General features: G+C 56.0%; 1 protein-coding gene across 1 annotated transcript; it reads left to right on the top strand.

The window, feature by feature from the left end:
* Nucleotides 1-50,069: 50,069 nt before the first annotated feature.
* On the top strand, nt 50,070-55,643 carry IRX1 (iroquois homeobox 1). Its single transcript, XM_072958886.1, has 4 exons — nt 50,070-50,608; nt 53,458-54,481; nt 54,848-54,920; nt 55,214-55,643. Exons 1-4 carry the CDS (start codon nt 50,336-50,338, stop codon nt 55,269-55,271), a joined length of 1,428 nt encoding a protein of 475 aa, XP_072814987.1. The 5' UTR covers nt 50,070-50,335; the 3' UTR covers nt 55,272-55,643.
* Nucleotides 55,644-70,042: the final 14,399 nt, after the last annotated feature.

Below are 70,042 nucleotides of genomic sequence, written 5' to 3'. Positions count from 1 at the left end.
CCCTGCTGTCCTCAGGCCGCAGGTCCACATGCTCGTCTGATTCAGAAACACGCCCCCAGACACTCCCAGGACCGTCCTGAGCCACAGCATCCGGGCCCCGGACTCCAGTCCAGCTGGCCCACAGGGTTCACAATCGTGCTGCATCCCAGGAAGACGATGAAACATTCTCGGCAACTGTTTTATCTGGAAGTGTCTCCACGGTGGTTCAGAAGCAAACTTCAGGGCACCCCAGTCTCATGCTGACGCACTGAGCCCCTTAGAGTGAAAGAGAAGCTCACGCAGACTCGCACAAGGCAGCCTCCTGTCTCCGCCGCCTGCACCCCGGCGGGCCCGGGACGACCTTGCTCGGGCCTGTGGCCCTCGAGCCTGCGGCAGGCCGTGTGGCCGAGCCTGCGGCAGGCCGTGTGGCCGACCCCTCGTGACACCAAGCCTGCTCCTGATTGGTCAGTGTTCTCCTCGACCACCGTTAACCAAACAGGGAGCTGAGCCCACAGCAGATGAGCGACTGGACGGTGGAGTAACCCCCGCCCACCAAGCATTACTCGTTCGCTTGTCCTGTTGTCAAGTGTCACGATCGGCACGTTAGTTCCACGGGAGAGCCTTCCTGTTCTCGGCGTGCTCACGTGAGGCTCCGTGCCGGGCTCCTCCGCTGGCCCCAGCGCAGCTGGGAATGACTGTGACCGCACATGTTCTTTTGCTGGAGGCCACATGGTGGGCGGGAGACCACACGGCCAGGGAGAGACCACACTGACCGATGGTAAGGGCACGGCCACTCAGGCCAGTTATTACGAGGGTCCGGCAGGCTTTCCTGGCTCAGGCCCCTGAGAGCATCGCCCATGAACGTAGCAGGTGCAGGAAGGGGGACACGTGACCGTGCACGACTCGCCAAGGCAATGCTAGGTTGTGTTGAGTTTGCTGCTGTTCAGGAAACATACAAGTAGCTAATTAACGTGGGACGGATTTCATCACATGGCCTCATTTTGTTCATGCTTTGACAGTTTGGTTGAGATAGGACTTACCTAGAAAACGCTATATACACGCAGCTCCCCTTTCCCTGAGTGAGCGAGGTGTTACCATAGTTAGTGATGCCAGGCAGCCCTCCCCGGCCGCCCTGGGAGGGAGCTTATGGTTCACAGAAGAGCAGATCAAGCTGAGTCACTAACCATGGGCAGGATGAGCGCCCAGTGGTCCCTCAGCAAATGAACCTGGATGGGCGAGACAGGGAGTGGTGCCCTGTCCTTGTCCGCCCTCCTCCTCCTCCTCTGGTCACTGTTCCCAGAGCCTGTCTGCAGGCAGAGCAGCCCAACCCAACCCCCCCACTGCAGAGCATCCTGGGCAGGTGCCCGATTTCAAAGTCCTTGCTAGTTGCAGAAAGAAAGAGGAGACGATTGATGAGATGGGAAATGCAGGCAGATCATTAAGGACCCCGTTCTGTCCGTGCAGCTGCGTCCACGGCTTGGAGAGTTGTCATGAGCCTTTCATTTTTCAATATTAAGGCAAAACTCTAAAAACAAAAGTAAAGTAAAAGTAGGAGGAAACAGAAGAACCGAGGTCCTTCTGAAATAATCACCAGGCAGGAAGAATCATGGAGGGAGCTGGAGGAACCCCAGACGAAAGCCAGGGAAACCCAAGGTGCGCACACCGGATCCTAAAGCCGAGGAGCCACCGATCAACACGGCGGCACCCAGGATGCCGCTCGTTAGCGGCGCTCTGCTTGTCTCTGGAGTTTGCAGTGGCTTCTGTGTGCAAGTCACTGAATTAAGAAAATGGTTCAAGCTTACCAGCTGTATTTCACTCCCGCCTGGCCAAAATCTCCTCCCTCCTGTTTGTAAGTCATTAATGCACTTGGTCTCCCATTTCTAAGTGGTTGAACGATTACCCATGTCCCGTCCTGGAAGGCAGTTATCAAGATTAGGTTGAACCACTTGAAATGGCCTACAGTTGGCCCTGTTTGACCCAGAGAATCTCACAGTTCCCCACGGTTCCCATGAACACCTACTTGGACGCCTCCTTTAGTAAAGAAAGAAACATCCTTCTCAAAGATTCTGCATTTCTTATGAACAATGTTCTTCTGCAAAAATCAGCCACTTCCAAGCCAAGGTGAGTGAGTGACCCAGATCTTGAGCCCCTTGTGACGCTGTGACAAAACCATCTCTCTTACGCAGTTTGCAAAAGCCAGTGGAACTGGGGGGATGAGAAGCCAGCGGGTGTCGGGAAGTGCAGGGCGTGTAGAAACGCGGCCTCGAATCAGCCGGGGTGGGGGGGGGGAACGACCTTCCTTCTGACGGCTGCCTCCTGCTTTTTAACGTTCTCCGCAAACGGCTGTATCTTTCAGAGTCTCTCAAGGATTTTTAGATAAAGAGAGAGGTTTTATCTTTGCATGTCTATAAGCAGTGGAAAACTCCAGAGACCAAAACCTACAGGCAATTCAAATAAACTAAATCCGATCAAGGTACTATCAATGCCAGAATTAGAAGGAAACCCAGGGAGAATGTCAATAACAACATTGAAACAGCAGGTTTCGGCTGGAATCAATGGACGGAATAAACAGGGAAAATTAAGTCACAAAGTGTTAGTAGATAGAAGCTCCTCGCTCATTAAAATTCTGTTTGTCTTGGTGTCTTTTTATCAATGTACCTATATATCTGTGCAAGTGTATCAAAGTTTGTAGTGTAAAAGAATGATGAAATAACGTAATTAATTTCCGGTGTCATTCCGCATATTTCTTTCAAGTTAGAACTGCAATATCAATAATGGTTTGCAGTTTAACAAAATATCTTTATGTCCTATTAACTCCTATATCAGCTTGTTACAAAAGCCACTTTCTATCAAATAGCTAAACTTCAAAAGAGTTTTGCTTTGATCAGGGGAGAGAAAAAAACCAGGTTCATTCCCTTTGTACTGAATAACCTCACTCAGTTTTCTGGAAAGACGGTTGTTTGTCGCTGCTGTTGCCCAGGAAAAGAATTCCAATGGGCAAAAATGTTAGAAATAGAGAATGTATCGAGGCGCCAGGGATCACGGAAGCTCACTTCTGACTTCAGTGGACAGGAGGGAACTGCTATCAGTGCGGCGAGCGCGGGGTCCCCGGGGAGCTGGCCGGCTGGCGCCCACCCAGGGCAGGTCAGGGCAGGGCAGGTGCTGGCTGCTGCGGGGCAGTTTCAGGAATGTGATTCCAACGACTCTGCTCCCCTTCTCCCACTGACTCGGACTTTGACATCATTTACACGGTTGACAAGGAACAACAATTGTTCTCTGCTGGCTGCCCTGGACAGTGAGGAGTGTCACCACGCCTGCCCAGGAGGTGTAGTCACCCCTCTTGTGCCACCTGGGCTCTGTTCGCCAGACACCTGCATCCCTGCCGTCTCTGCCCCGGCCAGTGCCCCTGTGCCGGTCCCAGGTTTGCAACACCTGGATTCCTCACTGGAGTGTGGCCCCGACCCTCGAAGTCAGTACTAAGGGTCTGGGGTTTCCTTCACATTTTCTTTGAAGTCCAGCAGCTGAAACAGACATTAACCACTAACCAGGGCGCTTCACTGGGGCTTTATTTATTGGCTGTCTTTTCCCGTAGGAGGCTCCAGTTGCACCTGTTTTTCTGGGAATGAGCCCAAGGGGTCAGGGGTCCAAGACGGGGTGGTATGCGGAGGGCCCACCCAGAGCTGCACAGCCACAGTGCCAGACGCCAGCCCTGTGGACAGTCTGGCCGGCAGCTCCGTCCAGGGGTGGAGAATTCTGAAGGGGGTCAGGGGCGTGTCCCTTTGTTTGCATATAATTTTACAGCTTCATTCATGTTGAAGCTTAACTTCAGAGTCCGTCGTTGGCACAGGATGCGCTGCGATCAGAACACCCTCGCTGCAGGGCCTCCGGGTTCCAGGGCACGAGATCTGGGTGTTTTGGGTGAACTCCCCTCCAAAGTTCAGCGTCCCTGGCTGCCGGCCTCGCCCTCTCCCCACTGTGGCGCTGAAACTTTCGGATGCTTCCAGAGGCCGTGCCCGCCTGGCTTCTGGGGGAGCACGTCCCCAGTTCATGCAGATCCAGGCCACGTCTGGGTGCCTTTTTTACAACCTTAACTTTGTCCTGTAAACAGTATCAACAGCATTTCATCCAAGGTGACTCTTTCTGGACATTTTTTTCCCCTCGTTTTTGTTTTTGTTTTTGGTTTTGTTTTTCCAGCCTTGACTTTGCTGTTGAAAAACCTCTAGCAGTTCGTCACAGTTCTTAACGGTCATCTCCAAAACTGAGGATGTGAGAGGTGACCCACAGAGCACACGGTGAGAGTTTGAGATACCTGCACAGAGAACTTAAACTTCCTTCATACCACCATACGATCAGCGGTTTGTCTGTGATCTAAGAACGATCTTACATATATTGGCTCACTGTTTCCCACTCCCGGGTGAATGCTTAAAAAAAGTGGAGTCACCATCCATGTATCACAGTGGTCCTAACATCCAGGGTGATTTGGGCCCCCAGAGCAAAGCACTGGGGACATTTTGATTGTCACCACTGAGGGGGAGCTGCTGGCATCCAGGGAACGGAATCCATCGATGCTGGGGACTGTTCCACAGGGCGCGGGACAGCCTCCACACAGAGGGTTACAAAGGCCGCATGGAGATCGTGCTGAAGCTGAGAAACTCTTGTCACAGACAAAAATCCAAGAGCTCCAGCCCAGGGCAGGGGCGGGGCCCACGGGAGGCAGCATCCTCCCCGGGGACCAGGAGGAGGCCCTGCCCTCCGGCAGCGCCCCCCCCCCCGGAGCCCGCCCCGCTCCGCTCCAGGCTGGGAGGGCTGACTCCAGCCCACAGGGCCCCACAGGGTCTGCACCGAGCCTTCCGAACGCGGGCGGCCACGCACATGGCCCGTAGCCCCTTTCCTGGGAAAGGTGCCCGGCCTGCTCCGCGGGTTCAGTGGCTCGTGCGCGGCACGTGGGCCTTGCCGTCCTCAACTCCGGAAAAGGCGGTGCGTGAGCAGGGCGGCCCACAGCCGGCCCTGGAGCTGGGTCGTGTCAAAGTGCTTAGAAGCTGGAGGGGTCTCAGGTCACGAAGTCCGACCCCTCATCTTACCGAGGCCCAGAGAGGGAAATCCATGGTTCTGGATCACGAGTGCCGCCATCGCGACGCCAAGGGGCGTTCCCTCTGCTCCTCTTGCAGACCTCCGTTGCGATTTCAACGAGAACGGATGCAACGCCCCTTCTGTGTCAGGCCCAGGGCTGTGTCTGTTCTCCAGCAAATTTCTGTCTTCTCGGAAAACACTCGTCTCGTGTCTGCTGCAGGACAGTTTCCTTGGGGGAGACTTCTATTTGCTTCGTGAACAGTGAGAAGCCAACACGCTGACCCGTTTTCCCCTGGTGAAGCCAAAACACTTGATAAAACTGGTGGAGGCGGGGATTGGGTAGCCCCGCATCAGACCGTTTCATTAGACTATTACAACTTCCCACGAGAAGCAGTTCGTGTCTTTGGTCTCAGCACGTTCTGCCAGCGTCTCTCGAGCGTGAAGACGGCGCTCCGGAGCTGCCATCGGCACCAGCCCTCCGCCCCCCGCCGCCGCCCCGCCCCGCAGGTCTGCGCCACCTGCACCCGGGTCAGTCTGACCACGCAGCGGGCTGAGCTCAGTGCCAAGGAAAACTGAACCGGCTGGGGTGCCGCCCATCGGAGTCCAATTCGGCATGTGATGAAAATTAACTAAAGGCAGCTCCTTCAAAAAGAAAACAGTGACAAAGGGTTTCAAAACACAGGTTTCCCAACCCAGGAGAGATTAAGTGAAACGGAGCCCTCGTTCTTGAAGTCTTACCTTCTGCGCGAGGCTGTGATGGCAGAGCTTGGCTCCTGGCTGGGGCCTGGCACCGACAGTCCGTCACGCTGGTCGGGGGGCACATCCTCGGGGGGCACATCCACGTGGTGCAGACTGTGGGCGTGTCTCCCAGGAGCACCAAGAACTTCTGTGCCGACGGACCAGTGCCTTTCCCGGTGGCTTCTTGGTCACGTTCAGGAACGTTCATGGGCTGAGAAGACCTGAAGGTACCGCCGTCTCCCCCTTCAGATGGGACACTAAGAAAACAGGCACATCCAGGCCTGGGCACCCAGTGCAGCACGTGCGCAGATCTAATGAGGAAGGGCCAGCTAACCAGCTCCGCACTGAAGTGACAGGGCAGCAAATGCTGTCACAATGTCTCTGAAATGAATCTTTCTACAAAAAGAAACCTTATTTACGTATAGAATGCATTCTGCAACATACTTTGCCCGCAGAGCTAAGGTAGAGGACATGACGAATTGTTTAAAACACGCAGAATACATATATGTGTGCACATGTATCTCTTCTAACCCACAGGCAGAGTCCTCACTAAACATCAGCGCAGTTCTCAGAGGCATCTCCTGGTGGGACCCCAGCAGGATGAGGGTGACCGGGAGGGGCGCGTACCCCACGAGACGACTGCGCCCTTGAGAAGCCCACGGCAGAGGCGTTCCCTGCCCGCCAGCCTCTCACCGCTCAGCTTTGTCCTGCGTCTACTTGTGAGTGTGGGCTCGAGGCGGAACAGGAAGAACAGACCTGACTGCGTCTGGGTCTGTTTCTCTTGCTTTAGCCTCTGTGTTCCATTGCTTTTGCTACAAGTTCGTCACTAAAGGGATGTTGCCTGTAAGCTTAAATTATGCATAACGACTCATAATACGCTGCCTCCCAGGGAATGCACACTAAGCTAAAATACCTTTGCTTAGCTCACAGGAAACCTCCTGACCAGGCCCCCCTGTGAAGGAAGAAATTAGCACAGCCCTTCTGGAGGCTGAAGGGAGACAGGAAATGTTTGACTTGACTCCCTCCCCTTTTAGTATAAAAGAAGACTGACTTCTAACTCAGGACAGATGGTTCTTTGGTACACTAGTCCGCCATCTTCTTGGTCTGCTGGCTTTCCAAGTAAAGTCATTATTCCTTGCCCCGACAATTCAGCTCTTGATACGTTGGCGTGTCCTGCGGCCAGCAGCACAAGCATGGACTCAGTAACAGAGAGAAATGTGCCGAAGTTCTTTAAAGACCAAGGGTTCTGTGGGCCGCCTGGTACGCTGGGCCTCTGCTCGCACACTCAGCCTGGCTTGCTGAGTTCCTGTTACAGGCTCGTTGTGTCAGTGAGTCACCACCTTCTCCTAAACGCACGTCGCTGGTGCAGAACAGGCGCGAGGAGTTCAGAGAGGGAGAGTCCAGTGCCCGGCCCATCTCTGTAGCCGAGTGCACAGAAAGCAGGCGTCCCAAGCCAGGAGCCAGCGACGGGAGGTGCTGCCCTGGCCCGCCTCCTGCGGAGCACAGCCGGGAAGGCATTAGCTCCGGAGCCCCGGCCTGGTCAGCGCTTCAGCACGGGAGTGGCAGGGCCTCTGAGAACTCACACGCTGGTCTCACAGAGCCTGAGTCAGCTTTGCTGCCAGCCCCGGGCCTCACACCTCTGCTTCTGCTGGCATCGGCTCTGCCAGGGTTCACCTTGTTATGGTGGCTGTGGCTGTCACCAGCGCCATCATTGGCACCATCCCCGATTCTCCTCTGCTCAGTGCTCATGTCTGTCCTGAGAACTAGCCTCCAGGGGTCCCAGTGCCCATGTGGGTCAAGGCATGAGTTCTGATGGCAAGCTGAGGCCAAGTGCCCTCAGCCCTTGGGCCAGTTTGCAGAGCAATGAGGAAACCTCCCAGGGGTGTAAAGAGCATGCTGCCACCTCCACTCTCCCTTGTGCTGGGTTTGACTGTTGGACAAGAAATGTATCTATAACGTAGCGAGAAGCAAAAGAAAAACACAAAATAAAATTAGTGATTGGGTTGTCAGAGGTTTCCGAGCACGCTCAGAACAAAACGTCATCTAAGACAAGGAGGGCCCCAGGTCACTATCAGTTGTCTTCTCCCAGCCTGGCCTCCTCTCTCCCTTAGAAAACCCACATACCTTTCTTGGCTCACACTGGGGAGTTTTTTAAGTGACTATGGAAAATAAGTAACCGGTGGGCGGGAGGGGGAGTAAGCAGGGAGGGGTGGGCTGGGGGGGAGTGAGCAGGGAGGGGTGGGCTGGGGGGAGTGAGCAGGGAGGGGTGGGCTGGGGGGGTGAGCAGGGAGGGGTGGGCTGGGGGGGTGAGCCAGGAGGGGTGGGCTGGGGGGAGTGAGCAGGGAGGGGTGGGCTGGGGGGAGTGAGCAGGGAGGGGTGGGCTGGGGGGGTGAGCAGGGAGGGGTGGGCTGGGGGGGTGAGCAGGGAGGGGTGGGCTGGGGGGAGTGAGCAGGGAGGGGTGGGCTGGGGGGAGTGAGCAGGGAGGGGTGGGCTGGGGGGGTGAGCAGGGAGGGGTGGGCTGGGGGGGTGAGCAGGGAGGGGTGGGCTGGGGGGGTGAGCAGGGAGGGGTGGGCTGGGGGGGTGAGCAGGGAGGGGTGGGCTGGGGGGAGTGAGCAGGGAGGGGTGGGCTGGGGGGGTGAGCAGGGAGGGGTGGGCTGGGGGGGATCCTCAGCAGAGGAGCTGAGGAAAGGGGAAAGGGGCTTCCGTCTGCTACTCTGCCCAGCAGCGTGGAAGCCCGCATCAGACATAAAGTGAGTATGTTTCACCTTTCGTCTCTCCCTGTGTTTAGGCGGGCGCCGTGGTAAGCGAGGACCAAGCCCCAGCCCACCCAGCCCTTCCTGCACTGTCCTTTGCTTCCAGATGCTTCCATCTCAGGACCCCCACCCCCACCCTGGAATGCCTGCTCCACGAGCAAGAGCCCCGCTTCCCGAGTGAGCTCCTCGCTCCCCTCTCCCGCCCACCCCAGGCCCTGTGAGGGCTCAGATCTGCCCTCGAGCCCGAGGGTCCCCGTAGAGCACTGCTGAGAGTCCTGTGGTGTGAGGCCTGGGGTTTCACATCACCCAGCCCAAAGCTCTTCTCACCACTAAGTGAGATGGGGCCTAGACTTCCCAGTGACTTTCCGACTTCCGGGATGACGCAGAGGCTGACCCGGGATCTCAGGGGCCCTGCTGACCCATGACCCCAAAGGCTTCTCTCCTGCAGGCAGCATGCTGCCCTCCCCACAATGCCCGCCCAACTCTCTCGGGAACGAGTGTGCTGGCTACTGCCAGTTGGGCAGGACTCAGAGTAATGGACCACGTTTAACTGGACCCAAGAATCAGATGCTGGAGCAGCTCGTGGGCCCGTCAGTCTGGGCATGTGAGTACGTGGAGGCCCATCTCACAGGGATCGGCTGGGGACAGCCTCCCTCTCATCACCGACGGCTCCTCATGAGGTTAGGAGGTTAAGGGGCTGAGCCGGTCCCCGACAGCACGGAGCACACACTTGGGCAGACATGCACAGTCTCCTCCTCCACCGCGTCACGACCCGAGGCTGCTGCTCGGCCGCCCAGCCTCCCTCCTCCTGCACTGACCCCCCAGCCCCGTCACGGTGTCCCCGGCCTCAGCCTGGTCAGACGTGGCGCTGGGGGTGTCAGCTCTCGAGGCTGGTTCCTCCGTCCCGCCTCAAACGGGGTGGCTGTCCCACCTTAGCCCCACTGCTTCTGCTCTCGAGGGACGCCCGCTGCTCCACTGCCACTCAGCCCCTTTGGGGTGGGCTCCACGGACAGAGTCCTGAGAGTCTCAAGGGGGGACTTGCCCAGTTCGACCAGAGTGGTCAGCCAGACCCGGCACTGGCCACTGCGCACAGCCTGTCGGAGGGCACAGGGCTGATGCCCTGACGGCCATACCTTCGCTCCCCTCCAGGCCCACCTGCCCCCGGCCCACCTGCGCCACACTGCTGGCACCCACCCAGTCTAGGGACCATCTCTGGCCTCTACTCAGAGACCAGCCCAGGGGGCTCACGGCCACAGCAAGTGGGTCACGCCCAGCTCCCTGAACCCGCTGACCACCAAGACCACTGGAGGTGTCCCCAGGTGTGGTCCGGCTCCAAGGGAAACCTGCACTTCCCCAGAGAGACACCCAGCCCTGAGCTGGGGGGAGCAGCAGGGCATTGGGGGTAAGGGGGAAAGGCAGCCACTCTCTGGGCTGTCCGACCTGCTGCATGGGTCTGGGGGTGTCAGCACAGAGCTGGTGGCCACTGAGGCCTCTGTGGGCCCCTCAGGGAAGTCCAGCCTGGCCTGGCCCCTGCCGTGTCCAGTGCTCTGCCTGCCCTGAAAGCAGCCCTGTTTACTACGTCTTTGATCTTCCCCGGGGGATGGGTGAGGCAGGAGATGCGGGGGGCCCAGCATAGACACCCCACATAACCCCAAGGCCCCTTTCCCTGCCCACCTTCTCCCCAACACACGACGCCTGGAGGGCAGGTCCGGGGCCCACTACACCCCGTGGCTAGTCGAGTGCCTGGTGCACAGTGGGGCTTAGTGAGCCCATCGCGGTGACCGCGGAGAGTGGCCAGGAGGCAGGGAGGTGGCGCGGGAAAGACAGGCGAGCGTCAGGTCTGTTGATAAACACCAATAAATATGCAAATGAGGAATCTGGAAACGCTGTCCTCACGTTCCCATTCAATTCCAGTAACCCAGGGGTAAATTTCGATAAATTACAGTGGAGTGTGACTTGTCAGTAACATTTCTCTGCCATCCCTAAAGCGCGGCTGTGTCTTTGAGGCCCTAAACTGTTGCGGTAAATGAGTTCCTATAACCGTTCAGTGGTTAATGAAAATAATGCTCAGAGCCGTGCTGGGATCCAGGTGTGCTCCCAAGCTCATAGACGTGGCGGGCTGGGGCACAGAAGCGCCGGGCTGGGATTCGGTGGCGCCGCGCCCCTGGAAGCAGAGCCCATGGTGTCTGCAGGGGGTCAGAGAGGGCAGAGGTCCGTCACCTCCACCGCCTCTCCGCTCTGAACCCCCGGCTGCCCCGGGCAGAGCCACCGGGCCTCCTGTAACTCATTTCTTCAGTGTGGTCCCAGAGCTACGCTTCCCAGGTTCTGGGCCCTGCGCCACGGGCTCAAAATTCTAAAGCGCTCAGTACCCCACCCGTGCTCAGAGAGGACGGGTCCGCCGGCACGAGGGTCGCCCGCACCCCAGCACAGGGAGGCTCAGGCGTGTGAAGGAGTGTGCTGGGCCCGAGAGGGAACAAGCCCCGCCCAGGGCGACGGGCAGAGAGGGAGGCTGAGGGTGCCAGGGGCCACTGGCCATGGCCGCAGGGCCACTGACTACGGGGAACAACCTGGTGGGTTTGTGAGAACGAGACACTCCTGGGTGACGGCCAGGCGCCCAGCAGGGACACGGGTCAGGCCTGAGAGTGGCCACACGGCAGGGGCGCCTGGGAGGAAAGCTCTTCTGCGTCCAGCCGGTGTCCGCTCGGACCGTCAGGAGTGGGGCCGGGCTCCCACGAGAAGGGACGCCGCCGCGCGGCCCGCTCCCCTCTGCGGACGTCCCCCATCGCTGCTGCTGAGACGGACGCGGCCCCGGCCTGTGCCGGCCCAGGCGCCAGAGGAGGGCTCCTGGAGCCCGTGCGCTCGTTACCGGAAGCACCTGTGAATTCAGCTTCTCTCTGTGCGTGGCTCCTTCAGAAACCACGGGATCAAGGGCTGCTTGGAGCGCATTCCAGAAAAGTCCTGCAGAAACACGGGACAGTCCCATCCTAAGGACGCCTGTGGGCTGAAAGCCACAGCCTCGGGTTAGAGGCTTCAAGACCTCACCCGCAGCACATCACTGCGGTGCATCACACAGGGAGAGGAACAGGTTTAGGTGGAAGCTAATTTCTTCTGTTCTCTTCTAGGACGCAAGCACACACAAAATAAAACCTGACAGGTACACATCCCACACACACGCACACGGGGCATGCTCACCCGACCTCTCACTCACCTTTCCTTGTGAGCAGGATACACATGTTCTAAATACAGTGCTAGCAACCTAACCTGCCAGTGCTTTAAGAATGCTGTATTGTGACCGGTAAGTTTTACTGCATGGATGCAAAAAGTGTCTGACCCTAGAGAGAAGGGTAAAAAAACTGCCTATTGACAGATGACTGGATAAAATTGTGGTTTATTTATACAATGGAATACTACTCAGCCATAAAAAGGATGAAGTAATGCCAATTGCAGCAACATGGATGAACCTGGAGAACGTCATTCGAAGTGAAGTAAGTCAGAAAGAGAAAGAAAAAGACCATATGAGATCACTCATATGTGGAATCTAAAAAATGACACAAATGAACTTATTTACAAAACAGAGACAGACTCACAGACACAAAAAGCAAACTTAGGGTTACCAGGGAGGAAAAGGGGTGGGGAGGGATAAATTGGGAGTTTGGGATTTGCAGATACTAACTACTAGATATAAAATAGATAAACAACAAGTTTCTTCTGCACGGCACAGGGAGCTATGTTCAATGCCTTGTCATAGCCCATAACGAAAAAGAACATGAAAAGGAATATGTTTGTAAAACTGAGTCACTGTGCTGTATGCCCGAAACGAACACAACATTGCAAACCATGCCTCAGTTAAAAACGTTTTTAAAAAGCTGTTTGGAAACAACTACAAACTTCTGCAAACGTTCTTGAATTTAAAAATCTTTTTTTCACAGCCTTAAAAAGTTAGGAGAAAGTTCTTTAACTTGACATCTATATACCAGCCTCTGTATCTTTACGTGTATACCCGTGTGTGTGTGATCAGCGTCTCACCACACGTGCAGCCCTATGTGTACACGTCAGATAATCACTGAAGTCATCCAGTCTGGTGACACCAGACCACCATCATCACTGCCCACCCAGGACGCCCCCACTCGGGGACTGTCCTGTGGAAGCAGCTCCACCTCCTTCAGTCTCAAAAGTATCCCAATAAATTGTATGATCACCCTACCCAGACATGAAGTAAAAATTAATGTCGGACATTGCAAGGAAGCTCACCAAACATTTATTTCTGATGTTATGGTATCAAGAATAATTAAGGAAGTCAAATGAAAAAAGGATTTGCATTCATGAGAAAGTTCAGTGCCTAAATATATGTGTAAAATACAGTTTTCTTCTGCTGGCCATCACTAATTAGTCAAAAATACAGTGAATTAAAGATCTCAGCCCCAGTGATGCCAGAAGTGTGAAATACAGGAGAATGTTCAAAACATGAAAGGAACTGAAGTCCAGCTACGTAACTAGGGAGATGTCCATTTTCCTGGATGAGAAGAATACATAGCACAAAGCTGCCCAAACTAATCTATAAATTAGATTTTAGCCTCCTGCCAACCCACACACAGCAAACAAACAAACAAACAAAAAAAGCCCCTACATTTATTTGAAAACATCAATTTTAAACTTCTAGAATAAAAGCAGAGAATAACCCAGAAAACCCTGCAGTGGTTATCACAGCCGAGCGCTGGTTTGGAGCCGTTTCCACAGACAGCACGTCGGGTGAAGCAAACGCTGTCGATGTCCCATTTTATGGATGAGAACACGGAGGCGCAGAGCTTCCCCCCCAGCAGCACCTGTGAACAGCACTGAGGCCGCCATCTCGCGGCCCACGAAGTGACGTCACATTTGTCCCTAGGGTTTGTCTGCATCTCCGCCCACCACTGCTCTACCGACTGACGAACCTCGGGGATGTCCCTGTAACGGCCACAGGCCGCAGGGCACCCCTGCAGCAGTCACGGGCCGTGTCTGCAGCCGAGTGGCCAGCCCCCAGGTGCGCAGTCACTCGGAGCATCCGGCCGGCACCCGCGGCTCCGAGCGCAGAGCCTGCCGGGCGCGTCCCTGCGGAGTCGCGGAGTAGGGGGCTGGCCTCACACACCCAAGGCTCTGCTGAAAATTCGCCTCCAAGCTGAGCCTCGTCACGGGTGGAATTTAGCCCCGTGACTGCAGGACAGAAGCCCCAGGTGCTGCTGGCTGTCCCCAAGGCCACCTCAGCTCCTTCCATGCCACCTCCTTTCCATAGCAGAGTCTTCCTGAAGCAAGTCCTTCCCACATTCAGAGCCTCTGGCTTCCTGGCTGGCGACCAGCTGGAGAAAATGCTCTGACTTTTCAAGGGCTCCTGGCATGAGGTCAGGTCCACCGTGACCACCCTCCTCTCTTCCAGTCACGTGACGACCTCGTCACTAGAGGGGAATCCACCTGTGCCTGTCCTGGGGACCCCCAGGGGGAGCAGCCTTGGGCGTGGTGGGACATCTCGGGGCCATCTGAGACGTCTGCCTGCCACACACACAAAGAGATAAATTCCCAAATAGAAAGACTCCACAGTTATTATTAAATGTTGTCTTAGGAATATCATTTATCAAAAACAGAAGGCGAGGTCGATCATGGGGCTTCCGAAGGCTTCTCGCCTGGACACTGAGTCTTGAGTGGACAATCTATGCTGTTCATCTGTGTGTCAAAGGAGCCATCACGTAGAAAGCCCTCTGCTCCTCCGAGCTGGGGGCGTGCTGGGTGGGCCGTGGACCCTCCTGCGCGCCTTGGGTTCCTTGACTCGGGCGCAGTTCTGGAAAGCAGCCTGGAGGAGGGGAGTGTGGCTGGGGGTGCTGCAGACCCAGCCCACAGGCGGGTGTTGGTGGGACCCCAGGGTCGGCCAGGCAGGAAACTGGAGAGCCCACAAGGGTGGCTGGAGGTGGCGGGACGGGGCAGGGGTGGGGCCGACCGTCCGAGATGGGTCCCGAACATAGGAATGGAGGAGGACCTGGGCTGCTCTGCTCTGCCTGCTCCCACTCCCCCCAGGCAGCCTCCGGGTGAGTCACCTCCCCTCCCAGGCCTCCTGTCCCCATCCCACCCCACTGCTATCCTGACCCACCTCTCCCCCCTCAAGTGAGAGGAGGGCCTGTGTCCCAGGATGGGGAGGGTGGCAGGTGTCTGCTGCGGAGCCAGCGATCCCAGAGCGGCCCCCGCATGCCTGGCCCTTGCTGGACGCTGGCTCTGTCTTCACTGCGTGGGAGCAGGACGTCCTGGTGCCTCTGGAATCAGACGGAGGCAACTGGCATGTAAGTGTGTGTGTTTTCTGCAGAAAGACTCTAACTTTCATTGGGACATTAAGAAATTATGATTGTCTCCTCCAACACCCAGCAGAGAAAAGATACGTGCATTTTATATATATACATTATTAATTCAGAAATCAGCCATCGCTCTGAAGCCGTCTCTTCCCTGACAGTGAATGCTGTGAACGTGCCTCCTTCAGAACTGGCACCCTCTCTCCTTCTCTGGTCCCCACTCCAGCCTCCCCGGGAAGCACATGGCAGACTCACAGGGAGGGGGGAGGGGGGGACCTGGCCCCAGAGCTCTCTGCTCCACACGCTGGACGTCACCCCTAGAGAACGGGAAGCATTTCCAGGATCCGAGTAAGGAAGGGGGTCTCAGCCGCCGGGATCATGGGAAGAAGCCGATTTGGAGTCTGCGCACTTAGGAGCCACAGAGTGTGTGCGTTCTGTGTGGACTGCCTGAAGGAACGGTCCAGGTGACCCCGGGCCAAATGTAGGGGACTGTGTTCTCCTGTCTTCTTGAAAGCCTTGCCTTGGGTTTGAAAACTGCACGGCGGAATGGGCTCTGGCTTCCCTGGATGCAGAATAACTTGCCATCAAACTTAATTAAAGTGAGACTGGTCATATTTATCTTGTGTTTTCTCTAAGGCAGTGTTTTTCTTCTAATTGGGACTTGAGGGCACCCCCCAGCCAAGGCGCCTTGGGCTACAGAGAGTGGCCGCTGCGGGTGAACTGGCAGGCGGCTGGCTCTCCCGGGAGGAGACGCAGGCCCGCCTGCGGGTTCATCCGCAGGGGCTCCTCTAAACCACTCCCATCCCAGCCACGGAGAGGGTCTCAGCTTGAGCTCCATCTGCAGAAGGTCTCTGACGTCCTCAGACTGCCCAACAGCCGTAACTCAAGGCAGTGCGCGTCTCCGTGTGCAGTCACACAGAGCCCCCCGGAACCACATCCCTGGCACCCCCTGCCCACACGAGTTTCTGCCAACTTGCTCACCGGTGAGCCCCAAACAGGGTGGGCAGGAAAGACGTGCCCTCGAGTCGAGGAGACAGCTGGAGGCTTAGGTCCTGCACTGCTGCCTGGCGCTGGGGTGTGTTAGAGGCAGGAGGGCGGGCACCGATGAGTCTATTGTCCTAAGAGGAGGATTCAGAGATCCTGAGCTGCCTGAGCTGCCAGCAGGCGGGGTTCATGACATCAAGCGGCTGCCTCGGCCGGAAGCCCGCAGCAGACGCCTGCATCACGGGACAGTGGGACCCCGTCTCTTACGCCGTGGCAAAGCTCCTCTGCCAGGACCCCGGTGCACCCACGTGCTTCCTACTCTCAGAGTCGGCACCACCTCAGCAGTGGCCCTGGTAACCCCTCGAACTCCGTGGCCTACAAGCCAGCTCCGGGGGAAGGGTGCAGGGCTCCAGCTCCGCCCCAAACGCACGCCGGTCAGTAAGGCAGGCAATTCTCTCCTTGACTTTCGAGATGAAGGGCCCGCCACTGTCTACACAGGGTTTTGTATCCACAGCTGGTTTCGTTTTATTTTGTGTCCGGGGTTTCACCGATGTCATGTAATTTTCACATTTTCCCAAATTGAGCCGTTTTCTTCTCTGCCTCTGCAGCACCGCTCCATCACGGGAGTCGCCGAGCTCTTAGAAGGGCAGCATTTTAAACTTTTGAAAGACAGCTTTACTTGGAAAGGGCTCTGTAACTCATTTTCAGCGTCTTGTGCGTTTGGGAGATGCAGGCACATTCTTCATCATTGAAACGTACCGTTTTCCATGTGACTTGAGGATAAATGGACTTAATAAATCCCATTATTCTGAAGAACAATAAAAATAACAGGTTAGTGACACTGGAGCCATGATAAATAACATTTTTTATTTCGCCGTGTCATTATTATCTCTGTTCTCCCGCCTGGCTGCTGATAGACTGTCTCCCCGCAAACCCAGCCAGGGACTCCGGGCCCTGCCGGGCCGGCACGTCCCGGGAGCCGGTCTCCAGGATTCAGTGAGCCTGGAGTCACTGCTCCCTGCAGCCACGGACCGACACCAACATTCCAACCACCGGGGCCCCTGAACTCCCAGCCTCACAGCACGGCCCCCTCCTTTCTCCCGGGTGGAACCGGCTGGAATCCCAGATTGCGGCATCCACCCCCCATTTACTTAACTATCGGAGATCCTAGCCTGAAAACCAAGAGTGGCTCAAACTTGAGTGAAGGGGCAAAGGGGAGGGTGTCAGAACAATTTAATAAGCTTTGGGGCTCTCACCGAAGTTCCGGTCGGACGACAGCTTGATAGACCGGCATCTTCAAAATGAACCAGCTGAGTTGTACAAAATCTGCCTGTTTTAAACTCCTTTATTTGTATTTAACTGGTCATTAACATAGAACGGCATTTCTGCGAACGAAGCAGAGGAACCCAACCCAAGAGAAGGTGTCAGACAAATGCCCGGGAAGGGTCTCTGCTATCTTCCCTGCCCAAGTCCTAGCGGGGGCCTGCGGTTTGGGAAGAAAACCGGCAAAACAGAGTTACAGGGCCCTGCGCAAGGCCAGCCTGTCCTTGCGCGGCCACGGGTGGGGGGCGACGCCCGCACGGCGCGGGGCCCACGTCTAACGCCCGCGTCCTTTCCTTCCCCTGAAATCTTCCCTCTTGTGCGTTGGGGTTTGCATCCCCGTCCCCGCCGTCATTCTTGTCCCCTAACGGTCCTCCTGCTCACACGCACGCTTTGAGCAGGTCCACTGTCAGGCTTTCCCGGAGCAAGTCTCTCCTTCTCATTGACCCGAGGCTGACAGACAGCGCCCCCGCCCCCCGGAACCTGGGAGGTGCGCCATCCCCGGGAGCCCTGGCGGTGGGCAGGCCTGGCTCCGAGTGGCCGCCCCCCCGGCCCCCAGAGGAGCAGGAGGGGCAGCTGAGGCGGGAGGGGACCCCAGCAAGCAGGGGGCTGAACACTCAGCAGTGCTCTTTGGTGGAAGGAAGTGGTCCAGGGCGGGGAGGATGCCAGGCCCCTCCTGAGTGGACTGCCGACTATTCAGGGATGCTCAGCCAACCTGCAGCTCCTCTCGGCTCATTTGTCAGGGAAGGCAGACCCCTCCTGGAGTGGCTGGGACCCCTGGGCGGAGGACAGAGGGCAGGACTCCAGGGCGCTGACGGCCCCTTCCTCCCACCCCGACCACCCCACCGCCCTGTCTCCCTCCTCCCACACGTCACGTTTGCTCCAACCTTGAGCTTCACAGACAGGGCTGGGGGGTGGGGAAGGGGTCTGGTGTCTTCTCGCTGGACCGCTCTCTGCCCTCTCACTGCTCCAAGCCACCCTGGAGTCTGCATCTCGGGGCCCCTGCTCTCCTCCTGAATATCCAGCTCCCTCTGGTCGCACCGTCCTGGAAGCCTCCCTGGCCTCCGAGGGTGACCAGAGCCACCACGGCACTCCGCCCGCCCTCTCTCTCTGCTGCTCTGACAGCGCAGGCTGTGATCACAAAGCCCCACAGAGACAGTCATGCCTCCTGGTTCTGGAAGCTGGAAGTCCAAGGTCCCCCCCAAGGTCAAGGTGCCGGCAGATTCTCCCCCAGATGCACTTCATAGGGCGCAGGGAGAGGGCTCCAGCCTGCTCCCCTTCCTAGAAGGGCATTAATCCCACAGGGCGGCTCTACCCTCACGACCGCACCTAGGCCCAGTCACTGCCCAAAGGCCTCACCTCCAAAAACCATCACATCGGGGGTTAGGGCTTCAGTGAATTTGTATGAGTCCTGGGACCCACGACTCTCTTCCTCCTTCCTGCCGATGATGCACAGGGCTCCCACGCAGCTTCGCCTGGACCCCCAGCAGCTCCAGTGTCCCGCCGGCCATCGGCCCCACGTCCTCTCCCCGTGACCTTCCCCAGGGTCCCCAGGCCTGAACCACCCTACCTCCTGCTGCAGGCAGTTCCCCAAGAGTTCAAAGGCGTGGCACACTCCCGGGCGCGGCCAAGTGGACTGTGGGCCCTCTGGTCTCCACACAGGGCTGAGGCAACCGCCCACCTCGCCCCACCACAGGCTGACGCCCGCCCGTCGCCACTGCCCTCTCACGGTGTCCGCCCCACCTGGGGCACGCTGCCCTTCGTCTGCTCGCTGTCCGCGTGCCAGGCGGCAGGGGAGGCTGCAGGGGTCCGGGGACCTGGGTCACGTGTAGCCCCAGCTCGACATGGAGGACGCACAGCACAGAGAGTCCCCCCCACAAAGAGCAGACCGCCGTCTGCCCAGCTCAACCCCTTCCTCCCCAGGCCCCCGGGACCCCAGCAGCCGACACGGGAACACTCAGACGGGAGGCTGCGGGGGACACGGGGGCACCCCAGGGGCTTAACTGACTGTGGCTCCAACACCCGACTGCAACACGTCGAGACCCGGCACCGGGGTGAGCACATTTCCTGCAGAGTGTGTGGGGCTGTGCATGTGGGGTCCCCGAGCCTGCAACTTAGCTTCAGAGCAGGTCTGTAGGAGCAGTCCATCCAGTCGCCCCCGGAGGCTGGAGTTCCGGCCGCGAGGGACGCCTGCCCCATCCTCCCTGGGCCTCCCCGACAGAGCTGCAAACCCCATTCTGGGGGCCGCGTCATTATTTGGGGCAAAGAAGAGACTTGGGGTGATTCTGACCCCGGAGCATTCCTCCAGAAAGACTCGACTTGGAGTTCTTGACCCAAGTTGCACTGTGTGAGGAGCGCAACGGGGAGGGCGGCACTGGGGTGACAGGGCGCCCTGGCTGCTCCTCTTACTGCCACCAGCAGCCATCTGTGCAGAAGCACGTGGGGCTCTGGACGGGCATTAGCACAGGGGTCCTGGTGGCAGCCCCTTCCTTCCGGAAGCTAAACCATCACTTTGTGAGACGTGATGCGTTTCTGTTGTGATCCAGAGTCCCTTTTAAAAATAAGTCGAAAGTGCATGTTTCTAGTAAATATTGTGAAAAATCAGTGAGCCCACAAAACCGAGATCTGGTTCCAGGCAAGTCGACAGTGGATGTTGAATTTTTTGACTCCTGAAATCTTGATTCTTCGGTAGCTTGCACTTTTACGAACGCGCTTGTTCAAAGAAGCTCCCTGAATTTCTCCACGAAGCACATCGCTGGGAAGCCAGGATATTTGGCATCACCTGGGACGAAGGTGACGGGGCCAGGCTGATTTCCATCATTTAGATCAGAGAAGAGGGAGTGAGGGGCCTCGTGGCAACCAGCCCTCCGAGTAGAATTTAGGTTTCCAGCGACACCTACCTCTCAGTGATCAGGGTTTACTGGTCATTTTAACACTTTTCAGTCCTGTATTCTCCAAAGGGTTCAGACCTTATCTGCAAAAGTTGAGTAGAGGAAAAGATAAAAGGCTTTCCTTCATACTCAACAGAAAGTCCAGAACGGAGGACTGGGATTCAGAAACCGGGACGTACACAGTCACAGATGCTCCCTCGGACCCAACAGGAGGCTCGGAAGCAGGGCTGGGGTGCAGACAGGCCCTCCAGCCCGCCCCTGCCGGCCCTCTGAGCCCCTCATGGCAGGAAGACCCCCGTCTCATGAAGCCGCAGAGCTGCCTGACCTGCGAGCACCCCCGAGCACTCAGGCTGCCGTCCTCACACGCTGGAGCTCAGAGAGCCAGCGGCTGTTTCCAGGCTCTGTGCACAGAGAGCCCGGCGCCTCCGAGGAACTCCAGCCCATTTAGCTGGGGAATGTGGCATCTGGAGGGGAAGCGGGCAGCGGGGCGGGGCGACGGGGCGGGGGACTGCAGCTCCTTCATGCGTCTTCCTAGTTGATCATCAGCCAATCTGGAAAGAATCCACCACTGTGTTCACAAGAGTGCTGAGAAAACAACCCATTATTCTGACTTACAGGAGAATCTAATGCATAACTTACTATTCAAAAGGCATTCAGACCCTCGGATCCAGGAAATGACTTGAGAGGACTGATGGGTCCCCCGCGGGTCAGTGGGCGATGCTCGGCCAGGTTTGAAATTTTAAGCTCTCGGGGATTCCCCGGGGGTAATAGAGAAACAATGAGTTTCAAAAGGACGGGCTTAAAACTGGGAAGAAAATGTTTAACAGCAGACGGAGGGGGAAAGTTTAAAAAAAGCTTAAGAAAATATAGAGTCAGCTGGCAGGCTCCAGAGAAACGCTGGAACACTGAGCGGGTCGCCGGAGAGGTGGAAATGCAGAGCCACGCGGGCGGGCCGGGAGGAGAGCAGGCCGGCGTGAGCAGGCGGCCCGGCCCGGCCCGCAGAGCGGCGCCTACTTCAGGGAAGATCGAGCGCCGGGAGCGGCTCATTGGCCTCAGACGAGAACACAAAACGGCCGAGACCATCGTAAAGAGAAGGTGGAACAGCTTAATAAAAGGCCTGATAACTACACACGGAACAGGAGGGGTGGTTTGGGGGTCCACGGCCCTTCCAGTCAACCCAGGGACGCTCTGCTATGACAGGCACCTGCCCTTGCCCTTGGTCAGTGAAGGCTGCCCAGGACCCCGGTGGGTGAGGGACCGCGCACTCCAGGGCACCCGGGGCAGGGAGTCCAGATCACAGCAAGGATTAGAGCCTCAAAGGAAGAGCTTTTAGGTCCTTGAGCAAAGTGAAGGATGGCCAGTGAGCCAGGACAGTGTGGCGTTCCGAAGGATCAGAAGCAGCGGGACGCGATGCCTCCTGCTTCCGTTCCCAGGTGTGAGCGCTGGAATCGCAAACCTGAAACAGGGACGGGAGGGTCCGGACTCCACAGAGACACCAGGATGGAGAGGCTGGCAGGCCCCACTTCAGTCTCCGTATAATTCGCCGATGAGCTACTAAAAAGCAACGATGAACCAAGACTTGGTTTGTCATTCAACACGTGCCCACTGAAAATGGCCACAACTGAAAATCACCTGGGCAGGGCAAAATTCGACCGGGGCCGCAGGGTGGTCCTCTGCTCAGGGGCGCCAGCTCAGCTGCCGGGGGGACCTGGGGGCAGAACCCTAACAGTAAGCTCAGTGGCCGCCCAGACCTAACGCTGGAGCAGGGGGCGGGCCGAGAGAGAGGCCTGACAATACACGTCGGGCTTGAGGTTACAGCCTGAGTTATCAGAACGCACGTGGGAACCCCAGCGTGTCTATCCTGAAACACAGGCCCCCCGGCCGTTTTCAGAAGGATCGACCACGCGGAGCTGCTCACCAGTGGGTCTCAGTTTCCACCCAGTTGACGTGATGTTTAAGCAAGGACTTGGGAGTGGGTCCACCTGGGCTGAAATCCCGGTTTCTTCACTGTTAGCCATGAGACCCCTGGACTGTAAGCCCCTGGAGGAAAAGAAATCTCACGTGGAGCTGAGGATAAGAGGAGGGAAAACTGAAAAGTACTTCGCACTGTTTTGGGGGAAAGTAAGAGCTCAATGAGACACTGTCTGAGTGTTATTTTAAGAGCGGTTCTTACATCTACCATCAAGACACACTCTTTTTCAGGGTGTGGAGAAAAGGGAACCCTCCTGCACTGCTGGTGGGAATGCAGTTTGGTGCAGCCATTATGGAAATCAGTAAGGAGATGCCTCAAAAAACTGAAAATAGACTTACTGTATGATCCAGCAATCCCACTCCTGAGCATATATTCAGAGAAGACTCTAATTCAAAAAGACACCTGCACCCCAGTGTTACAGCAGCACCATTTACAACAGCCAAGACATGGAAACAGCCTAAATGTCCATCAACAGATGACTGGATAAAGAAGTTGTGGTATATTTATACAATGGAATACTATTCAGCCATAAAAAGGAATGAATTAATGTCATTTGCAGCAACATGGATGGACCTGGAGATGATCATACTAAATGAAGTCAGTTGGTCAGAGAAAGACAAATACCATATGACATCACTTACATGTGGAATCTAAAAAATGATACAAACTAACTTATTTACAAAACAAACAGACTCACAAACATAGAAAACAAACTTATGTTTACCAAAGGGGAAATTTGGGGGAGGGATAAACAGGAGTATGGAATTAACAGAGATAAACTACCACATATAAAATAGATAAACAACAAGGACCTGCTCTATAGTACAGGAAACTATATTCAATAACTTGCAATAATCTATAATGAAAAAGAATATATATATAACTGAATCACTGTGCTGCACAGCAGAAACTAACACATTGTAAATCAACTATACTTCAGTTAAAAAAAATTAAAAATTTAAAAAAAAGCACTCATTGAAAAAAAAAAAGATACACTCTCTTTCAAAAGACCCCCAGCATCAGAAGTGGCTCCCATGTTTCACGACGGTGCAGGACGCCAAGATGGCACACATGGAGACAGCAAGGAGAGAAGGCATTCAGTGGGCAGCAGGGTTGTTTCAGGACCGATTTCCTTTTGGGCGAGTGGAGGGGTTCAGGAGGCTCAGCACCACGGCCGTGCGGCAGAGCGGAGCAGCGGTCGCTGGCAGCAGCCTCCCGGGGCAGCTGGGTTCCGCAGCTGCTTTGAACAAGTGTTCTTCCCCGCTCTGTTTAGGTAGCAAGCACCCCGGTCATCCTCCAAACCCAGCTGATGGCCCATCGGCCAGTCCGTGCTCAGGGGGGAAGCCCTCTTCTGGGATTTACTAGGAACAACTACACAGGAAAGGATAGTATCCTGTTTAGTGTCCTCTTTCCTTGACGCTTGTCGGTTCAGACTTACCCACCTCCGAGCTTCTCCTGAGGTTTCCTGGAGCTGAGCACCCCCTTCCTCCTGGTAGAACAAGCAATAGGAGAAGAAAAATGCCGCTTCTAAACCCGTGTGCAGACAGCATCTCACTCAGCTCTCAGAACCAGAAAGAAGGTCATTTTTTATTTCCACTTTAAAAATAAAGTCATGGTTCAAAAGAGATGTAAGTAACGCACCCAAGTTCATGGAGGTACAAGAAGACAGAGGAGAACTGGGGCTGGTCCTCTCTGGACCTCCCATCAGAGCAGCCTCCCGTGCCGCCCTCTCTCCCCTGAGCCACCCTCCACGTCACTGTCGCACCGGCGTCTGGACACTTCATCTCCTCCTGCTGGGCTGAGACGTGCTCCAAGCTCCTCACAGCCCTCGGGATGTGGGGTGAACTCTGCCTCGCTCACATGTGCTGTGCCATCTGGGACCTTCACTCCCACAACACTGGGCTCACCCCTCCCAGGGCCAAGTCCCCTGGCCCAAATCCTCACACCTGCCCCACTTCCACGGCCCTCTGAGTCTCTCTGCACGTGGCTTCCCAAGCAGAAAGCCCTTTAGGGTCACCAGCATGGCTGGCCGCTCACCAGCCCAGCCCAGCGCATCAGCCCGGCCCCTGATGGGCCCCAGATGCGGTGAGTCAGCTGAGCAGGGCCTGCCCTCAGCGGCGGCTCCCCCACATCCCCACATCTCTGCGTGGTGTGGTCCCTGCTGGGCTCTGAGCTCCTGAGAACACGCCCCTGCCCCCTCGGCATTCCCCGCCCCAGCTGTGCCTGACTGTGGGCAGGCATCCGAAAGCATCATGGTGGTGGCAGAAGGGAACGCATCTCTGGGGGTGGGGACACCTGCATTGGCCACTTCTCCTCCATGCGTCTGCGGCTGGCAGTGCAGACTGCCTGGCCACAGTCAGGAGGACAACGCATGGGGGAGATTCTCACTTGTCCATTCCTACAAGGACTAAGCCAGGCTTCAAGTTCCCTAAATCCGCAGTTACTCGTAGGTCACAGACGAGAGGGTGCAGTGAGCCTGAGTCTGGGAGCAACAATATTTGCAGATGTCACGGGCCCCACAGGTCTCACCTCCTGCCTGGCGACAGGAGTACCTTAGGTGCCTGCGCCGTCGGAAAGGCACTTGCAAGGCTGGCCACCCCCAGAACGTTTCTGCCCGCACCCTTTTACGGCTAAATGAGAGTGTTTTCCCTGTGAAGTTTTGTTTCTCAGAGTTGAGGCAGAACTTGCCTCTGCTTGTTTGGTTTGGCCCTCCTAGGATACCACGGCCCCAGGTACGGGAAGCCCCTGATGGGGAGGGCCCGCGGACGGGGGCCGGCGCCCGCGGAACCTCCGTGGTCACGCGCAGAAAGCGGGATTAGGCGTGCGTCCCGCTCACCAGCAGTGGCAGCGGCGTCACCCCACCTGCTTGTACAGTTCGCATTAAAACCTGAAACCCAGCAAATCCCACTTCACAACGGCTCTCCGTGCTGCAACCTGTGAATTAAAGGCCTCCGCTGTTTGGGAGGATTATTTCCTTGCCGCCACTGGCTTCAAAGGAACAGGAATCTCCTCTCCCTCACTCTTCCATCGATCCTCGATCAGGTGCCTTTGTTTTGGATTCCTCCCGAAACAAAGACAAACAGATACATGTTAAACACTTTCATGTACAGCTTTGTCTCAGTTCAGCTTTCTCACTGTGCTTCCACTGCCTTGTTACAAAGATTACTAGGCGGTTGGGGGAAAATCAGGGAATTACCATAAATTCTATTCACTAAATGCCGACACTTTCAGGAAAATTATCTCAATTGAAAAATACTTCAGCATCCCAAGTAATTATATGCAATTAAAACCCCTCTGTTCCTTGACGCTCCCCTGTTAATTTATAATAGAGTATCTGCACTCAGGGAAACGGAAAGGTTAGCAAACACTACAAATGAAAGCCATCTCTCAGCGCCGCCAAAACAAAGCCGAACACTCATCCTGCTCACCGGGCACTTCAGAGTTCAGACCAAACTATTTAATACTCTCCTGCTCTGTAATGAGCTAGAAAGAATCTGGAGAGTGCTTCCTTGAAGACAGAATGTTCTCAGGCTCTCGGCAAACACGCAGGAGGGCTCCCGCCCTGCCCCGTCCCCTCCGGGCCTGACGCGGACCCCGGGCTGGGGTTGGGGCGCCTCTCGCGGGGCCACACACACCGCTTTCCCTGGGCTCCCCGTGCTCCCAGGGCTGCGGCTCCATCTGCACTTAAACCTCCGAGAGTAGGTCGCCCCTGCAGCCGCCCGGGCCGGGCGCCTGGGCCGGGCACCCAGGCTACCTGCCGGAGACCCCACTTCCCGCCCCGGCTTTGCCTCCCCAGCACTGAACGGGGCGTGCCGGTCTCCGACCGGCAGGTGCTGCCGTGGGGCCTGCAAAAGCCCCCCGGGGCCGAGCTCCCACCCCCAGCCCGGAAGCCAGAGTTCTGTGTAAGTGACAGTAGATTATGGGAGGTAAGAGGCTAATTGTCCCCCACACAGGTGTCAGCAGGCAACCATACACAGAAGGGGACGCTCTTTTAGGGAAACTGGGAACTCAGGTCACACTTGACAGGACACAAGGGGTGACCTACAGTCCGGATTCCCCCAGAAAGGAGGGGGCTCTGGGGACTGAGACTTCCCGTGTGGAAACCAGAAAGCCCCAGGCAAACTGGAGGAGCTGGTCACCCGCACGTCCCTCGTGGTTCGGCTGTGCATGTGACCCTACGTGACAGGGGACCCGCTGGGCGAGTGTGGCTCAGACCACAACTGCTGGACCTGAGGGCGGTTATCCCAAAGCCCGGCCCACCCGGGTCCTGGCGCAGACTGCCTGGCCCAGGCCATCGTCAGGCCCTGGGGTCCCCCCTCCTGGAGGCGAGGCCCCATGGAGGAGCGTTTCCACGCCGCTATGCCTGCACCACCCGGCACTTAGGAATAGACTAGTAAGATTTTCCTTCTTAGCCATCCAGTCACCCTCCCCTCCAGTATCAGGTCCCTCCCAAGAGGCTGTAGGCAATGCTCCCAGTGGCAGGAGGAGAGAAGGCAGCATTGCTGAGGAGGAATTTACTTCCATAAACATCTTTTCCCGCAATGTGTGCGCTTCTGACGTGGCTGGAGGAGGGTCCAGGGTGGGTGATCCCCACTGCACGGCGGTCCTGCTTCCTTGGGAGGTGGGTCAGCATGCTCACGGCCCTGCCCCCACCTTCTGTCCAGTCCCAGGACGCCCATCCCTGTTGGTTACGCCATTGTCCCCCAGCTTCGGGGCCGCCCACCCGTGGGGGAACACGTGGGGAGCCTCGCCACCTGTTCCCGCCTCCGGGGACTGGCTTCAGGACAGGATGTGCACTGGGTGTGCCCGGACAGGGAGGGGAGGGAGGGCAGAGAGTGAGCCCCGCCGAGGGCTGCGGGTGGAGCCGCAGGGCCAGCTTCAAGAGGGACATCACCAACGCCCGCTCCGTGTTGTCGCAGAGGCCACCTGTCTCCAGAAGCTTGAATGAAGTCTTTCCTTGTTGGAAGCCAAATCCGACAGTTTGTTTTTGAGAGATCCTTCCCATTGGGCTTTATCCACATTCTCAAATCTAAGCTGCAACGAAAAAATAAAAACAAGAAGCAAAGCAACCTGGACGTGGATCTCAGCTTGACTGTTGTCCCTGGGTCTGTCTGCAGAGCGACTTCACAGCTCAGAAAGGACAGCCCTTCCCTTACCTGCTGAGCTGGCCCCTGCTCTGTGCCTCCACGGCGGTGGGGACTAACTCAGCGAGGCGGCCAATCTCAGAAAGAGAAAAGCGCTGATAACAATCGCACCATCACAGCACAAAGTCAGTTTTCCCGTTAAGTTGTCTTCCCCGAGACTCAGTGCCCGAAGGAAGCAGAGTCACCAGGACTGCTATCACTGACACCGAGCAGCAGGACCCTTCAGAAATGGAACGTTCTGGTAAATAAGTGTCACAGTAACAGGACCTGTGTTTTAACTTAAAACAGGGCTCTGAACATTTTTAAATGGTATCAAACGCAGCATGAGCCAGAGCCTCAAGTGGGAGCCACGCCCACTGAGTGACATCTGCCCCTTGGGTCACAGGTGCCACGTGGTTCCCACCCTGAGGCAGTGAAGAGTTTGGCCTGCAAGCCAGTTAGAGTGTTACCAGGGGCTGCCAGTGCCCTGAAAGGCCAGCACCCACGTCTGTTTAATCAGATGGCCCCTCCCAGCCCACCCCCGGGTGTGATTCTAGCCCACTGCCCGCAGAACTTTCTGCCATGACGCAAATGCCCGGTATCTACACTGCCCACGGCACAAGCCACGGGTCTCACACAGCTATTGGGTCCTTGAAATGTGCCTGTAAGACTGAGGAACCACATTTAAAATTGCATTGTATTGTATTTGCATTTAGATGTAATATCAGGGATGGCAAGTGGTCGCCCTATTGGACAGCAGTTTCTGAACTTTGAATGAACAGTTGGCAAGAGTTAAAAAAAAAGACACTTTGTAGTTAAATGCAGATGAAACCAGAAACTATTTTAACTTAACATGTATTTGCAATATTTCTTTGTTTGTTTGTTTCATTTAAATGCTCAGTGTTGGCGAGCATGGGGACAGACGCCCCGCAGAGACCAGCAGAGCTCGTGCACATCGGTACAAGTTTGGGGGCGCCTCGGAAGCATGCATCAAAAATAGTTTTAAAAGTGTCTGTTCTTCGTCCAAGGAATTTCGTTCCGAGACTTACCTTGAGGAGCTAACTGAGGCCTCAGAGGAAGACTAGGGACACGGTTATAAACAATGCTGTTAATGAGAGTTATTTAAAACACCCCAAACTAATTCGGAGCCCAAGAGTGGAGGAAAAGGTTAAATAGATTGAGTCTATCCTATAGGATGGCGTACTTCTAAGAATATTAGATGACACTGGGAAGCATTTACAACAAACTTCAGTCAAAACGTCTGGATACAAAACACTACATAAGATGTGATTCTTGGCTTATTTATGCTTGTATTTACACCCCCAAAATGCTGCCTAGAATCAGAGCTGAACAGAAAACTTATTTCTCTTTTATAGTCTTCTATATTTTCTTAAATGTGTCTAAATTATTTTTACCAAAGGAAAATGTCAGTGGCATGAATTCGTTTGGTCCGCCTGTTGGTCATTCGGACGCGGGATCTGGGACACTAAATGGTACCCGGGGAGCGGAGGAGGCTGCTCTCAGCGCTTCCTGTTTGGTTCATGCCATCAGGGTACCACTTAGCTGCAAACCTCAGCTAAGAAAATCAGTTGATTATTGGCTTAACGTGTGGGTCCCTCCCCGATAGCCTGTCCCTTTCCTTGTTGTCTGCAGCTCTGCTCTTGTCCCGTGGAGAATCTGGATCCAAGAGTGAACTGGCATAGACCCCGACGCTGGGGACACTCATCTATTTAAAATAATAACAGCTGCAAAATGGTCAAATGCAAAAACCCCGGGACGGGGTGATGGGCTTGGAGAAGTAACTGCCTTCTGCCTTCATGCCTTCCAGCAAGGCACCAGCTTGGACGCCCTGGGGGGTGGAGGGAGCGGCTCCCTCCTCGTGGACCGTGTTCCTCCAGCGCTGCGGGCCTGGCTGGTCCTGCAGCTGGGGTGAGCCCTGTGGCTCGAAGGCCCGACTGCTCCCCAGACTGCACGGTCTAATCCCTCGCTGCTGGGAGGGCCGGGCGGCAGCTCCAAACTGAGCTCCATGCAAACTTGTGATGACTAACTTAGTGAATCGTGTCAAATCTTAAACTTTATTTTATTTTATTTTTTATCAGCTGCTGAATAATTGAAGGAGAGCAGGTGCCCAATTGACATCCCGCCCCAGGCGTGAGCCTGTCTTGCCACTGCCTCGCCTCCCAAGACAGGTGTCAAGAGAAGTGTGGCTTCGCACAGAAGTGGTACCCTCTCTCCTGTCAAAACTTCCTCCTGCTGTCAGAAAGCACTCTCCCTCCGCTCCATCAGTCACCGCCTCCCACGGAAGGTAAACACCCTCCAAATCAATAATTGATGAAAAGGACTTTCAAAAGCAGCAGTGACCCTCACATCTCACTTAGACATTCTTGTTTTGACACACCATTATCTGATGTTTTTAGAAAATCATCAAAGTCTAAATGATTAGCAAAATAAAGTTTAAATCACAGATGTTTTCTTCTGTATTGAACTCCTTGTGCAAGAAGGTGCCAATTTTAAAAATAAATGAATGGATGATGAATCACCTGGTGCCTTTCACCGATGGACGAAGAGCGGCTGGCGGTCAGAGGTGCAGCCCTGGCTCCCCAGCCCGGGCGGCCTCCCTCCTGTCCCCCACCCACGCCCACGCGCGAGCTCAGCGCTGCTCGCCCGTGTTCAGGAACAGATTTCACATCGGAATCGTAAAGCTGTAGTATTGCAAAGTTCAGCCTGAAAAGCCATGCATCCAAAACGTCTGTTATACCCCCAATTTAAGATTCTACAAGATTGGAAGTAGGGTTTCATTCTACATCCTGAGTCTTGGCTGGGGAAAAAACAGAATATAAAATAGCACAAATGTGAAGAGCAGTGGAAAGAGCGAGTTCCCTGGGAAATTTTGTTTTGAATAGAGTTGATGTACAGTGTCGTGTTAGTTTCAGGTGTGCTGCAGGCTGACTCAGTTACACATACGTGCACACGCTCTTTCTCATTCTCTTTCTCATGATAGGTTATTGCAGGATACTGAGTATCATTTCCTGTGCTGCACAGTAGGAACTGGTTATTTTCCTTCAGTTTTATTTTTGATTCTGACTTCAAAAATGCATTTCTTCCTTTCAGGAGGGTAATTTCAAAAGAAAACAAAGGGACAAGAGCTAACTGAGTGATTGGACTCGTGTTTTGAACTTTTGTGTGTGGTCAGCGATCTCAGATATCCCCCCAGATTTTGAATGCTGGTATTTGGGGGCTGCTGGGGTCTTTTACTGTCTCCACTTCTGACTACAGACACATCCTATTTTAAGTAACCGTGTTGATATTTTAAGGATAAGCTCTTGATTTCATTCACTTAAATGTTGAGCTTCTGAATCTATTTTAAATTAATTCATTTATATTACACACACACACACACACACACACATTTTCTTCTCAAATTGAAACCTCTGTTCCGCAGAGGCAAGTACACCCAGAATACGGCATCCATCATCTGCGGGCAGAACTGATGGATCCAGGTGGGAGGGGTTGAAGGATACGCTGCCTCTCATTTGGAGAATGTGGTCCATCCCCGCAGCCCAGAGTGATGGAGAACACCACATCACCATTCCTGCTCCCGCTCCACTTTTCTTTCCTTATTTTTACCCTCCCTCCTTACCTCCTTAAAACAGTGATGGGTAAGTAAAAAGAGCAGGTCTTAATTAAATGTAAATCAGTGTAAGGAACAGCTTTTGTGCATGGAGTTTAATGTAAGGATAAGATTTAACAAAGAGGGGCAGGCTCTCTGCCCAGAGTCATGACAGAGGAGGAGGCTGGCAGGCCCTGAGACACCCCTGGACAGTCCTTGTATCACTTCTGCCTCCCCGAAGGTGCACTGACGTTGCAAGTCAGGGATGGCGGAGCAGTAACTCCGAGCCCCAGACTTGCAGGGACTTCACACACCAGTGGCTTCTTTTTCGTTCGTATCACATGTCCACCAGGGAGGACACAGGACCTCTGCTCACTCCCCAGTGAAGGTTCCCAGGCTGATGGAGGCTTCATCTCAACATGTGAATAGTGCACCAGCCCTTAATTTGTGCTCTAGGGAATGACACCTGTCCCTCTGCTCACAGTTCACCCTCTACAAGACACATCGCCATATCCAGCCTCAAGTGAGAAAGCAAGACCCACACCAGGTTCCCAGAAGTAGAGGCTGGGGGTGTGAGAGCAAACCTAGGGGCCACAACAAACAGGACTGTTCTGGGCCACGGGGCCAAAGCTGGGAACACCGAGCTACTCAGGACACCCTATTCCCTTTGCCAAAAGGATGGGTGCCCCAACGTCCTTGGTGTCTTGCAAGGCCATTGACCCAGTTCTGCCACTGCGACATGTGGGAGCTCTGCTGGGGGACTCCTGAGAATGACCACTCTTTCAGGTGTAAGTAAGCCCTCTTTCCTCTGCCTGCTTTTCTTGCTACATGAATGTGTATGTCTGAGGATGTGATGCTTGGTGCTGTGGCAGCCATATTGAAGCCATGAGGCAACACCAACAAGCTGTGGATGGTAGAGCAGAAAAAACAGAGAGCCTTGGCATTGATGAAACCATGGAGCCACTGCATCAAACTCTGAACTGCACATCTCCAGGCTCCTTATGTGGGACGACAGAGTGACTTTTCCACTTAAGTCAGGACCAGTGACATATTTCGTTGTGTGTAGCTGAATGAACCCAAACTGATTCAATCATACTTCTGCAAATAACTAGACAGAAGGTGGACTATCACGAACATCACAACAGAGATCTAGTAATCAGTGAGGGGACGTGAAGGGGGATTAATTGCACGGGAGCTGCTGGGGAGATGTTCTTGACAAGTAAAGATGCTACAAACTGGTAGGAACCTGGCACAAGGAGACTGTCTGCAGCATCCCAGCATGCGGGGTCGGGGGCAGGGGGTAACGCCCTTTCATCTCACCTTTCATTTGCTCATCGCCGACTGGGCACCAGACTCTGCGCTGGGTCCTGGATGGGGGTGGGGCGCTGGTCAAGGTAGGTTATTTGCTGCCAGTGCTGTCACCCTCCAGCTGGGAGGCTGCTTGGACAGAAGCTCAGAGAGGTCAGCATCCTTGGGCCACACGTGGCAGAGCCTTCCGGACAGCAGGACCACACGAGCAGAGGCAGGGCTGAGAGAGGGAGGGGGTGTTACCAGCAGGACCCCTGGGGGCATCCGAGGCTGTGCGTAGTGGCAGCTAGCAGGGAACTGAAGTCCAGACCTGCTGCATGTACCGGATCCACCCCTGCTCACGCCCTTTCAGTTGGGTTTGCGCCGCCCCGGGCACGGGCTCCAGCTTTGGTCTAGCTCAGCCTACAGCCCCGACTTAATAGGAAGCTGAAAGCAGCTCAGGTGCACCGCAGCGTTCCTGGGTGAGACGCAGCTCTGCAAACTCGGAGTGTAGCTAACTGTGGAAAAGTTCAGCAGCCCCTACCGGGCAACAGCCATTGAAGGAGCTTTCAAAGGGCCCCCCCTCCCTCTCGAGTCCTGAATGAGGGCCGCTTTAATTAAGTGACATTAAAATCCGGCAGCTTTAGCCTCTTGGATCTGATCAGCTGTAATTCAGACAGCTTCGGTGCCAGCTCTCAAAGTGCGTCTTTTCAGCTCAGCAGCCCGAGCGCTTGCACGCCTAGGGTGACATGCAAGATAAAAGCCCGTTGCTTCTCACTTGGAGAGGAAAGAGGAAAAGTGGTGAAACTCCATAAAGTCACAAGAGGCATGAAAAGAGTTGAAAGAAAGTGTCCTCTGAGTCCTCAGTGTGACTGGAATGTTCAGGAAAACCAGAGGAAGTCCTGGCTCCGCCGGGAAGTGGCAGAAGCGAATAAACCCCAGACGCCTGGGCTCAGCCCCGCTGCCCTCTGGTCCGGTGCTGGGGCCCTGGGCATCGTTCTAAGGCGTTTCTGAGACTGCCCGCCCATCATCGGGCAGAGGCCCGGGACTGCAAGGAGTCACCTCCCCTCAGATGCCCAGGCTGTGGTCTCCACCGTTATGTCAGAACTTCCTGTCCACGTGGCCCAGTCATGGGGAGTCTGTGCAAGATCCCTGCCACCAGAGCAAGAAGAGCCAGCGCTAGGCCCTGCCGTGGGTTGAACGGTGGTCCTAACGCCCAGAACCTGGGGACGAGACCTCATTTGGAGAAAAGGTCTTTGCAGATGGGATTAACTCAAGGATGCTGATAAGAAGAGATCACTCTGGATTATCTAGATGGCCCCTAAATCCAGTGACAAGTGTCCTGACAAGAAGCAGAAGAGAGACGTGGACGCAGAGGAGGAGGCCACGTGAAGATGAGGCCGAGGGCAGAGTGATGGAGTCTGGAGACCTGGAGATGCCTGGACCCCCAGAAGCAGGAGGGGTTCTGGAGGCAGTGAGGCCCCATGATGTTGAGGGTGGGCTTCTGGCCTCCAGACTCTGAGAGAACAAAGGTCTGTTGTTTTAGATCACCCAGCGCCTTGTCAGGGCCTCTGGGGCCCCTACCCGAGCCCCACGCACCTGAGGCCCTGCCAGCCCCGCTGAGCAGAGGCACCTGTCGAGTTTCTCTCTGGGCGATGCCTCCCCTCTGCTGTGGCAAAGGTGGACTGTGGAGGGATGGGGTCCCGGGCAGGCCCCTCAGCTCCAGACGCCCCTCCTCCCCAGGCCTCCGATGCCGGCAGAGCTGGGACCAGGCACTGACCATCTCGCTGCGTGACCGCCGTGTGTGGGCCCCAGAAGGCCAGGTCTCACCCCAGGACATTTGGGACCTCGAAGCCCCTAAAGAGCTTGGAGCTTCCAGGGCTTCCAGACCCTGAGCCCCCGCCCAGCCCCCGGCCGACTCCAGGCTGTCGCTCCAGAATCTCTGTGCAGCAACGCTCTCTCGATCCGCTATGAACCCTACTTCAGAAGAAACTTCCCGTGCCCTTGGCATCTCACGCAGAAAACCAGGGCCCAAAACCCACAGTGGTAAGTCACCGAGGTGTTATGTTTTCAGCAAGGCCATTTAGAACTTCATTCCGCCGGATTGTCGGGTTCCCTGAAGCCACCGGCGTGTAGTTCCAGTGACCCCCGAGTCCGAGGTTCCTGTCCACGTGTCTCACATGGGCAGGACGTGCTCCATGGGGTCCTGATTTACCGACCTCACGGCTGGGGAAGCCGCCCCTTGGACGCGGCCAGGACCCTCCTCACTCTTGTCGTCTTAGTCCAAACTCCAAACTCGCAGTGAACGGGAGAGCCCTGAACAGGAACCAGCTCACCGTTTTGCTTTGTGGTTTATCAATGACATTTCGTGAATGGAGAAAATAAAAATATGAAGTGACTAAGCATTCTGAGAGAAGACTTCCAGAATATTCCATGAATCCCCAAAGAAGGTTCCAGGGGACAATGTGACAACTACAAAGAAATTAAAGAAATAGACATTTCACTTTCTTCAGGGCCTTCTTGCTAAGTAGGCCAGGAAGCCCTGTAGTGTAACTGCATTTTCTAAAGTCAATTGCACTGATGTAAAGTTGTTTTGCCCCAAAACTGATCCTTTAAAGGTGTGGCTACGGGTGATTAAGGCAATTATTAACATCATTAATTCTACCCCCCACCTCCCCACCTGCGCTGGTCACTCCGCAGGTGCAGGGACAAACACAGCAGGGGACACCTGTTCCAAAAACAAAAGTAGAATTTCCCTTGAATGGCTTTTGTGAATTTATCATCAAGATACACCCCTCGGCCCCAGATGCCCAAGTCCATTTACGAGAGAAAAGCAGGCCTGGCCCGTTGAGCATGAACACACGGGCAGAAGGGGCTAGAACAGCTCTGAAAACCGAAATGAAGAAACACCGGGGCGGCGGTGACACACAGACGCTACCACTCACGTTCCGATGAGAGCCCAGCCGAGGCCTGGGCAGGGCTTGGATGCCTGAGTCCAACTTTACAGTGCACTGCGCATGTCTGCGGTGAAAAGTAGTAACAGTAATAAAGCAGATTTTCTAAAATAACGTGCGGGTGACCGACCCACCCTAAAAGGTGGGTTAGGAAGGCTTTCTGTGCAGCCAGGCCCCCGAAGCACCTGCCGCGGGGGTACGCAGAGCCAGCCGCAGGGATGCAGTGCGGCTCCCATCTCACCAGGGCCCCGGCCTCCACAAAAGGGGTCCCTGCATCCCGGAGACTCACCCCCCAGCCCTCAGGCGGGCTCCCCACCACAACCACAGAGAAGGTGGGGCGCTGTCCTCAACGGAAGCCTAACCAGATGTCACGTGCATCCGAGTGGAGACGCCCTCGCCGGGGCAGGAAGGCAAGATGCTCAGGCAGGATGGCTCGGCGGCCCCACACGGGCTGCTGACTGATCCGACCCCAGCCAGACGCCCTTGCTCTGGGAGCTGATTCAGCGAGCCAGCGCACTCACGCCCCGGCGTCCTGAGCGGCAGGTTTTGACGCGTGGTGAGGAGCTACATGCTGACACACAAAAAAAATGGGGTAGACGTCCTTAAGGGGAAGTTGACCTGCAGACATCGGCCAACTGTGCCTGCATCGCCTGTGCAAAGACACACACGAAGCTACGCACACGCACATACACAGGTGTGCACGTATCCATCTGTGAGTGTGCAGAGCAACGTATCTGAACACACAGCGGGGCAGAAAGAATCACCATAGGAAGGTGTGGCCGAAGCCTCTGGGAATGGAACAGGGATTGACAGGGGAGGGGCGGTGGGGTTGCCCAGGGATATTTTTATTTTACAGGAAAATTGTAATGACAAGAGTATATGTCCGTGTTGCTCCTGCTGTTAAAAACAAAAACAAGATGCATGATGTGATGTGTCATCCTGGGCTGCCTGCAGGGGGTGTAAGTCCTCCCTAGAGATGCAGGGGAGGGGCTGGAGGGGGGTGTCCTGGGACTGATGGTGACCCCCGGGCCACGCACATCAGCCTGGGAAGGGAAGTGGCTCTCAGGAAAGGACACCGGGGAGCATGGGGTCTGGGAAGCTCCCGTGAGGACAGGGAAGTGAAGGGCTCCCCTGGGGCAGACGGGGATGTGCCAGGGCGGTGCACAGGTTACGCCTCACCCAGCGTGCTGGACTCTACTCTCTAGGACACGGGGAAACCTGGACACCTGTTAACTCAGTGAGAGTAACTTGGCCAGTATGTGGTGCGGAAAGGTCACCCCTGAAGCAGAATGGAAGACGTGTTAAAACGAAGCCAGACTGAAGGCAGGGAGGTGGTTCAGGAAACCACGGCAGTGACCTAGTCTGTTGAAGACGTCAGCTGAAGTAAAAGAATGCTAGCAAGTAGGGTGACCATGTAACTTGTCCAACTTGGGGTTCTCCAGGAAATGAAACGTGGTGCCCAGAGAGACACTGTGTGTCCCAGGCACACTGCAGTGAATGGGCGCCTCATTCAGAGGGCGTGAGGGGGACAGAAGCCTTGAAGAGACATCCGTGAAGTCCCACGTTGCCAGTCTGTCCACGAGGGCAGGGCTGTGGCCACCTCTCCTGTTCTCCGTTCTCCCTTTCCTTCAGTATCTCCAAGGTCACGGCCAGGAATACCATGGGCGCTCAGCCACTCACCACTGAATAAATGGATGGGGAACAGGACAGAACTGAGGACAGACATATGAAGAAGGCGTCAGGCTGGCGGCCAAGATTCTGGCCGCTTCCTGCAGGACCGTGCCCTTGGCTAGGATCACAGAGCCGTGAAGAGGAGAGGTCCATCGGCAGGTTGTCAGGTGAAGATGCGTCCAGTGCAGTGGACTGTTTGAGTCTGTAGCTCTCGGCTGAGATTCGGATGAAAGACACAGATCTGGGGCCCACTGGTCAGAGCCCAGAATGTGAGTGACGTTTTCTAGTTGGGGGGCCAGACTGAAATAAGGGGCGGAACAGAGCTCACGAGGGCCCTGGGGTTCACAGGTGGGCAAAAGAAGAGATTAGGGGCAAGGCACATGGAGAAGGAGAAAGCTGAGAAACAGAAGGAATCTGGGGCCAGGTGGTGGCAGTGACAGTGGGTGTCGGGGCCAGGAGTCAAAGTCACATTTTCAGGTCTGCAGCAAAGCGCAGGGAAGTTCCTTGCGGCTGAAGGATCCAACTATGGATCTAAGACCCTCTCATGACGTGTGCTTTTCATAAAATGTGTTTTTTCAGCCAAATCCCAATCAAATTTATTTAAAACTCAAATGTTGGACCCGAATCCATACGTAGTGAATCAGGAGATTTCTAGGCAAGAACCGGTCATTGTAACATGCTTTCCAAGGGATTCTGATGCTTCAGAAGTTCAGGATAACATATGGACTTCCCGACTGGATTCTGAGGAGCGAGGAGTGAAAGATGAGCTTGGAAAGGAGACGCGCCTGGGCTCACACTGGGCTGGGAAGTGGAAGCCAGAGGAACGATAAATCCAGACAAATGCCGCATCTAACATTTCAGCGGGAACACTCCCTCTCTTCCAAAGGAAGCACTCAATTGCCTTAAAATAGCCTTTCTGGGCGAGAGAAGAGACCCACCGCTGCGCAGCTCCGTCCAGCTCAGGGACTGCGTTCCTACTTGAAGGCTGACGTATGAGGTGCTCAGGAGATGGACCCACCTACTCGGCGATCGAGGGACCCGAGGGTATCCCAGAAGGGGAAGGAGATGAATGTAACTGCTGGTAAATGACCCCGCGCACCACAGAAGGATACAAAGATGACGACCCAAGAGGCCATCTGTGGGCTGGGCTCGGGGCGGGATGAGAGTGGATCGGAAAGACCCTTTGGAGGCAGAAGTGACGGGTCTTTGTCAGTGGAAGTAGGCGGCCACAGAAAGGACGAACTAAGAATAAACATCTCGGTGGATGATAGTGGGGTATCGGAGGAGGAAACAGGTTTGGAGGCGGACAGACTGACGGCCGGGGAGGGAGGGACTACCGGATGATTCTTCCGGGCAGGAAATTCAGTGTTGATCTTAATAAGGCTCTGGGAGACCCGCAGGTTTGTTCTTCATTCAGGTGGGAGGCACTAAGGCTCAGAGAGGTGGTTTCTCCTCGGATCGCTTGGCTTGATGAAAAAAGGAAACCGGTAATTCAAGGGGCAGGGAAGAATTTGCAGGAAGTCAACACAATCACCCTCTTGAAGCAAACACATGTCATGGCAGGGCTGCCGTGTTCCAGCCCCGCATGGAAGGAGCCTTGAGAAGCAGGAGCTCCCATCCTTGTGCGACGAGGGGACCTCCACGTGTGGCCGGGCAGATTTACACACACACAGCGCCCCACAAAGTCACATCTCTTCTGATAAGACTAACCTTTCTCGGGAGACGGGTGTTAACACCAGGGTTTTAATGGAGCTTCTTCTAGTTAACTTCTCACCCAACCTGGTTACACTGCGATATAATTAAGTTAGGTGCGAGCTCCCCAGAAATTACCTACGGACTTGACGAGCCTGTGAACTACCCAGCTGTTAACAAGCCTGCAGCGGCAGCTTTTTCCCCTCCTTCCTCCCTCCAGATAAAGCCACGTCAACCACTGGAAGCAGGATAGGGCTTATCCCCAGTGAGGACGCCACGGGTGCTGATAAGGTATTAATTGACATTGAGTTTCTCCATGGCTGATGGGAATCAATGATCTGTTTTGCATACACGTGCGCATTATGGAGTTAGCAAGGGAACCGTGTGGACAGAAGCCCAGCGCTCCTGTCCTGTGATCCCGCGCAGCTCCACCCACACGTGGCCATAGGGAGCTTTGTGCTGCAGCACACGGAAGGGTCGCTACCTACTTGATGGCTGCTGACTTCCTCTTCCCTCGTGATGCAGCTATTAACTCGGTCTTTGGGTAACAGCCAACATTTTGATGCTGGGGGAGGCTTGCAAGGAAATGACTGTCGTCTGTGTTAATCATGATAATAACGGTATTTGCCTTTATCTGACAGCGTTATTTTTCCCATACATTGGTGTCATTCCAGATTTGTCTAATTTAACATTTTATACATCGTAAAGAATCAACTCAATACTTAAATACCGTGTCATAAAAGACACGAATGCACCTTCCTGACGTGTGGAGAACCCTGCGGAGTCTGACCAGGGTGAGGAGGTGGGTCAGCGAGCCGCGGTTCGCAAACAGTCAGCGGCTCCCCGGAAGACAAGCGAATCAGGATCCTGAAAACTGGGCAAGTCAGCAATTCTTCAGCTTCACGTGAAGGCTCAGAACCCTGTGTTCAGGCCAAACGTACCTGGAAATTTAAGCTGCAAAACCGGGAGGCAGAGCTGTCCCGTCTGCAGGACAAGGGGGAAGACCCCAGGCTGTCCCAGGCCCGCCTCCTCTTACCTGCCCCAGGTGTGCCTGAGCGGACTGCCTGGGACAGCGAGGGGGGTGGGGACCAGCCCCCTCACCCACCCACAGGAGCACCGAGGACAGAGGGGTCTGGGCACAGGGGGCGCGGACCCGGCTCGCCCTTCCCTCCCTGGGACACCCAGGCACCCGGGCCGAGATGTCCCCAGCCCTGCAGCTTGGACGCACACAGCCTCCTGATGCTCCTCTGATGCAGCTCGTGGTGTCCTGTGCGCCCGCCCGATGCCTGCTGTGCCTCCTCGTGGCCCAGAATAAAGCCCAAATTGCCCGCGTGCTCCGGAAACTCACCCTGGTTTGGCCTCGGGCTCCCGCTGCCTCCTGGCCTCTCCCTCACAACCCCAGCGGGAGCCCGCCCTGCCCACACCGCGATCTCGGACTTCTAACCTCCAGGCTGCGAGAGGACAGATTTCAGCTGCCCCGACTGGACACTGTGTTGCAGTCGCCCTGGTAAACACAGTGTGAAGAGTTTTCCAAGGAGTTAATTGAAAAGTCGAAAGGAGAACAGAAGACGGCTCAGACGCAGGAGCTGCTGCCCCAGGGCCAGGCAACAGGAGAAAGAGGGCAGACCTCGTAGACAGCGTGCGGAGCTGGAGCCCCTACCTCTGAGGCCGGAACGCTGCTCGCTGGCTCTGGCTCCCGAGGGAACACGGTGGACCGGCTCTGTGGGCGCCGGAAACCCGCAGATGGACTCAGCTGTGCTCCCAGGAGGAAGGGCTGCTCCCGGGGTGGAGTACTCTTGCCGGGAGGATGCTGAGCATCAGGGAAGTAATCCAGTGGGCTCCTCCCATCCTGCAGCCTCTAACGGAGAGAAACCGGCAACGCAGAAGCGGGGTTCGCAGGTCTCAGCATCGCAGCATCTCAGGATCAAAGGTAGAAGGGGCGTGAGAAGCTCAAAGCTAAAGAACTAGCACGTCCCTCCTTGCATGTACTTCTGCCTCATGGAGTGATGAGGTGTCTGTGTGCGCTTCACTGAACTGTCTAACTTACCTTAGACACTTCCATGTTTCAACCACTGTCTTGCTTTGCTTAGCATCCCCCACGGCACACGCTACCGGTCATTTCTTAAAGCGGTTCCTCCACAAGTGTCTGTTATAAGAATAAATGAAAAAAAGAGGGAACAGGGAACAGGAGTCAGGAGCTCCTAATAGCTGCTTTCGGGGGTAGGGTGGATTGCAGGATCAGCTGGATCCAGGAGCACTGGGGGCAGGGGGCTCCCACAGGGTTGGAGACGAGAGGGTGGGAAGGGGGCTAAATCATGGGATGCACAAGTTGACCCTTGTCACACTGTGGAGCTGGGTGCCAAGGTTCTAATCCTTGATTTATTACACACTTGCTAAGTGACCTTAAACAAACCACTTCACTCAAGCCTAGAGATAATGTCACACAGTCTTCAGCTTGTAAAATGATCATGGGGCCCTTCCCGCACCTTGCCGCCACGGCGACAACGCGTCTGCAGGCAGTGTGGTGCGGCCGCTGAGGAAAGGCAGAATCCGGCGCAAATTTCCCATTTCTCCTGCAATTCCCTGACCACGGACTTATGTGCACACACCGACCGGCCCTCCCCCTCGGGACGCGGGCAGATTCCAGGCAGGGGCCGAGGTACTACTGTCTTTTCCTTTTTCGTGAAACCTGGGAAGCAGAGCTTAACTGGCACCTTTGAAATTTTCCTGCGTTAAATGACATGGAGAGTGCGGGGTGGCGTCCGCTGTGTGGGGCCTCCAGGGCCAGAGCCATCAGCTGCCGGCCTGGGAGGAACTGGGACAGAGTAGGTTCTGGATAGATAGGGCTCCGGATAAAACTCATTTTCTCTGACACGCTTGCTTCCAAACTAAGGCCCTTCTTGCCCAGGGAGTTTACTAACCACGCAGACTTGCCGGTCCTCTTAGACCTGAACAAACAGGGTGGCCGAACCCAACCTTTGAGAGCGGCCAGCGCTGAAGAGGGTCCGTGCTGAGAACACAGCGCCTGCTGGACAGCCCACCATTTCATTCTGGTTTTAATGAAGGCGCCCGTGTTTTCTACAGACTTAAAGAGGCGGAAATGCTAGAGCTTCTCCTAAGATCTTCTGCCCCAAACTAAAGGATGTACTGCAGGGCCTGAAATGACTGTAACTCCAGCTAACAGACCCTGGTGCTGTTTGGAGTGGGACGCGGTATGTGGCCACGGAAGGTGTTCTGGGCTGAACTGTGCCCCCCAAAATGTGCATGTTGAAGGCCTAACCCCAGGCACCTGAGAATGTGACTATTTGGAGACGGGCTTTTAAAGATGTGGTTCTGTTAAAACGAGCTCATTAAGGTCAGTGCTAATCCAATCTGACTGCTGCTTCTACAGGAGAGCAGTCTGGACACACAGAGGACCCCAGGAATACACCGGCTCAGAGAAAAGGCCAGGTGAGGACACAAGAAAGGAGGCCCTGTGCAGGCCAGGCAGGGAGAAACCAGCCCTGCTCGCACCTGGTCTCCACCTTCCAGCCCCAGGACTGGGGGAAAATGCATTCCCTTGCTGAAACCACCCAGTCGATGGTATTTTGTTACTGCGGCCGGAGCCGCCTCAGACAGATGGCAGAGCTCTGGAGGCCTCTTCTAAACTTGGTTCTGCCCTCCACTGCATCTGAGAAGCAGCAGTCATTGGCCAAGAGGGTGTTAATCCTTCTTTCCTCCAAAGAGTGATTGGAAAGGACGCTCCTCCCACCCCAGCCCCTCAGCCAGGCTCCCGTCCAGAGTGTGGACCTGGCCGAGGAGCATCGGGTCAATGCACTGACAGTTCCCTGAGAAAATGTAATATTCCTCATGCCGGAGATTAAGGGCACCTATCTCTGTCCATTCACATTCATCCGAGGTCGAATTAGGAGCTGTGATTAGCCTGTCAGTCACTGAGCTTTCTGTGGAGAGTGGACCGCAGGCCGGGTGGGTTTCCGCGGAGGAGGGGGGAGCCCCAGACCCTGAGCAGGTGGCGTGGAAGGAGTGTCTCAGCAGCCGCCATCAGCGGGACAGCAAAGGAAGGGCCCCCAGACACAGACAGAGGGCAGGCAAGGGAAGCCTCCAGGCCCGGGGCTCTGTTCAGAGCGGCCGCCTCCTTGGCCGTGGGTGTGTCATGTTCTGTGGTCAAAGAACCCTCTGGAAGTGTGTCTGGGGAAGAAGGCAGCCCCTCCTCCTCTCCTTCCTTCTCTCTGAACATCATTCAACACACACTCAACACCCCAAAGGTGGCGTCAGCCTGGAGGCCTGAGGGACCCTGTGTCATCTGTCTTGCACGAAGCTGGTGGAGCTTCGGTCCAACACCTGTGACCCTGGAGCAACTCTGGGGACAGCCGTGGGTGACCTTAAAGTGAGAAGTGGCACCTGAGCAAAAGCAGACTTGGGACCCCTAGGTGTGGGCATGCTTCGCTTCCCCCATAGACCGTCTCATACCCCCAGCTTTGCTCTTCCGTGGGCATGGGCCTGGAAGATGCTGGTGGACTCTGTACATCTTCAGAACATCTGATAAACTGTCAGCACCTGAGCCCCCAAAGTGTCCTCTGTGGGCGTTTTTGTTGAATGGATGTCCCTTAAATGAGCAGATTTTAACCTGTCACCAGTGACGTCCGGTCCACACGCTGTGCGTGAAAGATGGAGCCTTCTACCTCCGATGCTGTGTGGGCTGATTTTTGTCAACTGGTATTTTAAAAATGTATTTCTAGTGGTTGGCTTTATCTTTAATAATATAAGCGATTGAGGGCTGAGAGGAAGGCAGAGGAGATAGGACACTGTTTGGTCTCCATTTCAAACATTTTGGGAAGCGCCCGACATAAATATGCCACTTAGTCTTCCCCTTCCTCCGTCCCTCACATATCGTTTCCTTTGAGGGTTTTACTAGCAAATCGTCTTTGGATTCACTCAGATCTGAGAAAAGCATTATCGTTCCTGAGCTCTTATCTCGCGTCCTTTCTGGTTGTTATTGTCAGTTGCTATTTGGAAGAGTATGTGCAGTAAATTCATAAATAAGTTTAAAAATGTGTGCTCATGTCCACCTGCTCCTTAGGAAGGAAGGCGCTACTGCAATCATAATTTAATAAGAATAAGTTTATGCTACAATTTAACCACTATCGGTTGTTAAAGCATCAATTTTAAAATGCACAGCTATGATAAAAATCAGGGGCCCTAAAAAAACAGAATTAATAATTCTGGTCAAAGTGTTGTATTTTTCTTATAGGCCTATTCCTCCTTAGTTGAACACTATATTGATAATATTCAATATTTATGTGATAATACTGTCCAAACCTGCAACTGGAGTAAATTATTTGATTAATGAACCATTAATGAAAATAACAGTGGAAATCAAACAAGTGGATTTGATGTGTCCCTATTTCCTATTCTGTCTTTAGTGAGAGGGTGAAACATCCCCCCCGCCCAATCCCAGACATACATTTCACTGCTGAAATTCCACGACGCAGGGATAGAAAATTCTGTCCATCACACAGGGCAGGGGAGGGAATGAAGCAGTCTGCGTCTGCAGCAACTTGACCACAGAAAACACAGCCATCGTGTTAGACTTCTAGCAGGTCACACTCCTCCCCGAGGACCCCAGCTATGAACTTGGCACAAATGGCACTGAGTATTGAGTCACCAGGAGACAAGTCATCTTCAGAACCCATCAGAAAAGATGGCAGGGCTTGGAATTATTTTGCTCTTCCTTTTGTAAAACAAGAGGAACTGAAATCCTTCCCTCATTTAGGACTTAAGGGTAAGATCGAAGTCTGGGCGATCGTAACTTCCTTTCCTCTAAAGGCTGGTAACCTCTGAAAGCCTTGCTGCTGGTGGTGATGGTGCCTCAGGGGCCCAGAGGAGCTGGGCTGGGGTTTCCCTGAAGGATGCACCACCTCACTGCAAATACTCATCATGCAGTGGGTCTTCTACTAGGCAGCTGTCATCTGGCACTAGGAAAAAAATGCTACGGAAGGCAAAATGAAATAAGTTTAAAAACAGACTTATATGAGAAAACGTTAGAAGATATTAATTTCAAAAGGGGCATGTGCACAAAAGAGAACAGAACCTCTGCTGACAGGATGCTGCCTTCCCCACGTCTTCCCGCGATGCTCGCAGTCTGTGTGTGAGCACTGCAGTAACAGTCACATTCTCAAGGAGTTAAAATATACAGCTTAATACATGGCTGCTTTTAAACCGGAATGTCCTTATAACACAAGTTCTTATCAGAGGTCTGCACCGCACTTGGCAAACAAGACGTTCTACCTTTTAAGCAAATAATTCATTAGGTAATTAAATTCAAGTGAGATTACTCTAATTAAATACACACTGCTGTGGAATCATAATTTCTATGTGGTCTAGTTAAACATGAACAATCTCTTACTCCTAACCAAAAAAAAAAAAAGAGAGAGAAAGAAAAAGAAAAAAAAAAGAAAAAGCTTTGAAAGAATCCCCTGGTGGCTGGAAGAACAGATTTACACGCACCGCACAGAGGTCATTTCAAGAAGAGAAACCAACACCCACGCGATCTGGGGCTGAGGAGGGATTCTCCAGTCTGGGGATTCCGGAAGTTCGGGCTGCTTGCTCTGGGTTCTACTAAAAGGCTGGAACCCGGCAGGAAGGAAGTCGCAATGACCTTTCTTGGGAGCTTGGTGGTTGCGTGCGCGCGCGCACAGCCGGGTCCCCCGGGCGCGAGCCTGGCGCGGCGTCTGCCCAGCGCCCACTAGGCCCTGCGCCCCGGGCGCTCGGGAGGCCAGTGCTGGCCCAAGGACCCCAGGACTAGAGTAAAATGAAAAGTCACTTTGTCCCCCACACCGTGCTCGGCCCGGCTCCCTCTAATGGCATGAGGAGCAGCGGCCACGGAGGGAGGCGCTGCGGGGGCGCAGGAGTCCCCGATGGCTTTGACCTGCGCCTCCGGGCTGCGCAGGGCTGGCGGTCGGCTGCGCGGCCGCCCGGCTTTCATCTGCTCGACACGCGGTCGCCCGAGTCCCGGAGCAGGCAGCGACACCTGTACTGCGAGAATTTACAGCGCCGTGCTCCGGGACGGCGCTGACTTGGGACGGGTGAAGTACGAACACAAACTAATTAAAAACTGCATAATGGCGCCCTACAGGAACACGGTGGAAAAACAAATAAATACAAGTTGCAGCTGGCGCGGCGATGACACCTCTGCCCCCGAGCAACCGTCTGGTGACATCAAATTGTAAACCTGAAAACCCTCGCACCGTTGCCGTTGATCATATTGGAGACAGAATGGAAATGATCTGGTTAATGAAGGGAAGGTTTATAAAATATTTACGTGTGTGCACAGGCATGTAATTCAGTTCTTCCGACACTCGGGGACGGCGACATCGCGGCACTCCAGGCCAGGCCACTGTAGTCCATTTCTCTACCCTGGGGAACTCAGGCCGGCTTCGGAGGCTCTGGGCGCCCGGGAGCGCACTTCGCTCCCCCTTCGCGCTCGGGTCCCAAGCGCCTAATCCATCCAGACACTCCTGCGTTGCCTGAAATGCGAAGTGAGCATACTGCCCCAAGCATTTGACAGTCCTGCCTCTCGCTTTTGGGCGGCTTTCTCCCGGGGTTTTCCTGGAGTCCTTGGGTGTCTCCTCCGACAACCCCACTGGGTCCTTCCTGACAAGGCGCGCACGTCTCGCCGCGGGGTCTCCGCAATCCCGCGCGCTCAGAACGTTGCTTGGGTGATACTCTTGGAGGCAGCAGGGGTGTCCCTGGTCACCCGCATGGGGCCCGAGCTTGGAATGGCAGGAGCGCGCAGGCTGGGACCCAGGGATCTGGGCTGAGAGGGCCCGGTGATCGCTGCTGCCGCCCGCCCAGGCTCCTGGCCTGGCGCCCCTGTGCGTGCGTGTTACAGCTGGGCGCTCCTGCAAGGGTCTCCACCGCCTGGGACTGTTTGACACTCGTCTCGTTGTCGCCAAGCAGGGTGGCTTCCTAGATCCTGCTGGAGAAAGGTGCTAAGTCTTAATGAGTATTTAACAAGACTCATAAATCAGGGCGCAAGCCTGGGGGCAGGGGAGGGACTGGCTGGGGCGAGGGGTGGGGAGGGGTGGAGAGGGGGCCAGGGTCAGGCTGCCCCTCCTGGCCACAGAGCTTCCACCCACCGCTGTAGCCTTGCCATCTGCAAAGCAAATAATGCATTTTGAAAGGCAAACGAGGAGGCCAAAACCCAGCTCGCTGCATCCCGGACTCAGGTGTGTGGAGCCAAATGCAGGTCCCCTTAACGGCTCCAAGGATGGGCTGGTTCCCCAGGAGCTGCCTCCTCTTTTTCAGAGACCTAGGTCACCAAGGCTTCAAAATAAGCAGGAAATTATTTCAGAAGAAGTAAAATTGTAAATGAAGGTGATGTTCAGATTGTTTAATCTCATCCTGATATAAGTATGCAGGTGTGGGAGTAGGGAGGGCAGCTGGACACACCTTTACTGAGGATCTGGGGAAAGACAAGGGACACGATTCTTCTCAGATTGGTGGTAACAGTTTCCTTCCCTTAGAAAATTAGTACCCCCACACCCATAATGAAAGTAGGCAAGCAAACTTCCATCAGCTTGGTTGGAAGGCCCATTGTTCACCTGCTCCCCCTCTCCAGCTCACTCCATGGCCTCAGGGCCTTTCCCCACCCCCCCGGGCCCAAATGAGTCCCCGCCCTCCGGAGTGGAGTCCACACAATGGCAACCTGCACACACACCAGTGCACCCAGAGGCCCTGTTCTAGCCAGGACATGCTGAGGGTCTGGGCTCTCGACCCAGGGGGTCCCTGGCAACTGCCCCTGCGGAAGCCCCATGTGGTCCTGCTTGAGATCAAGGCCAACTGTCACGGGCCCCTGAGTAGGGGTCGTTAGGGAACACAAGGGCACCTAGACCATGTGGAGCTCTGATTCAGCTGCGCAGCGACCCCTAGGTCTGACTTTGCCCCTCTGAGGCCCTGCCTCTGGCTCAGTAAGGAGCCGGAGGCTACAATGAGGGGTGTGCTCTGGCCAGCACAGCTTCCTGACCAGCGATCAGGCCTGCATGATCCATCCCCTTGTGAGGTGGAGACTGCGGCTCAGGGTCTGGGAAGCAGGTCTCTCCCCACTCTGGACCCAGAGGAGCGGGGCTGGGGGCCACTGGTTTTTGATGGTGGGGCATTTGAAATACACCCTTCCAGTGGTCTGAGGCCGGGGCAGGACCTTACTTGTCCTTTGTCTTGGCCCTCTGCCTCCTGGACCACCAGAGCAGTGGCAGAAGGGCTAAGCTGGTGAGCTGGGGCTGCCTCTTTGGGGGAAGCACTGGATCCCTTAAGCGGTAATTCAGGTCAGCCTTCAGGTTCCAGCACAGGGCCGCTCTCTCGCCCAGGCCTTCCGCGGCCCTACTTAACCACTGGGTGCTAAAAGTGAGTAGAGGGCCGGTGGGCAGACCACCCCCCCCAAGCCTGGAGAAGTTCCTGATCCTTCTCGGCCCTTCCCCCTCTCCAACAGGCTAATTTGGAGGCAGTTTTCTTCCTTTTTGGGTCTTCATTGCTTCCTAGTCTTCCACGTGCACGTTTTAAGGTAAAAATCCAAGGAGAGAGAAGGGTAGAGGTGGGGGAGGGGTGGTTGCCAGGCTCCACTAGGATTCCAGCCCCTGGGCCCAGGCAGAGAACAGCCACAGTTGCCCTCAGGGACCTTTCCAGGGTGGGTGGGGGGCAAGTTGATTGGCCTTCCTAGTGCCAGTTCCCCCATCACTGCCTTTCCTCAGGTACAAAAACCAGTGGGCACTTCTGCTTGCCTCCCTGGTGTTTTCAGGAACCTACGATCATTTCATGACCAGAATGGAGCTGATACAGACAGGACATGGCGGGCTGTGGCGGGAGTGATGGTGGGCTGCTGCTGGCAGGCTGTGGGAAGGTGATTCATCCATGTGCCTGAGTCTTGACCCTGAGCGGCTTCTCTGGGCTTACATTCCACCTGGCTCTCCAGGTCACACAAGAGGGCTTATCTCACCTGTATTTACCTGCCACCCTGAAATGTGACACTGGAGTTTGCTAAACAGGACAGTGGTGGGGCTGGCCCATTAGTTTGCTTTGGGTGTTGGGGAGAGGAGAGGAGAGGGGGTTGGGGAGTGTGGGGTGGTGGGCTGGGGAGCCGGAGGAAGCTGCAGTTGGGGACTCCCCCGAGCAGCAGTCGCCCCCGCCCCGTCCCCACCAGAAGCTGTCTAGGTGGGAAAGGTGCCCAGGCGGTTGTAGGGGCTTTCTGGAGTGAGCAGAGGCAGGTGGGGAGGGGAGGGATAGCATGAACAGGGAGAAGAGCTGACTTTGAGCACAGAAAATAAAGCCTGATCACACAGCTGGTAATTAGTAATGACTATTATGGGCGTTCTCCTTGCTAATTATAGGCAGTGGCTCTGTGTCTGTCCTCAGGCCCCAAAATTGGGAAATGGGAGTCTTCCTGAAGCCGCGGGAGTCCATGGCACAGCATTCTGGGTGCCTGTACTCCATTCTGTTGCCCCAAATGGGTCCAAACCGAGGCCAACACCCAAGTCCCTGGATGAGATGCCAACAGGGTCCGCGTTCTTGAACGGCCGCAGCAGGGGGTACTCTCCTGGCCCGGGTTGCCGCTTAGGAGATGGGGCGCAAAGTGGCCAAGGGAGCTCAGGCAGGTACGCTGGGCGCGTTCCCCACCGGGCCTCCAGGATCGAGCCAGCGAGTGCAGCTCAGAAGCGGCCTATCCAAGCTGTCCAAGGAGGCAAGGAGGACAGTGCACCCGGTCTGCGCCCGAGCCCCATCAGGTCCCAGGCGACCCGGAGCCATCCCTGAGCGCGTCTTGTCTGGCTGCGTCCCCTCTCTCTTCCGGAGGCGGAAGATAGAAACGGAGAGGGAGGGAGAAGACTCCTGGTCCCGGGCCCGGTTGCGGCGCCGCCTCGGGCCGGCGCGCCCCGCACAAGTTTACTTCCTGCGTTTTCACACCTCCTGGACACACGAGGGGCGTCCAGGCCATGCTGGCTTCTCCCAGCTCCGGGGTGGGGGCAGACTGTTTCCCTCCCGCCGAAAGGGTGTTTTCTTCGCAAAGAAAAGGTCCGCTCACTCACAAGAACCGGCCATCAGCTTCCCCCAAGCCAGTGGCTTCCCTGCTGGGTTGCCCTTTTGCAAAGTTTTCACAACTGGAAAAGCCTGCAGCGCTCGGCCGCTTCCTGCTTCTCCAAGGGCAGAGAGGCCGGTCACTGCCAGGTGACCTGTTAATACCTAGTGGGGGCCAGGGGACGCCACGCCGGTTGAGTGGCACTTCTGCCAAAGATGTCCCGGGGAGGTAAAGGCAGCACCGACCTCGGAGGAGAGGCCGATCCCCGCCGGCTGTCACCGCTCTCCGCCGGGCCCCGTCTTTGCCACCCCAGCGGTGGAAGAGCAGGCGCCGAGGTGTTTTGGTGAGAGAGTAGATACACCTCGGCTGCGAAAAGGCGCACTCCAGTGTCCGACAGCTGTAAACCGGCGTCGACAGGTTGTCAGACAGCTGCGGGGGCCGGTCGGGAAGGGGCCCGCGGCCGCCAGGCCCGCACCCGCCGCCCGGCAGCTCGCGCGGCCACGGCGGGCGGAGGTGGCCCGGCCAGCGCGGGGCACCACGTGCTCGCCAGGAGGGGCGGGAGCGGCCGGCAAGGGCGGGCGGGAGGCAGGGAGGGGGCGGGAGGGGAGCCGGGGGCGGGGCCAGCGCTCAAGGGGATGCCAATCAAAGCATCAACTTCAAATTGTGTCTGAAAGCCCCGCCGCCGAGCGGAGGGCGGCCGCCGCAGTCGCCGCGCGATCGCGGATCCGGGCGCAGTCGGGAGCCGGGCGCCAGCGAGCACCGGGCCGAGGAGCAGCCACCGGCCCCCGCCTCCGGGCCGGCCCGAGCGCGCCCGGCCGGCCGCCGGCTCCCCGTGCGGCGCCTCCCCGACTCTCTGCCTCCGTCCCCCGCCCGTTTTAATACTTGCCCGCCGCCGCCGCCGCCGCCGAGTCCGCGGACATGTCCTTCCCGCAGCTGGGCTACCCGCAGTACCTGAGCGCCGCGGGGCCCGGCGCCTACGGCGGCGAGCGCCCGGGAGTGCTGGCGGCGGCCGCCGCCGCCGCCGCCGCCTCGTCGGGCCGGCCCGGGGCTGCGGAGCTGGGCGCGGGCGCGGGCGCGGCCGCCGTCACCTCGGTGCTGGGCATGTACGCGGCGGCGGGGCCGTACGCGGGCGCGCCCAACTACAGCGCCTTCCTGCCCTACGCCGCCGACCTCAGCCTCTTCTCGCAGATGGTGAGTGCGCCCGGCCGGCTTCGCGCCCTGTTCGCCGCGGGCAGCCCTTCCCCGCCCGCCCGGCGCCCCGGGCGAGGGCGGCCCGGGGCGGCGGGGCGCGCGGGCGGGAGAGCGGGCGGGCGGAGCCGGCCCGGGCGAGGCGCCCGGGCGGCCCTGTTGGCGGGTCCGAGGCGGCGAGGGCCGCAGGAGCGCGGAGAGGCCGGCCGGTAACGGCCCCGCCATCTCGGCTCGGGGAGGCGGGGAGGCAGGAGGTCCGGGCCGCGCAGGGGGTCTCAGTGGGAGTCGGGAGGCCGCAGGAGCAGGCCCGGGGCGCGCGGCCCGCGCTGGGGGTCGGGGCCAAACTCGTCCAGCGCCCGCGGCTCGGTGGCGGTGGCGGTGGCGGCGGCGGAGGGGCGGGCGGGCAGGGTTCTGGCGGGGCAGCTCGGCCTGGTTTATCCAGACGCTCCTTCTCGGCCCGCGGCTGGCGCGACCTTTTCAGCTTTGGGGCTGGGCCGGAGAGACTCGATTCTCTCCCTCTTTGGCAGAGCTCACGCAGCTGTATCCGAGTCTGCCAGAGGAAGCTCCTTAAAGCTTAGTAGGGTCGGTCAAAATAAGCCTAACAATGGAGGTCTGACGGGCCGAGTGCAAATTTGAAATAAAAAAAAAATCGAAATAATTTTTGGCGTCTGAAACGGTGTTTGCTCTGACTTTCGTTAAGTTGCCGAAGTTTTGATTTCATTTGTACCGAAAGAAAAGCACTTTTCTCCCCGCGTTACGTGATGGAGGATTAAAGAGAAGTGTCCCTGCGCTTAAAATAAATGCTGTCCTCTTAGACTCCTGTCCCAGCGGGTGTCAGATGGGGGGGGGGCTGCAAATTTAATGCTCCGTGGAGCCGTTGGCCCGTCTGTCGGCCCAAAGGATCCATTTCCCTACCTCTGACTACAAAGTTCGGTTTAAACTTTGGGCTGGTGGGAATTGCGCGCCTGGCGCGGGGAGGGGGGGCCGGGCAGGCAGCCCCCTCCCGCGAGGCTGCGGGCGGGATCACGCAATTTTCATGCTCCCAGGTCTCCCCAGTCCCCGAAGGAAGAGACAGGAAATAAATACCCGACAGCCGTACACCAGCAAAGCGGCCGCTGTGTTTTCCTGGAACTTTTCATGTAGTTTTGAAAAGAAAGCCTATTTCTCTGAAAGCGGCCCCAGCGGCCTTTCAGATCGGTTGCTGTCGAAAAAGATCAGCTCCCATTTTGTTCCGGCGGCCAGGATGCAGGGGAAGCGATGAGAGATTTACAAGGTATCCTTTCAGAAAGAATTCCCAGCAGAGACGAGGCTGAAATGTCTTCCTTACAGTTACAACCAAAATAATTAGAAAAGTGCAGAGGACTTTTTTGCGAAGATTAGGCAAAAAACGAGATCTAGCCAGAGAAACCCTGTCTCCGTGGCCTCGCCCGCCAAACTAATTAGTCAAAGAAATCTTCTGCTTTCTGCAACTTTCTCAGAGTCCCGGGTCCTCCTCTGCTAACACAGCAGCTCGACAGTTTTTACATGGAAGATTCTAATTTTTTAACAGTGATTTTGAATACAGATGTGTACCATTTGGGAAAGCGGCGGGCGTGTGTTTGTGGGGGAGGGAGGGAGCTGTGTGATGAGGATCTGCTCCCATTGTGGCGGAGTCGGGAAGGGAGATGCTTGATTTTTTTTTTCAGAGAGGAAGCTATATTGAAATTCTACCCCCCACCCCCTCCCAAGGCTTGTGTGAGTGTCCCCGCGTTTCCTTGCGGTCTCCTGCGGGTTCTGGGAAAGGAAGCCTAGACCTAAACCAAATCCTAGGCCTCGGTCTCTAAGCCATTAGGGTTGGGGATTTGGAAGTCAGAAGATAAAATTGTGAGTGAATGTCTGTCTGGGCAATTTATGGTAATAATGAGGCCTAATGAGGTTGTTAGAAAGATAAAATGTTATTTACCAAAAAACCTGATGGGATAATTTGACTTGCTGTGTTTTACTACCAATGATAAAAAGAATATTGATTGCAAATAAATCACGGCCTCTAAATGCCTGCAAACAGTTTGTGCTCCCTCGCTCCTGATCAAAGTCAAACTTGAGCGATAAAGTCACCGAGGAGAGAGGCCTCGAAAGTGTTCTACTCTGTGCAGCCTGTGCTCTGGGTCCCCGCGTTAATATTTTACCGGATAAAACCTCCTTTTGTATTTAAAAAGAACAAATGGTGTTTGTGTTATTGTTCTTGATGATGGTCAGGATTAAAATTGTAAATTACCTGTCACCCACTACAGACCTTTAAGTGCGGGCAAGCCATTATATGCAGATTAATTTGGGAGCTAAAAGGAAAGGGCTTTCATTTTACACTGCTGATGGATTTGGACTAGAAGAAAACCCGAGACGGTTTATTTTGTTTGACCCCCTCAGGGTCGAAGGGAGGAGGGCGTCAGCTCTAGATTCTCTGCGCTTAGAGAAGCTGTTTTATCAGGCTGGTTAAAAGGTTTTCCCCTCTGGCAAGTGTGAGATAAACTTGGGAATCTGGCTTCTGGAGGTGTTATGGGAGGTGGGGGAGGCGGCTCTGAGGGAGGCCTAGGGAGGTTCCAGGGGCCGAGGCTCTGCTGTGGCCTTCTAGAGGTGGACGGAGTCTGGAACTTTTCTTGAGTGACAACGCTCTCCATGATGGGTGGAAGGGCAGCTGCTGGAGGAGGCTTGCGGTCTGTCCCCTCTCCCTCCCAGGCGGGAGATGCGTTAGGGCTAGCTTCCCAGCAGGGGGGAGCGCCTTCCCAGTTGTAGGGACTCATCTCTCTCTCTCTCCCTCCCTTCCTCTCTCTCTCTGCATCCCTACTCTCCTCCCTCGCTGGGCCTGGTGGCTGCAGGGTTCTCAGTATGAACTCAAGGACAACCCGGGAGTGCACCCCGCCACCTTCGCAGCCCACACGGCCCCAGCGTATTACCCCTACGGCCAGTTCCAGTACGGGGATCCCGGGCGGCCCAAGAACGCCACGCGGGAGAGCACCAGCACGCTCAAAGCCTGGCTCAACGAGCACCGCAAGAACCCCTACCCCACCAAGGGCGAGAAGATCATGCTGGCCATCATCACCAAGATGACCCTCACGCAGGTCTCCACCTGGTTCGCCAACGCGCGCCGGCGCCTCAAGAAGGAGAACAAGGTGACGTGGGGTGCGCGCAGCAAGGACCAGGAGGACGGTGCTCTCTTCGGAAGCGACACCGAGGGGGACCCAGAGAAGGCCGAGGACGACGAGGAGATAGACCTAGAGAGCATAGACATCGACAAGATCGACGAGCACGACGGCGACCAGAGCAACGAGGACGATGAGGACAAGGCCGAGGCACCTCGCGCGCCCGCCGCGCCCACCGCCCTGGCCCGGGAACCAGGCTCGCCGCTGGCGGCCGCCGATGCGCTCAAGAACCAAGACTCGCCCCTGGGCCTGTCCAAGGAGGTCCCGGAGCCCGGCAGCACGCGCCTGCTGAGTCCCGGCGCCACGACAGGCAGCCTGCAGGGCGCTCCGCACAGCAAGCCCAAGATCTGGTCGCTAGCGGAGACGGCCACCAGCCCCGACGGCGCCCCCAAGGCCTCGCCGCCGCCGCCGCCCCCGGGCCATCCAGGCGCGCACGCCCCCCCCGCGGGAGCGCCGCTGCAGCACCCCGCCTTCCTGCCCAGCCACGGACTGTACACCTGCCACATCGGCAAGTTCTCCAACTGGACCAACGGCGCGTTCCTCGCGCAGGGCTCGCTGCTCAACGTGCGCTCCTTCCTGGGCGTCGGGGCGCCCCACGGCCCTCACCTGTCCGCGCCGCCACCTCAGCCGGCCGTCACCGTCGCCGCGGGGGTGCTCCACGGCGACAAGGCCTCAGCCCGCAGCAGCCCCTCGCTCCCAGGTAACCAGACCGTGGGCGTCCGCTCCGCCCCAGGCGAGAAATACGAGGCCAGGCAAGGCATGGGGGTGGAGTGGAACCACTGGCCGGGGAGGGTGAGACGCAGTGACCGCGAGGCCGGGGCTGATCAGTCATCCCTGCCTGAATTCAAGGAGCGAGGCCAAGGCACTCTGCTCGGCTCTCCCGAGAAAGCCCATGCTCTACCCACTGGCCCAACACGGGAAGGAGGTGGGTAGTTTTCCCCTGGAGACACTTCTGAGGGGTGGGAGGGAATGGAGTGGAGCCGGGTCGGGTGGAGAGGCGGCCTGGGCGCCGCTGCGGCATCCGTGTTCCCCGTCCTAACGCTCAGCCTCTTCCCCTCCCTCGCAGAGAGAGACCTCGTCCCCAGGCCCGACTCGCCGGCCCAGCAGTTAAAGTCACCCTTCCAGCCCGTACGCGACAAGTGAGTGCAGCTGGCCTTTACCACTGGGCAGGGGCGAGGGTGGCGTTGAGGGCCAGAGGCTGAGCGGGGCAGGCGGCGGTGGGGTCGCTCAGTCAACGTTAGAGGGGCGCCATGCACCAGACACGCCGGGGCTAGCCGATCCCACCCCCCCCTCCGGTTTCTCCTGAGCCGGGAGCCGCGCGGGGCAGGCGACCCCGCCCCTGGGCGCTCGGCTGGCAGAGCCGGCGACGCTCGGTCCCCGCTTCCATCTACTGACGGTGCTGTGTTCTTGTCTTGCTGTGTTTCCCCTGCAGCTCGCTGGCCCCGCAGGAGGGAACGCCGAGGATCCTAGCAGGCCTCCCGTCAGCCTGATTCAGGATCTTCTTTTACTTTCGCGGGGGGGAGGGGGGAGAAGTTCAGGAGGGAGGGGGTGAGGGAGGAATTAAGACAAATATTTCAGACTGGTGTAAAGGGCAATTCTGGCGACGAAGTCAAGGACTCCCATCCATCGCTTTCTGCAGAAAGGGGCTCCTCCGGCCCCGAGCCCGCGTCCAGGCAGTCTGGCCTCTGCCCGCGCACGGCTCAGGTGGCTGTCACCGTGCTCTGGGTGATTATCGGTTCCAAAATGCCCCCATGTGCTTGTGTCTTTTTTTCTGTATATAGAGTGATTTCAGATTGTAAATAGCACGTCAGCAAACTTGTCTAAATCATATATTTTTGTCTAATAAACTAAATGAAATGATGGCCACTGCTCCTGCTGCTGTGTGGCTGGGCGGCGCTGGGGGCATCCTCAATCCTGGAATCCTGCGTCCTGCAATCTTGGGATCCTGGCAGGGCTCAAGTGCAGTGGCTGGGGAGAGAGGCTCCGGGGTGGCTTCTACCAGGGAGGCCGGTGCTTCTCAGTCTTTTGGTGGTGGTTGAATTTGTTACTGTTGTCACCAGGGCAGTTTCTGGTTTGCGGTTCAGTTATTTCCAACTCTTACACATTTATTTAGGCGTGCCTTTCTTGGGACATAAATGAGTTCGATTTTAGGCAGTTTATAAAACGATTTTTTAGAAGTGGATAACAATGGGAAAAATGAAAAGAATTTCCAATCGTGTCCCCAAAGGAGAACTTGGTATTTGAAATCAATTTATAACCACTTGTCTCAGCGGTGCATTGCGGCATCTGGGCGTTTTGTGGGTAGAATGAGGACATAATGGAGTATGAAATTTTGCTTTCAGTGTATTTTTTAGTTGTTTGGCTAAATCAATCGTGGAGAAATTGGAAGGTTCATTTCAACCCTCCCTCAGGCGGCCGGGGTGCAGCGCGGGCTTCTCCCGGTGTGTGAGCCACAGGGCTGCGTTGGAGGGGAGTGACAAAAGAGGGGAGCAGGCCTTGGTCTCCCAAAGAGGCCCCTTTAAACTCATGCGCCCTGCACTGGGGGCACCCAGCGAGCCGAGGAGCCAGCAACGCCCATATGGTCCGGAGCCTGGGAGCCAGGGGAGTGATGGTAGGAAGCAATGCGGACTGAGCCGGCCTCGGACGTGCACGGGTGGGAGATGGTCCACGAGCCCTGGGAACCGAAGAGGGCAGGCTGTGGGCAGGACACGCTGAAGCAGCCCGCACTTCAGAGGGTGTAGGACACTTGGCTCGTGAAAGAAGAGAAAGCAAACGTTTACAAAACTGCCAGTGAGGATGGGGGCTGCGGGAGTGGCGGCCGAGTTCCCGGTGTCGGACAGGACCTCCCCCACCCCAGCCCGAGGTGCATATATTCGCTTTCGAAACCTTCGGGACCCGCTGTCCCGGGGCTGCTGGTGGCGGCGAGGGACGTGGCTGCGGAAGGGGAAAGCCGGGGGCGCTGCCTGCCCGGCCCCTCTGCAGCCGGGACCAGCGGGCGCCACCGGAGGCGGGGAACTCCCGGTCCCCGGAGCCCGCGTCCTTCTCCAGTGGCCCCCATCCCCCATCGGCCTAGGGAAAAAGGTTGCCGCAAAGAGGCGGGGAGGAAGCGCGAAGGGGCGGCCGCCGGGGAGCGCGGGCCGAGGGCACGCGGGGATGCTCGAGTGCGGAGTGGGAGCCGCGGGAGGGCCCGCGCTGCGGAGCCGAGCGGAGGGCGGGCGGGCGGCGGCGGCCGCGGTGGAGCGGCTTCCCGTACGAACCGATGTGTTCGAGGCGCCCTCTATGGGCCGAAAGCTGAACGGGGCCCTGACCGAGGCGCCGATCTGGTTCTCGGGGCGTGGTGCAAAATCTGGGGGTCCTTGGCTTTGGGGGTGCTGTGGGCGCGAGCCCCGAATTACGGCGGTGGGCCTTCCTCTGTGCTCTAGAGTGCCCCGCACCTGTTTGCAGTTGGGCGGCGCTGTGCTGGGCCTGCGGGGTAGGCTGCTGCGTGGGGTGGAGGGGCAGGGAGAAGGGACTGGGCTCCACTGGGCTGCTTTCATGTTTTCATAGTCCCCTGTGGGGCTTGCGAATTCAAGGAGGAGCTCCTTAACCTGCCATCGACACTACAACTTCAGGGTCACTACGACTTCAGGATCACCACGGGCCTTGGCTCCCCCCCCCCATTCCAGAGTTCTGGAACCGAGCCTTGGACCCCACCCTGACCTCTGGGGCCAGATGGACCTGTGTCCTTGGCAAGACTGGGCTCTTACAGATCTTGGACGGGCAGAGTCCTCCTCCCCTCGTGAGGAATGGTGTTCTTGGCTCACAGACACCCTGCTCTGGCATGGAAAACGTGCTGAGAAGCCCCCTCTGAGCTCCTACTGGTGGCAGCAGGTGGGACTCAGGTGGGCTGTGTGGAGTCCCCTGCCCTGCCCAGCTCCACCCCTGTGTCCCTCACCCCCAAAAGTAAAGTGGATGGCCTGTGCAGGCCACCCCTCTCACCCGTGTTTCCAGTCTCCTCTTCTGTCTGATGCATTTGGAACCCTGACTGCTGCTGCCCAGGTGGCTGGACCACCCAGTGCTCACGGGGGGGGGGTCTGAGGCCTCAGAACCCTGTGGCCTAGAAGTTGTTGAGGGTCCGTGCCCCTTCCCGGGCCCGAAGCCTCCCTACAAAGAAATCAGATCGCCAGCCTCAGGATGATTCCCCTCCAGTGAAGAGCTGGACATGAATTTTTAATCAAGCATTGAAAAGCATTTTGTCCTTTGTGTGCTATTAGTTTACATCTGCCCCCACCACTGCAGCCACCTAAGTGTGTGCACGCTGAGGGGCGCGCGGTGCCCCCGGGAGGTTCTGATGAGGGCAGTGCTTCTGCAACTGAAATACCTGGCAGGAGACATAGGAACCCCGTTTCCTTTAAAGGCAAGGTGGAAGCTCCTCTGGAACTTTCTGTGTGTGCCGAGGTGCACTCCTGCCTCACCCCTGCCCAGCGGTTTCAGAGGGTGGCGGTGATTCTGTAAGGAGACAAACTCTGAAAATTCCTAAGGATGAGGGGCTGATTTATGTTGGCATCTTGGCCTCTGTTCTCCACAGGGGACAGGTTCCTCACAGCAAGGACACTCTATTCAGGACAGAGGATGTGTCTTTATGGGATCTCATTTTGGGGAAAAGGCTAAGGAACAAATCTGACCCGGAGACCGTCCTCTCCAGCTTGCAGAGGTGACGGGGAGAGGGTCTGGCGTGCAGACTTTCTCGATGAGTATCCCCACATTCCTGGTCGGAGGACTTGGGGAGTGGGTCCAGACCCCATCCCTATCCCTGACCTGCTGGAGTCTTGGAAATCTCACTGCTCCCACCTCCCTTCCCAACCGCCTCCAATCAGTTATATTCCCCAGCACATTTATCTCGCCTGCAATATGGAGAATTCATATTCATCTCCCGGTTTTAGTGGTCTGACACTGATTAATGTAATACGCGCCGTGACTCCGAGGGGCCGCCACGCGATGAATCATGCCCTATAAAGTTTCAGTCGTCCTTGTAGATGGGACTCTGCCAGAGAGCTCAAAGCTGGAGAGAGGGAGGGACGAGGGGAAAGGAGAAAGAGAGGTCAGGGTGGGCCAAGGCGCCCTGCTGCCCTAGCGCGGGCACTGCCCCCCGACTCAGGGGCCTAGCAGCTCTGGCCCTCTGCCTGCAGTGCTGTCCCGAGATGAGGCCTCTTTCTGGTCCTCCCACCCTGGTGTTTCCTTCCCTTCCGTGGGGGGTGCCAGCAGGCCCTAGGCTGCTGGGTGGCCGAGACAGGGTCGGGCTGGGGCTGGGCTGCCGGCTGACGTCTCAGGGTTAGGGATACAGATTGGGGTCTGGGGAGACTGGAGCCCAGAATGTTCTCCCTAAAGTGGCGGGGCCCAGTGTGCTGGTGGGAGTAGGGTTTTGCCCCTGGGGCACCCAAACTGGGGGGCAGAAGGACAGGAAGGATGTCACGCCCAGGGAGGGTTGCTGGGTTGGGGTGGCTTGGTGTAGGTTAGGGGTCCACAGTGGGTAGGGGCTTGGAAAGCTGACCAGCCTGCAGTGGTCTCTGCCCATCTCCTGTACTGTGGGTCACATTGCAGGTCCCAGCGCTGAGACGGAGTCAGCCGGGTCCTCAGGCCTCCCAAGGACCAGGGAGGGGAACTCTGAGTACCTGAGCCTGAGCCAGCATGTGCTTTGTGCCCCTGCAGCGTGCCAAGCTCAGGGGAGCTTCCTGCCACACTTGTGGCCCCAAAGGCTCCAGGTGGGGAGAGTGAACAGGGGAGGGTTGGTCCTGGGAGGGGGAGGGGGATCCAGGGTTGGGTGGCCAGGAGACAGGGCTAGCAGGTGGAGAGGGTGCACTCTGGGGATGACGGCAGGGCCTGGCCACCTCCAGGGTGCCCTGAGCCACGTGGAAAGAGCAGGGCCCCAGGGATGCCCACCCAGAGGCAGAAGATGATTGGTCCCTCCAAGTAAAAAGGCCTGCAGCCACCGCCTGTCCCCGCTCTGCTCTGCTGGGGACAGAGCTTCCAGGTCTGCTCCGGCTCCCACCGAGCCAGCGGCCCTAATTACAGCTCTGGAGCTGAAAGGCCTCAGAAGTTCACTCCCTGGGGACTGCGGACTACCTCTGTGCCCCAGCTACTGAAGCTGGACACATACCCCTGTGCCCTCAGGACAGATATCTGAAAACGGGCCCTCTTAGGTCAACACACAGGGGGACAGAGGGGCCACCTGACCTGGTGGCAAAGACCTGGGTCTACAGTGCTCTTAGAGACCCACACAAATGTTTTAATTTCTTTTCAAATGGAAAAAGTTACTTTTAGGTGAAGAAAATGTGTTAATAGATATTATCAGTGTCTTTATACGATCTATCCTTCTGTCTATATGTTTATATCTATCCATCTTTATACCAAGCAGCCTTAACATTTTTTTTTTTAACATTTGCTTTCATTGGAGGAGGAGGCCCAGGAACCTGTGAAAGTCACCAGGCATCCCAGATGGAGGGGCCCCTTGAGTGGCCTGAAATTCTGGAATGGCCTTCCGTGGGAGGTCGGAGGAATGTGGTCCAGAACCCAGGGGAGGAGCGGGCAGAGCAGTGCCCCAGGGTGACCTCTCCTGCAGTGGGGACTCAGGGAGTTCCCTGGGGCACTCAGGCCTTGTGGATACTCCCACCCCTGCCCCTGCCAGCAGCCCCTACCCCCCTTCGGGTGAGACACAAGTGGAGCCCTTTCTGTGGGCTGCTGTTTGGTTTCTGAAGACGCCGCGGGTGTCTCTGATCCCCTAATCCATTTATCCAGCGTCCTGAGCACTGGCTGAACGTGGGGACACAATGGAGGGCTGCACCAGGGGGCCGGGTTGGGGGGCGGCGCACCCAGCTAAGCCCCCCCCGCCCCAGTGCGCCCCAATCGTCCCCACCTCCGGGGGACCCAAGCTCGGTGGCCGAGCGCAGTGGTGGGAATAATGCTGAGACAGTTTAAATCTTCTAAACCACAGGGCTTTTCCTCTTAATTCCTTCTACTTGAAGCTGCCCTTCGGAGTGGAGACGATGCTGCCGGTTTCCTTGGGCACGTCCCTGCCTGAGCGCAGGCGCTCGGGGAGCAGGAGAGGGGGCTCCGGCGGGCCGGGCGGAGCAGGTCGCGGGGGCAGCAGCAACACCGGAGCGAAGCGAACTGGCCACTTGCAGCCTCTCCTCCGTGTCTTTCCCTGTTTGCTTGTTTGTCGCTGCTGTCGCTTGGCTTGTTATTGAATTTCAAACGTGTGCTTAATTGCCAGGCCCTCGGATAGCTGCAGCCACGTCTGAAAATATTAAATACATCTGTGAGACAGTGGGCGAGGGAAATCAGAAAGGTGCTGGCTGCACGGAATGTTAAAAGGGTCTCACAATGAGTGATTAACATTTTTATGAATAAAATTAATCACGCATTAACTCTGCAGCACAGTGCATCTGAAAGCCAGTTGCAGCCCAGGCCGCCCCTCACTCACACCCAAGAACTTCGGAGGCCTCCGCGGCCCACAGCAAACATCTAGCCGTTACGAATTTCAGAATATTTATAAGACGATGTGCCAATAACAGCTGAGTTTGAGGTGAGGAAGCTAAAGCCTCCAAACGTACCACCACCATCAGCAAACGTCCAGCAGAATTAAAAGCAACCGGTATTTTGATTTTTCCTTTAGCAAACTCCCAGTTGAACCCGGCTGTTCCCGTGCTAGGATATGCTCATGGGACTGTGTGGGCCTGGGCCCAGCAGGGCAGCAGGGCGTGATCCGGGAGGCGGAGGCTGCATCCCAGGGCCCTGGGAGTGATGCTCTCTGCTTCCCGGCCCTGTCCTGGGCCTGCGGTTCCGGTGAAGTGGACTGGATCGGAGGGCGGACCCTGGTATTATTAAATCTCCAGTATCCCAGATAATCAAGTGTGATCCTCCCCTCCTGGCCTCCCTCCCTCCTTTCTAATCCCTTGCCACCGCGGTCTTGGGATTATTCCAGCAGGCTGTACAAAGGGACGCGAAGGCATCTGAAGTGTCACTCTGCAGCTGTGGCAGAGGGGCTGCGTTGCCACTTTGCCGGTGCTCCCAGCCCATGTGCGCAGCAGAAGGCGAAATCAAAGCCGCCCGTCTCCCTCGGTCCTGCACATTATTTTCCACCGCGGTGGCGAATCTCTCTGAGCTCCGTGAACCAATAAAACCGTGGCCCCTGTTTGAGTTGATATATTAATATTTGCTGAGGATTTGCAAGGTCGGGGCTAAATGTCAGCAGATTGCTGGGGCAGACCTGTGGGGGATAATTAAACAAATCTCACAGCAGTTCATCCTCCTAACATCTTTATTAATCTTTTTTTTCCTCCCTTACTCTCCTGAAAGAGTACTTTGAAAGATTGCTATTGCCACTTTAGAGAAGATTCCGAATAAGTAATCATAAAAGACTCCTCTGGCGATGTTTGGATGTTCGCTTCGGAGGATCCCGGGACCCTTCCCTGGTGGGTGTCCGCGGGAAGGGAGGCCCGGCTGGGCGGACTGTCACCAAGCGGCTGTGACCTTCACCGGCCCCTCCATCGTAAATCCTGGCCGGTTTCCCCGACACCATCCTCCTGTTTCTGTGATTCCACCCGCGTACGGGCTCTGCCCAGTGGCCCACTTTGCTGGGCGAGGGGCCTGCTGCCTTTAACGTGATTACAGGGAACACTTACTACAAGTCGGACGGTTGTGTTTAATGAGCTTCATCAGCAGTGTCGGGGTGCCTCACTGCACGTCACAGCCTATAGCAGCCCTCGGCCATGCAGTCCTCTGCGATCTGATTTATTTTTTTATCAGGCAGCAGGAGCTGTCTGGAGTTTTTGTTTGTCTAATGGGGACTGCATCAGGCCCCTAGTGTAAAAACACCACCAGGAAATTAATTGCTTCTGTGTGGATTCGCCACAGATGGGTCCTGTTGATGAGAATGGTATATTTTCGACTTTGCTATCCTGCAGTGAGTTATAAAAAAAATAAAATGAAAGCCAGCAATGCAAACATATTAGCATCAATATAGATTCAGGATGGCGTAATTGAAAACATGGGCTTTCGGAGGACAATGTGCAGCGAAAGTTCAAGTTTCTCGAAAGATTTTTTTCCTTCCGGCCCTCTTCCGCAGGTTTTTATTTATTTGTTTATATATGTATGTGTGTATGTATTGCTTCTAAGTGGAACCACCTCTGGGCAGACACGTGGCTGGGGTTTCAGCTGGCTTCTGGCGGGGAGAAGCTGCTCCCCCGCCCAAGCCTGACACGGGCCTGGCTGAGGCCTGCGGTTCGTGCTCCCACAGCAGTGCCTGTTCATCAAGGCTCCAGCCAGAGGCCCCCGGGGGCCCTTGCAGGTGCTCCTGGATTGCCTGCGTGTTCACACGTGGCTGAGTTGAGTGGACAGATCTTTCTCCCCTGCTCCCTGGGCTCAGATATAAATAAGTGCTCTTTCATCAGACCACTTGACCCCTAAGTTCTGATGAGGCTGCACGTTGCTCCTCCCACCTGGGATAGCTTACGGATGTTTTTAAGCTACTTAGTCTCAGAATTAGCACCTGTCACCTGTATGTTCTGTTCTTGGCGCTGGACAGTCCCTCGCTGGTGGGTCCCCAGCACTAGGGTGCGGGGCTGCTCCGTGCCCCTTCGTCTTCCCACGAGGAGTCTCACGAGCTTCGTTCTCCTCTTCCTCCTTGTTGAGGCTGCCTGAGGTCAGCCGTCGGGGTTCTTGCTCGGCGCTGTGTCAGGATGGGGTTGGTCAACTTGACCTCAGATAACTCAGCAGACTACAGCTCACTTATGGGAAAACAAACCCAGAAACTAATGCTGAATGTCATGGTAAAGATGGGGGACACTTAAAACTGGGCAGGAAAAGAAAGAAGGAATGCATTGCCCCGCCCAGAAGCAGCACGTGTTCATGCTGAGGCAGCGAGAATAATCAGCCACTAGAACTTGGCAAGTTGGCTTTGCCGAGTCCCGTCGAGGGGTAATTCTAGTGACCCCCCCCGGAATTCCACAGCGTGAGATGACAGTGGTCTCGTGGCCAGTTCAGGGTGGGTGTGGGCTCCCGAAGGAGAGGCACGTGGACTCCTTGCTTGTTCTTCTTGAGAACATGGGGGTGAGGCTGGGGAGGGAGCACCACCTCTTGGCATCCAGATGAAGCCACGAGGCTGTGCGATGTTCTGATGGGTGAGCTCACAGAGCAGAGGCAGGCTGCCCAGGGTGGGGTGCATGTGAGAGACAGACAGACAGACAGACAGGCAGAGCCAGAGAGAGAGAGAGAAAGAGAGAGAAAGAGGCCTAGAACTGTGTGTCTCCCGCTGGGTAACCTACCCTCCTCCACCCTCTTTCCCTGAAACCCTCAGCCCTTACTGAGAGAGGACACACAGCAGGACCCTTAGGGGAGCCTGTTAAAAATGCACGTTCTGGGGTTGGGGGAGGGTGTAGCTCAGTGGTAGGGCACCTGCTTAGCATGCATGAGGTCCTGGGTTCAATCCTCATTACTTCGATTAAGAGATTAAAAGGCATGTACCCCAGCAGCCCCCTCCGTGATTCCTGTTTCAGCAGGGGTGGGGAAGGGCCCAGTCATCTGCATTTTAAATCAGGTCATTCTGAAGCCATTGGGGAACCGACACCCGGAGGGCCACCACCTGGATCCTGGACTGCCTCGCCTCGAGTACTTCCTGTTAAAGGATCAGCTGACAAAGGGCTGGAGTGAGTGTCACCCTTCCTGGTTCCTGAGCCCTTGAGCCGGGTGTGGAACTGGAAGGTTCTAAGCATTGCAGAACCAAACAGATGCACCTTTGGTGGTGAGAGTGGTCCACGCTCTGCGGAGGGTGGGGACCTGGGCGTCGTGCACACAGGCGCTGGGGGACCACGGCGCTCACTGCCCGCTCGCCCGGGGCTGTGCAGAGCTGCACTAGGACAGCAGCTCTTCCCTGACATCCAACTGCAACCGTGGCCGCAGGACCGTTTATCAACTCCCAGCAGTAAGAAGGGAAATGATACCGTGCTGCCTGTCCCCCTTCAATGGTGGGAACTTAAGTGCACGGCAGGTCCCCTGTTCATCACGCAGTGGCTGCAGCAGCATTTCTGGGCTCTCGGGGCTCCAGACGGTTCATTCCAAGGGGCTCCCCTCTATTCGCGGGTCGCTGATTCTTTGTGCTAGTCATTAACCTTTATATGGGCACAGCGTTTTTTCTTTTTCCTAGCTTGAGAATCAGAAAGTCTATGACGGTTGCTCCATCCTGAATGGATGTAAGAGTGAGAGCTTCTCCGGTGAATAACCAGGCTGAGGATGTCTGACAGGCAGCTGCCGGTCCAGGCCCTCTGGTTACAGCAGAGAGAGAGCACCGCGGGCAGCGTCGGCCTCTGAGTACAACAGAAGAGCTGGGTGCCGACCACAGCCGACCTCCTCCACCCTCAGGGCGAGGGGAGCCGGGTGCCGGACCCCTTCCAGGGAAAGGTCCCTAAGCCCCTCCGGCCCCCGCCGCCTCCTTTCCCTGCCCTCTGCACCCGCACTTCAAAGTAAAGACAGGAAAGAATTTCTGAGCCCAGCCTTTAGGGACTGAAGTTCATTTTCTCTTGGGAATTTATTCTTTCCATTTTTAAGAAGAAAGTTTTTGTTTTTGTTGTTTTAAATCAGAAGAAAGACCCCAAACCTTCTCAGACATCAAATATCTGTTAAAAAAACATTTTGGTAAGCTAACCATACATGAATCAGAAATAGGTGGCTTTGGTCGTCCTTAAAAGGCTTACTCTGAACCCCAAATATCTTTAGAAAGTTTGAGACATTCAAATGCTATGCAGCTGGGCACACAGCCAGCATTTTAGGGGGATGGACTCCACGCCTACGTCGCTGACATATTCGCAGGTATCGGAGTCGGCTGTTCATTTTGAGTGGATTCTGATGTGCAGGCATCCCTCTGAGGCTTTAAACCTGTCCCGCAGCCTCTCCCCGCTTGACAACAGAAGGGTCGGTCCGCAGGGAGCTACACAGCCCTCACCCCTCACACTGCCTGTTGCGTCAAGTCCTCAACTCGTAAGTCTCAGGGAGCATCAGACTCGTGAAAATGCCCCTCTCGTGGCAGGAACGTGTTCACCTTGGAAGGAGAGGTGGGAAGCCACCAGGACACCTTGCTGTAACGGCTGACCTCGTAGGAGGTGACCGTCAGCCATGGTTCACGCTGCCCGGAGACAGGAACACACTGCCCGGAAGTCCCTCTAGTGGCTGGAATTCTGCAGGTGTGTCTTTCGTTCCGGTGAGCCTCGGCCCAGTGCTGCGGCCTGTGTGGTGGTCAAAGCAGTTCGTATCCTGGTAGTGAAACCTGTCTGCCATCACCCAGCCGGGAGGAGAGGAGTCAGAGCCCCCTCATCGGTGCGTGTGGACTGCGCCCCCCCATCGGTGCGTGTGGACCGCGCCCCCCCATCCGTGTGTGTGGACCACGCCCCCCATCCGTGCGTGTGGACCGTGCCCGCACGTATAGGCAGAATGAGGGGAACATGGTGACTGTGAAATGAGAACTCACAGATACAGACATTGTTAGCTCGGGTCTAATTAGGATAATCATAATTCTTGGCATCTAAGGAGTGACTGCTGGGTGCCTGGCGCTGTTTGTAGCTTACATGTGGCAGCAGATTGAATCCCCAGTAATGCATTGGGGTTGGAGTTATTCTTTGCTTAATTTTAGGGGCCAGGGACGGGGTAAGGTTTCTAAGCAATCTGTGCCGGCTGAACCGACTGGAATGGGAGAAGGTTCCGGGCTCCATCACGCCTCCGCTGCACCGACCAACTGTGTGTCTGTCTCTCTCAGGTTTTCGGGCTGTGGGAGCTCCTTTATTTTGGAAATCATTGAGTGATGTGCCCTGCCATCTGACAGAACTTCCCGGTCCCCTGATGGACCTCTGTTGCCCCCGGACATTGCCCTCACCCGTGGGGATGAAGCTGGTCTGTTCTAAAGCCAGCCTTAAAATCTGGTGGTTATTTTTCTGTCATCAGTAGGCAATGGCATTTTTTCTTAATGTCTTTACACAGAAATGGGACAAGCTGGCATGTCGTTTCCTACATTCTGTCTGTGGAAAGAAGACACTGGCTTTCCACGGGCACAGCCGTTCGGGGTCTGTGGTGCTGAAGGCTTGCCTGCAGCCTCTCCACCAGTCCCCGGCTCTGCCTCCCGGGCTCCTCTGTGCTCCCCGCACACCCTCTCTTTGCCTGTCTCCCCAAACTTCCCAAGGCCCTTACACACCAGGCCGGGCATCCCTGAACGTACGGCTGGTTAGTTGCAAGGTGTGGTGGGAGCCCGCGGGGTGCAGAAGGGCTGGGGGCACAAGCACCTCCATTCCCGGGGTGGGTGATACACGGCGCGTCATCCACCTGTCTTGGGACCGTAGGTTCCAGTCTTGGATGTAAGGGATCTGGAGACCTTTCTAAACAGTACCCCGATTTTAGAGGTTTACAGGTCAGTAAATGAAATGTGCATGTTGTGTGCATGCGCATGTGCATCCGTGTTTGCACGTGTGGCGAGTGGCATGGGGAAGGTGCCGACTAGGAGAGAAGGGCCAGCCTTGCCCATGAGGTCAGGGTAGCTGCCAACACAATCAGTTAAGCCGAGAGACCCTCCCTTTTCCTGATTTCCTGGGGCAGAGCTGTGTTATCTGGAGAGCACTTCACATCCCAAACATTCCTTGTCTCATATTCATGGACCCACAGACTCTAAAAGGCACAGGAAGCCTCCATGTGCAGTTGGAAGAACGGCTCCCACAAAGTCAAGTGAACTTTCCAGGATGCCCACGTCTACCTGTGGACGGAGGGAAGGAAAGAGGTTCCAGAGAGGGGACCACGATGGCCAGCATGAGCCCGCCGTGAGCCCTGTCTCAGGAGGGTGAGCTCCTGTGTTGGCATGTCCCAAAGATATTAGAATGGGTCTAAGAAGGTGGTGACACAGAGGCAGAGACCTGGCAGACGGGTGGGGGGGACCTGGGTGCAGGCTGCCGCCTTCTGACTACAGGGCTGCCAGGCTTGCCCCAGGTGCGACTTCTGCCCCAGGTGGACTGCCTCCCTGTCCTCTCCTAGGCCAGCCTCTGTCCTCAGGACTCTGGCATGGCCTGGTCGTGGTCCTCACTGCAGTCAGGATTGGGCCTGGCCGGCCTCCCCATCCCACCTACTGGTCCAGCCTCAGTGGTGGTTGTTACAGCCGTCACCAGGGCCTGGATCCAGGCAACACGGTCTAAGTGGCCTTTGCATCCGAGCAGCTCCGCTGTCCCCAGAGAGCGAGATTCTACGAGTTTCTTACTCAGTGAGACTTCACAAGGTCCTGCTGACATTCACCCAGCTGGTAGCAAGGACTTTGCTTCTGGGTCAGCCTCGGCTTCATGTCTCAGTGTGTCCAACTGCTTCGTCCTTCCAGGGAAGCCTGTGACCAGCCTCCAGGGACCTCCTTTTCCCTCTGGACTGAGACCTTCTCCAGGGAGGGGCTCCTGTGCAGGGCAACCGCTCCCCATAAGAAGTGGACCCTGATGGTGATGCTTCAATTCTCGTCACTAAAAATAGACTCGCCCTATGACCCAGCAATCCCACTCCTGGGTGTGTATCTGGAGAGAACTCTAATTCAAAAAGATGCACGCACCCCAATGTTCATAGCAGCACTGTTTATAGTAGCCAAGACATGGAAGCAACCTAACTGTCCGTTGACAGATGACCTGATAAAGAACCTGTGATATATTTGTACAGTGGAATACTACTCAGCCATAAAAAAGAATAAAATAATGCCATTTGCAACAACATGGATGGACCTAGAGATCATTGTGTGAAGTGAAGTAAGCCAGAAAGAGAAAGAAAAATACCATATAATGTCACTTGTATGTGAAATCTGAAAAGAAAAGGCACAAATGAATTTATTTACAAAGCAGAAACAAACTCACAGACACAGGAAGCAAACTCATGGTTATGGGGCAGGGTGAGGGGAGGGAGTGGGAAGGGATAAACTGAGAGTCTGAGATTTGCGATACTAACTACCGTATATAAAATAGATAAACAAAGTCCCACTGTAGAACACAGGGAACTATATTTAATATCTCGTAGTAACTTCTGGTGAAAGCATATGAAAAGGAATATATGAACGTGTATGTATGCCTGAAACATTGTGCTGTGCACCAGAAACGGACACAACATTGTAAACTGTACTTCAATAAAATTAAAAAAATTCCCATCACCCCGAGTCCCGCGTCAATGCCAAGCGGCCATAGTGGGGCTCTGCACACCCCTCTATTCACCAGGGACCCCGACTTTGGCTACTTCACTTCAATTAAGCACTTAATTTTGGTGGCTGGGTGGGCGGCCACCAAGGGGCCTGGAATGTTCCGGCAGCGAGTTCCAAGGTACTTACTGAAACCGGAGAGGCGGAGGCTGGCGTGGCTAAGAGGCTGAGCTAAGTGAGAGGTGCGTGGACTTAGCGAGTTAACGACCTCCTTCCTGAGGACATTTCCCCATCCGCAGTGTTTGCCTTTCAAACAGTCTGGGGCCGAGCACGCGCCGTGCGCCGCACCGGCCCCCTCCTCCGGGGGCTGTGCCTCTGGGTCCCTGCCGCCGGCACCCGGGGCCTCCCCGAGCCCCAGCCAGGAGCACGGGACTCTGGGGACAGTGCTCGCCGCCCTGTCCCTGGAGGACTGAGACGCGCGTCCCCGGCAGATGTGGCACGTTCCGTGGGAACTTTCCAAGAGCCCGAGGTGGTCGGCCGTCTCCCTGCTGGTGGGGAAAACAGCTTCAGCGCAGTTTGACACTTGCCTGCACCCCTCAGTCCCCCGCAGGAGCACTGACCGGCCCAGCGAGTGCCGTGCCTGCGGCCCGGGGGCGGGTCTGGGGGGTGCTCACGGAGATGCCGCGTTCCTGTGGGTTTCGGGATTGTTCCCGCTTTGTATCAGATGGAATTCTTTAAAAATGAGAACAACTGGGGACTGTGTTCTTCCAAGTTTGGTTTTGAACCCCCTGGTTAATGCCATCGGTGAAAACAATTAACTTCTGTATATTTCAGGATACAGGCAGCACCTTGTGGAAATCTTATTTAATTATGTGCTATATTAATGTTATATTGATTATGTTATTGCCTGTAAATCCAGCTGCTTAATAAAGCTGCAGTCATTTTGCAATAAAGTTGTGTTTGCAGTCAATTAATGGGTGTCTGGGGGCCGACAAGCTACGTGCAGGGGGCGTTGGTGCTCAGAAAAATCGTCCCAGGGCTGAAATCCAGGAGCCAACAGAGAACATTGGTTATTTTTGTATATGTAGGAATGTATGT

The sequence above is a fragment of the Vicugna pacos genome, chromosome 3 (genome assembly GCF_048564905.1).
Source record: "Vicugna pacos chromosome 3, VicPac4, whole genome shotgun sequence".
Lineage (NCBI taxonomy): Eukaryota > Metazoa > Chordata > Mammalia > Artiodactyla > Camelidae > Vicugna > Vicugna pacos.
This window is presented reverse-complemented; position numbering and strand designations above follow the sequence as displayed.

Bases quoted from the DNA above. Each gene is read 5' to 3' on its own strand.
- IRX1 (XM_072958886.1), top strand. From the start codon at position 50,336: ATGTCCTTCCCGCAGCTGGGCTACCCGCAGTACCTGAGCGCCGCGGGG. The intron at 50,609-53,457 runs GTGAGTGCGCCC...TGGTGGCTGCAG, and splicing joins TCAGCCTCTTCTCGCAGATG to GGTTCTCAGTATGAACTCAA. The intron at 54,921-55,213 runs GTGAGTGCAGCT...TTTCCCCTGCAG, and splicing joins TTCCAGCCCGTACGCGACAA to CTCGCTGGCCCCGCAGGAGG.